At 41.6% G+C, this 71,898-nt stretch overlaps 4 protein-coding genes across 6 annotated transcripts; 1 reads left to right on the top strand and 3 right to left on the bottom strand.

Moving 5' to 3' along the window:
- The first annotated feature begins 1,879 nt into the window (after positions 1-1,879).
- On the top strand, positions 1,880-3,049 carry gja2 (gap junction protein, alpha 2). Its single transcript, XM_076273589.1, has one exon. It carries the CDS (start codon positions 1,880-1,882, stop codon positions 3,047-3,049), a length of 1,170 nt encoding a protein of 389 aa, XP_076129704.1.
- An 8,682-nt stretch (positions 3,050-11,731) lies between these two features.
- tbc1d8b (TBC1 domain family member 8B) lies at positions 11,732-28,213 on the bottom strand. Of its 2 annotated transcripts, XM_076273752.1 has the most exons (21): positions 27,998-28,213; positions 25,023-25,133; positions 24,254-24,372; positions 23,803-24,028; positions 22,765-23,005; positions 22,248-22,455; positions 21,769-21,936; positions 21,193-21,324; positions 20,774-20,924; positions 20,414-20,628; positions 20,033-20,150; positions 19,300-19,585; positions 18,989-19,115; positions 18,767-18,865; positions 18,340-18,408; positions 16,851-17,091; positions 16,637-16,702; positions 16,238-16,327; positions 15,626-15,679; positions 14,690-14,787; positions 11,732-14,343 (listed from the first exon to the last, which is right to left on the bottom strand). In XM_076273752.1, the coding sequence occupies exons 1-21, from the start codon at positions 28,122-28,124 to the stop codon at positions 13,771-13,773; spliced, it is 3,519 nt and encodes a 1,172-aa protein (XP_076129867.1). In that variant the 5' UTR covers positions 28,125-28,213; the 3' UTR covers positions 11,732-13,770. The 2 variants fall into 2 exon arrangements, with proteins under 2 accessions (XP_076129867.1, XP_076129866.1); XM_076273751.1 differs by lacking the exon at positions 16,238-16,327.
- A 5,837-nt stretch (positions 28,214-34,050) lies between these two features.
- rnf128a (ring finger protein 128a) lies at positions 34,051-49,748 on the bottom strand. Its single transcript, XM_076273474.1, has 7 exons — positions 49,161-49,748; positions 40,431-40,678; positions 38,117-38,188; positions 37,808-37,890; positions 37,514-37,610; positions 37,049-37,211; positions 34,051-35,735 (listed from the first exon to the last, which is right to left on the bottom strand). The coding sequence occupies exons 1-7, from the start codon at positions 49,582-49,584 to the stop codon at positions 35,638-35,640; spliced, it is 1,185 nt and encodes a 394-aa protein (XP_076129589.1). The 5' UTR covers positions 49,585-49,748; the 3' UTR covers positions 34,051-35,637.
- A 669-nt stretch (positions 49,749-50,417) lies between these two features.
- Positions 50,418-70,674, bottom strand: LOC143111696 (cGMP-dependent 3',5'-cyclic phosphodiesterase-like). Of its 2 annotated transcripts, XM_076273952.1 has the most exons (29): positions 70,341-70,674; positions 66,823-66,912; positions 66,536-66,621; positions 66,275-66,384; positions 66,049-66,098; positions 65,867-65,926; positions 65,625-65,772; positions 65,463-65,515; positions 65,289-65,360; positions 64,009-64,050; positions 63,579-63,647; positions 63,305-63,435; positions 63,027-63,138; positions 62,719-62,758; positions 62,255-62,318; positions 61,972-62,053; positions 60,765-60,939; positions 60,555-60,667; positions 60,212-60,289; positions 59,867-59,989; positions 59,596-59,666; positions 54,304-54,426; positions 53,974-54,061; positions 53,811-53,858; positions 53,625-53,699; positions 53,080-53,179; positions 52,833-52,984; positions 52,105-52,211; positions 50,418-51,870 (listed from the first exon to the last, which is right to left on the bottom strand). In XM_076273952.1, exons 1-29 carry the CDS (start codon positions 70,440-70,442, stop codon positions 51,723-51,725), a joined length of 2,712 nt encoding a protein of 903 aa, XP_076130067.1. In that variant the 5' UTR covers positions 70,443-70,674; the 3' UTR covers positions 50,418-51,722. The 2 variants fall into 2 exon arrangements, 1 of the variants encoding a protein (XP_076130067.1); XR_012984586.1 differs by lacking the exons at positions 50,418-51,870; positions 52,105-52,211 and having other exon boundaries at positions 52,898-52,984; positions 54,335-54,426.
- Between the last annotated feature and the right edge of the window lie 1,224 nt (positions 70,675-71,898).

The raw sequence follows: 71,898 nt of genomic DNA, 5'->3' as shown, positions 1-71,898 counted from the left end.
AGTCTGGGCCAAATGTTTGGCTTTAAACTTCTTCACAGGGAGTGTGTGTGCGCACCCTGCCAAAATTAACTCCCTCAAATACACACCGTCAGAAGGGGGCTCTAGAAAAAGAAGTAAGAGGTGCCAACACCAAAAGAATCTCTCTCTCTCTCTTTCTGTTTCTTTATCTGTTTTGCTCTCTCTCCTTTTCTGTCTCTCTCTCTCCTCCTTTTCTCTGTCCTTTTCCACACAGGTTGTGAGCTGTGAGTTGCATTGTGAGCTGTAAGTTGCATTGTTCTTTTGAGGATTCTTCTTACATGACATACTCACTTCTATGGACATACTCGCTTTTACTTTTATTCAATCCTGTGCCTTAAGGACATACAGGGGGAGTGTATGAAGACTGCCCATGCTTACCAAAGAAGACAGCACATAGGAGATGAGGACTTAGAAAAGGTGAGTCTCAATCATCTGACAGTTTACACAAACCCTGAGTCACCAAGGCTATTTAAAGGAAACTAATGAGATAGTTATCTGCAAATATATGGCATTAAGTATTACATCTAAAATTGTTATTATACATTTTAAAAGGCAGTTTTTATTGTCTTATCACTCTTATCATTGTTCTATCATCTTTCTCAAAGTTAATACTAAACGATCATACCAGGGGACATTGAAATTTAAATTAATTAAATTCAAACAGTAGCCTAATTTCCCATGTATTGTTTGCACAGCCATTTTCTTACTTTCATTAATAATGGTCTTAATCATTATATCGGTTCTCAGTCCACAGACTGATTGTAAGTTATTCTAATCATTAGATCACTTGACTATTTTGACATTTGTAGACCTTGGTCAACATAACAAGTTTAATTTCTGTTGATATATTAATTGTGGTTTCCTGGTTGCAATACCGTCAGACACATTGTTTGTTTTGGCTACTGTATATAGTCCTACATCAGAGGGAAAACTTACCCCTGGACCTGGTGTCCAGACAGAGGAGTTGTTTTAATACTTGAGACAGACTATTTCCTGAGGAATGTTGTAATGTAACTGTGAGTATACACCTGTGCACTGTGGACAGTCACAGAATGCAGGAATGCAAAAACAACACAGTTCCGATAGCACTAAAAAGACAGGACATCACAAAGCTTGTCACACCAACCTAGTTGAGATAATAAAACAATACAAATATGACCTGACTAGTAACTAGTATGCTGAAGTGCAATAAGCATGCTTACACACATGCCTAAAGTACACCCAGATGTTTCTCATATATTATGTCAAAGAAATCAGTAAGTTTTTTGCTGCTGCTCTATGTCAATACTGAATTGTGTGTGTGTGTGTGTGTGTGTGTGTGTGTGTGTGTGTGTGTGTGTGTGCACGTGTTTGTGTGTGTGTAATGCATAGGTTTGTGTGTCTGTGTGTAATGCATAGGTTTGTGTGTGTGTAATGCATAGTTGCTTTACAACACATTTTTAGCACATTAAATCTAATGATGATAATAGCACACATACATCGATATTCCATTCCAAACATGGAGTTCACAGAATTCCAGAGCAGATTTACTGTATCTGCAGTTTATAGTGATGAGAAGCAGAAAAACCCTTATAGAAGCCCAAAATAAAAACAAGCTTTGGCTGCAAAACGAGCTTTGTTTCTTCCCATAAAAGCACTGGCTCAGAAGGTAAGGGTATCCTCCAGGTTATATATTGTAAAAATCATCACAGTCCATGTTTCCCATTTACATGAATAGCCCGACGCCATAATACTTCTTTTGCTGCAGGCTTTGTCTGAACTTCCCTAGCATCCCTTTACACAATGGAAACGCTCCTGTGGTGTGTCCTTGTGTGTTGCAGGTTTTGGGGAGTGTGTTTAGTGCTCGTGTGGTGGCAGAGCCATGGGGGACTGGAATTCGCTGGGGAAGCTGCTGGAGAGTGCCCAGGAGCACAGCACGGTGGTGGGCAAGGTCTGGCTCACCGTCCTCTTCATCTTCCGCATCCTGGTGCTGGGCACCGCCGCCGAGAAGGTGTGGGGCGACGAGCAGTCGGGCTTCACCTGCGACACCAAGCAGCCCGGTTGCCAGAACGTCTGCTACGACAAGACCTTCCCCATCTCGCACATCCGCTTCTGGGTGCTGCAGATCATCTTCGTGTCCACGCCCACGCTCATCTACCTGGGCCACATCCTGCACCTGGTGCGCATGGAGGACAAGCAGAAGCAGCGGGAGAAGGATCTGGCCGACCAGCTGGAGGAGGCGCAGCTGACCGCCGCTGCCGCCGCCCACGCCAGCGGCGACAAGCAGCAGCTGCTGCTCCTGGCGCCTGACGCTGCCGTCGCCATCGCCAAGGGCCGCAAGGCGCCGGTGCGCGACGACCAGGGCCGCATCCGCCTGCAGGGGGTGCTGCTGCGCACCTACGTCTTCAACATCATCTTCAAGACGCTGTTCGAGGTGGGCTTCATCGTGGCGCAGTACCTCCTTTACGGCTTCGATCTCAAGCCGCTGTACACGTGCAACCGGCCGCCGTGTCCCAACGTGGTCAACTGCTACATCTCGCGCCCCACCGAGAAGACCATCTTCATCCTATTCATGCTGGTGGTGGCGTGCATCTCGCTGCTGCTCAACCTGGTGGAGATGTATCACCTGGGCTTCACCAAGTGCCACCAGGGCCTGAAATACCGACGCTCGCAGTCAGTTCTGACCGGTGGCAGCGGAGGGAACAAGCCGCCCAGCGACGCGACGGAGGCAGTGGTGCCCTTCGCCGTGCCCAGCTACAGCTACTACCCGCAGCCGGCCACGGCGCCCGAGCCCTACACCTCCGAGTCCCACTACAGCATGACGGAGCCGGACTCGGCCTTCCAACCCTACAGCAGCAAGGTGGCCTACAAGCAGAACAGGGACAACCTGGCGGTGGAGCGCAGCGGCAGCACCAAGCCCGACACCGCAGAGATGAAGCCCAAGAGGAGCTCCAGCTCGGCCCCGGGCTCGCCCATGCAGAACCAGCGGCGGCCCAGCCGCTCCAGTCGCCACAGCAACAACAAAACACGGCTGGATGACCTCAAGATCTGATACGGGGGGCAAAAGGAAACTGGAATAGTAGGTAGCTGCCTGATGGTGGGCTTGGCACATACAAAGAGCCTTTACCTTAATGAGAAAATAACAGCAAAGAGTGTTACAGCGTGTGGATAGTTTATCCTGAACATTAAAGATTTACTTGAAAACTGAACAATGAAATCTTTGTCAGAAGTTGTCTGGCAGTGAGAGGACAGGCTCTTGTTCTGTTTCACTTCTGATGTTCTGATGTACAGATTTTACATTTGTTTTCCTATTTGGGCATTTGTTATGGGAATGTGAGTAAAGCTGTGCTGTCTAGGGGTTTGCTATTACATTACATTACATTTTGATACTTTTAAGTGGATCTTAACAAAGAAGTAGAATGAGAGATCCTAACATTAGTGAAAGTATATTGAAGGTTTGGACAGATACTTTCGATATTGAATGCTTTGCGTTATTTTTCTTGCCTAAGTGGTTATGGGTACACCACTACACGCACATGCACGCACACACACACACACACACACACACACACACACACACACACACACACACACACAGATGTGCACGTATGGACATGTTGAGTTGCATAAATGTATGTATAGGGTGCACACCAAGGCCCAATCAATTTTGGCACATGGCATACCAGGACAGACATCAAGTTTCCTGCAACAGATCATATTACTGTGCCATGCAATAGCACATCGTGGGAGGTTTGTCAGTAGATAGATTTAGTATATGAATTTGAGAGGTTGACTGAATGCCTTGAGCATGTTTTTAAACACGCTGTGCACACACTGTCTTTATTATTAGGATGGGGGCGTTTATGTTCTTTCTTTTTACACCGGTCCAATTGAAATGAGACATTGTGGATGTGACTTAAAATGGCAGCTGATTGATGGCTGTCAGAGAAATAAAATGAGTTTACTGTGAATGAAGGAGCATAGTGTCAATGGCCTGAAGTTCTCATATTTACCTGATTTAAAATCATGTTAGCATTCTCCAGACTGAGAATTTGTCCTATTAATCACTTCATCAGGACATCTCATCTAATACATGCACCTTTCACACTTCATGAATAAACGCACGCACACGCACACCAAGGCCGTAGTCATGATGTCAACATTGGGGGGGACCAAATCTGTAATGGGGTTACAGAAAACAGAAGCCCCCCCCCCCCCCAAATGAAATTACAAACTAGAGTCACTAAGACTCATAGGTTTGGAGCCTAATAAGATTTTGTCTTTTAATTTAGATTTTATTATGCTGGCGGCTAATCACACAATTTTAACGTAGTTTGAAAGGGACAGGATTCAGGAATAGGCTACTAAGACAGGCCCCTCTTCTGTCGGACTCACCTCATGTTCCTGTATGCATTATAGACTGGCTTCTGACAGAAATTACTTTTTGTGCCAACATGTAGAAACACTAGGCCTACTACAGCCTTTAATTGGTAAATGGAGGTGCAAAATCCTTTCTTTGGTTATTGTCCGCGATTCACATTAACTATCACGTATTGTAAACGTCGCCACATTTCGTCGTCACGTTTTGCCTGCATGGATGCGCGATTGAGTGCGCATCTAAATAATATGCAAGATGCAACAATCATTTCTAAGAGGCCTACACGGTAATTTCTGGCATTACTACTAGCATATGAATGCATTAAAGACGTGAAAGAAATGACACAGGCTTGCACAAATTCATCATTTAAAATGAAACGTTTCACTTTCGCTGCGAGAATAGGCTACAATATGGAAAATGTTCCCTTTCAGTCTGATCGGCTCCACACATGTATGGGATTTCCTTAGCCTGTGCTACACCTTTCCAAGAAGTTTTGTGAAAATTGTTCCGGTAGCTTTTGCGATATTGTTGACAGCCCTACCTCACCGCAGTAGGGTGCCGTAAATGGAAGCTTTTGATAGCGCACGCCACTAACGAAAAACGGAAAATCCCCAGGATTAACCACTCAGGGGTGTAGGCTACTCTGGAACCATAGGTCACTAATTTGTGCGTTATTTACGTTTGATTACATTTCAGATACGTGTTGGTTTCCTGTAGGCCTAGTATAGCGCTTTATTCTTTCTTTATTTTTCTATGTCCGAATATTGGGGGGGACATTTTGGTCATGTTTGAATATTGGGGGGGACACGTCCCCCTCAATGTCTATGGTGACTACGGCCCTGACGCGCACACAGACACACACACACACACACACACACACACCTGTGTTATGACTCTTATGAAGAGTCATAACACAGGGCTGTGGTTCATCCTGCTGCTGTTTGGTTCTTTTTTGCTGTTTTGGTTTCCTCTCAATTCCTGAGATGCACAAAGTCAAAAGTTCAGACATTTGATAACAAGACGTGTGTGAGACAAAATCAACGGACAAGGGGAAAGGAGAGACATCAACATTTCAGTATGTGTGTGTGAAAAGACAATTGGAAAGAGAAATATCAACAGTTCACATTTGTCTATATGAACAACTTTAAAGCATCTACAGAACAAATTCAAAGGCACTCACCCAGACTAGTAGAGACAAAAACAATGAAAATCGCTGCAGTATGGAGTTAGCTTGCTAATATTACTATGGCTAAGCAGCTACACAATACTATCCTTTGGGGTATGTTGTTACATCAAAGTGAAACTCTTATTTCACCACTGACTAGGCTCAACATGTCATTTTCAAGTGTCGGCCAACATGGACAGGATCTCCCCTTTGTCTGTTTATTTCAGTAAATGTAAAGAAACTGTTTAAAACGAGTGTTTGTAGTCAGTGACCTACCTTTGTCTTCCTCCAGTGTTGCTCCTCAGTGAGTCCCTGTTAGTGTTAAGTTGTTACATGGGAGCTGTATTCTCGTTACTGGGCAACAGACACTGAATCGACTAGTAGGGACCTGGTAGAGACCTGGGAGAAGATAGAGGTGAGGCATTGACTTTAACAATCATTTTCTAAAGTTTCTGTACACTTAAGTAGTAGATGGAGATGTTGTTACCAATGTATTTTCTTTTTTTAAGGGGCTTTTTGCCTTTATTCGTATAAGACAGTGAAGAGTGAGACAGGAAGTGAGTGGGAGAGAGAGATGGGGTGGGATCAGGATATGGTCGCAGGTCGGATTCGAACCTGAGTCCCCGTGGCCAGTTGGACCCATATATGGCATGAGTGCTGTAGCCTGTTGCGCCACAGCACCCCCACTAATGCACTTTTAATGACATTTTGAGCCTATTTCAGTGGTGAAAAGAAATGATTTACTTCTATGGTTCCCCCATGCCCATAATCTTCCACTGTATAACCGGATGGACTATGCATTTTAACTCAACACTTCACCAATCTCAATATTACTATTATTATTAAATGACTTTTTTAGATAAAATATAGAATGTTTGATATAACAACCTATAAATATAGTTTAGGTTGAAATATACTGGACTTTCAGGCTTGGACAAAATATGTTTCCAATTTCCTTTTCTCAAGTGCCATATGTTGTCCATGAATGAAGCGGCCTGGAACAGTATGATTTCCGTCTGCTTGCATGACCCTACTGTCACACTACAGGGACAATGTCATGGTGCCCTCTTTGGTCTCATATCAGAAACAAATTTCAAGCATGTAGGTAACGCACAGAGACACACAGACACAGAGACATTGATACACACACAAATACACACACACACACACACACACATACATACACACACACACACACACACACACACACACACACACACACACACACACACACACACACACACACACACAAATACACCCTTGCGTATCAAGCTGACGACAGTGGCAGACATGAACACATTCCCCGGGTACATCCGTGTACGAGGCTTAAATAAACAGGAGACCTGACTGACTCCTGGTGCCGGGAATCTCACGTGTTGCAGGAGTGCGGCTGGGTCTGCCCAACTGTCACATTCCTGCAGACAATTTAAAGCCCAAATAAACACCACGGAGGCCTTCACCTTCTCTGCTGCTATACTGCGCTATGTGGAAAGGTGCCATGCGCCCAGCATCCTGCCTGCCAGTCACCGTAGTTCTAGTCTTCCTGTTGCATATATCTATGTTTAACTAACATGACCCCATTCAACTGTGTTCAAATCAATCAAGTGCGCCTTTATTTGCGTAACTGTACGATATCTCAATGTAGCCAGCCAATTGAAGATTTACACCACAGTTTTTCATTCTCCTGCGTCTCCGTGCACCGTATAATAAAGAGCTGAGTGGAGACAGTTTTGAGCTGAGACAGTTTTTCCTCTCTGTCATCGCAGGTTGAGTTGTGTAGAGTTAATTTGGGTGGAAAGGCCTCCCTCTCCCTCCCTCTCTGTTGAAAGGCTGTATGCCTCCAAACAGGTGAACCTTATCCCACCCCATTGAGGTTATGACCCCGGCAATGTTTTTTTTGGGGTCAACCTATTTCAAGAAGGACCAATGGAGGCAATTATCATGTGACGACTGTCTTCACTACTTCCTGTACGCAGTCAGTAGGGTAAAGTACGGATCATACAGGAGGCTATTTTAGAATGAGTACTAAAAGAGGACTTTTGTTACAGTAATTAAACGGAAAAAAACGTATCCAGTATCACCTTGTAATCACTAACTTCCTGTCTTGAGTAGTCAGTCATTTGGAGTGAGCTATACTGTATTTTAGTCTCACCCCAGAGACGCATGTATCAGGTCACCTAAATCTGATTGTGGCAGCAGACTGGTGTGGTGGTGTTTGACCTTTGACCTCATCCCCCAACTGTGCAGCCAAAAGGGTCAAGCAAGCTGTCTCTGCCAGCACCTGTCTCTCCGGACACGGCGAGAACCATTTCTTATAGTGCACTACACAATGTGTGCTTAATCATAAGTATAAACAGATATGCATACACTGCATATTAATGCACACACAGTATGCATGCACACTATGTGCACATTTCCTTACATCCACATACAAATACATCCATTCTACACACCAAATGCACATTTCAGCACATCACATCACGTTAATCATTGTGTACTTGCCCATTGTACATCTTGATGACATACAGACAGTATATGCATATCCAGAGCCGGACAGTAACGGAGTACATTTACTTGAGTACAGTACTTGAGTAAAGTTTTGAGGGATCTGTACTTTACTCGAGTATCATTTTTGGGGAGTACTCATGACTTTACTCAAGTACATTTGAGAGGCAAATATTGTACTCTTTACTCCACTACATTTCTATCCATAACCGTGAGTACCCGTTACTTCTTCTAAAAAAAAAAAGGAAAAAAGAAAAATCTCGGAAACCCTCAATTTGTTGTTTCCCTCTCAAACGTGATTGGATTGTGCAGGCGCCACTGATTGGGACAGCCTATCAGCAATCACCTTCAGCTTTCCGCCAAAGTCAACTCCATGGTTAGATTTAGATAAGACGAAACCATGGACGAAGACGCAGCAGGTCCATCCCGGGAATGTGCCAGCCTGTGGCCCCACCTCGCCAGACTATTTCCATTTTAGTATTGTATGATAGTTTTTTCTTCAAGTGTTTCAATTACAAAATAGTATTTTGTATTTGAAATACGTACTTTAAATACATGTATTAGAAATACTGCCTATCCTTGGCAACATGGTAAAAAGATGAAAATGATTTGATTTTACTTTCAATTCCTTTTACATTCTCCAAGGTATTAACATTAACATTTTTCATAACTCCATGTAGGATGTTTCTATACATAAATGTAAGCACTGTGGCAGTAGTAATGCAATATTTAGAAAATGTACTCTTGTACTCTTGATACTTAAGTACTTTTAAAAACAAGTACTTTAGTACTTTTACTTAAGTAGACATCTGACTGTTGTACTTTTACTTGTACTTGAGTAAAATGTAGCAAAGGGTATTTGTACTTTGTACTACTCAAGTAATGAAGCTGTGTACTCTGTCCGCCTCTGTGCATATCTTATCTTCACCTTTCTTATCTTCAACATCTTTACTTACTACATACTCTTTACAGCTACATACTCATCACATGCGGGAAGGTGACACACACAATAAACACATGCAGTAAAGCCGGCGCAAATCAGTCCTTGGAATTGCTTCCTGGTTGACTTCCAGTTTCCCCTGCTTCTGAAAGTATTTTTTTTAGCTTTTGTCTTACAGTAAATGGAGCACAATCAAAGGCCTTGTATGTCAGTATGTTTTTATCCGTGGTGTAAGGCAAGAGAGAAAAGCTTACCTGGTCGCTATTTTCACTGGAATCAGCAGGGGAGAACTGACCTGACAAAGCTGTAAACGTATACAATTTTAACAGCCTATATACAGCCTGAACCAAGCATATGTTCATGCTTATGTGTGTGTGTGTGTGTGTTTGTGTGTGTGCGCGTTTGTTCTGAGGCTTAGTTCATATAGATATTGGCTCTATATGGCCAAATTCTAGGTTGAAGTAGCCTTCCAAATAAAAAGAAAGGCAGAAAAGTTTGACATATCAGAGAGCCTTAAGACACCATGCAACTCAAAGCTCAGAAAAGAGAGCCAAGGACATGAGCTGTAGAATTCATCTGAAGAATGTGGCATGTCTGAGGAAGGGTTGATTTATAGCAATGATCATAATGATTGCAAGCAATGGTAAAACAGTAAACAGCAATATCAAGGAATCACATGTATTGTACATGCAATGGTGTATGTATGTACACTACAGTATGAAATATGATAATGAAGTTGACAAATATGAGAGAGGAATATTTCATAAACGGATAAAATAATGTGACCTTGACCCACCATGATAAGTAGCTTACCAGATTCAAAACTGTATTTAAGGTCATGCACTCTGATCGTGATGCAGACTACTGTTTGCAGTATGCACGTCAGCCTTGATTTCCTAGCACTTAAAGCATCTGAGTCTGAAGAAGGCTGGGTGGTTGTGGCAACATGTGGAGCTCGTAACAGCCTCGAGGAAACAATGGATAAAGAAGGAGAATACCCATGAGGACGTACTTAACATGGAGTCATTTACATCTCATTGCAACACTTACAGTTGCTAGTAACTGACAAGGGGTTATCCTGACTACTTCTAAGAGAAATGCCAGTTTTAAAGATGCATAGTCCATGCTGTTTTGGTCTTTTTTCTTCCTGATACCGTGAAATTCAGTTCTCTGAATTGTTGGACCGTCAGAGGGATTTATTGCTTGTGTTATCATGTGCTCAACAGACATAACTGTAAGATCAAACACTTGCAGAGGGTGGAAGAGAGTGTTTTTCGGGAGATGGAGAGGAGGGGAGGGGAAAATGGACTGGAGGCCCTACTAAGGTTCTGCAGTTATTCTGCCCACAGGAGCCCAAACAGCATGTTACAAATATTAATGGCTCGTTTTATCACTTAAAACAATCCTCACACACACACACACACGGACATAAAAAAACTTTTGGAAAAACAACAAACATGGGTAAACATTTAAGCACAGATATTTGGGTTACTTATTTCAAGATGTTGATGAATATCAAAAGGACTAAAGCACATACAGTTAGTTAACTTGATTTTCTACATTAGAGCATCAGTACACAACTATCAGAATTCCCAATACATGATGCAGCATATAGTCAATTCTGACATGTACTACATATACATGTCTACCAAAACCACTCTGACTTTTACTAAGTAGAAAACAAAGTAAATTGAGCTGTAGTCTCAGAGTAAGGCAACATACTGAAACTTCCAAAAGCAGTAAACATTTTTTTGTTTGCAGAACATTACACATAAACTCACTTGATCTGTGTGTGTGTGTGTGTGTGTGTGTCTATATACTTGGCCCCTGAAGGCAAAGTTGAAGAATGTATAGCATAATTACAGCAGTGTGTTCTGCCGTGCTGACTGCTATTAAAAAGTGCTTACTTATTTCTAATACATTTTATTGGACTGATTTACAAATGACTAACAGATGTATGAAGCTCAGAACTAAAGTAGTGGACGACGCCGGTGCCAGCAGGCTCAGGGTAAACATAAATTTTATTCACCACATTCCGATACCCACATGCCTTCTTTTCACTGGGGATTTCAGTGTCCATCACTGGCTACCGCTAAGACACTGGAGTGGACAATGTTTATAGTTTGTCACTGGCTCCACCCATCATGGCTTGAGAGCAACTGAGTACATCAGATGGTCAGTTTATGTTAGGAGGATGCAGAGCTGGCCTAGAGTGGCATCTACGGGGGATATTGGGGGACACTGCCCTCTAATGGTGACCTCCCATCCTAGCTCTACCCTGTGGCTCCTGCTACTATAGGCTTAGTGTGGTATGTGGAGCAGGGTTGTAGTGGTAAAATAAGAGGTGGGTAAACTATGAATTCTGTGATCTCGGTGAGGTGAACTGCGCCATGCGATATCGGATTTTTTGAAAAGGCATTAAGAATATGTTTAATGATGGTGGTATGAAATGGTTCCTAGTGTTGATGAGTGTACATATTGTGAATGTGGATAATACAGTGTGATTTTTGAATGTTAAAAGTTGCAATTGGTGAATAAACTCTTTTGAGAGGTGGATAAACTCTAATAAGAGGTGGATAAACTCTATTTCTGAAATGTCAGAGGTGGATAAACTGCGTTTTCTGGCGTTTAGCCTCCACTACAGCCCTGATGTGGAGGTAACGCACTTAGAAATGAACAAATTCCCATCTTCTATTCATATGTCCTCTATGCAAGTATGTGATATGAGAAATAATTTAATCCATGATTTTAGGACGGCATTTATTTATTTCCTTATAAGAGACAAGAGACATCTACATAAAGTGACTTCTGTGATAGGCACAAACAGATACATTTCAACACCTTTTAAGACATATTTAACAAAGTCTGCAGATATTTTACAATCATTGCACAGATAAGTTGACTGAAATTGGCACCTGTAAATCAAAACATGTTGACAGCAGATTGATGAGAAAAAAAAACACGAGAATGTTTCAAATTATGTGTCATTATCAACACATATACATATTCCATGTACATCTGGATTAAGTCAAAAGTCTGTGGGGTGTTGTCCGTATAGCCATCATGAAGACCACAGACATCTTACGGTCCTTCGCAAATTAAATGCTTCATTTTCAAGTGACGGCTTCATCAGGTTTTTACCACAATACTTTGTTCTTGTGATTTTAAAGGGACATCTGATCAAATGTCCCCTTCAGTCCACTAGGAAAGGACTTGTTCATAAAACTAAACATGTGTAAGTGGTCTCCCCATACAAACAGTATTAGTAATGCACTAAAGCATATTTCAAGTTCTCCTTTCAATTAGAAAAACATGTAGTCTATTTTCTAATTTTAAAAAAAAAGATTAAAAAAAAAAAAATCGCAATTGTGCATAACAGCATTCTTTGATCCAACTTCAGTGGCTAACTCTGCTTTATATTTTCATATAAATAAATGGAAACTACACATTTCTACATATTAATCCACATTAGATCTATCTTCATATCATAGACATCTCTGTAACATCTTATAACTTTAATAATTGATTGAGAGTCTTTTTATCTGGACTCCATCTATGGCTTAATGCATTGAGTGACTTTTGCAGTTGGTCCTCTTAGAGCCAAGCTCCATTGGAAGCACTGTGGAATATCATTTTTGATAATGACTCAGAGTCAAAACTCCCTTTGAACTAATGCAGACTCTATAGCAGCCCCATATGAGCATGGTCACACTTAGCAACAAAATAAATGATTTTCATCAACAATAAAGCTATAGTCTGACAAATGAAAACATAACAGAAATAAGGTACACTCATCTGACTGCAATGTCAATACGCAATAAAATACAATTAAAATATATTAACAAGAATGTACGTAAATGCATTCAGGTTTTCATAATAGAGTTCCAATAAGGTGTTTACAGCGCCTCTGATGGCAACTCAGAGGATTGGTCCAATGACAGCGGGCCAATCAGACCTTTCCCTTTTGCATGCTCATGCACCATCCCATGCCACAGAGCCAACAAGTAAACAAAACAGCAGAACACAAAACAAATCAAAACAAAACATAACATAACAAACAAACCAGAAACTCAGCACCTTATTGACACATATTTACATCTAACCTTACTGTAGATCACACACACACACAGCACATAATAATCCCTTATTGTACTAAACAATACATACCTGATCGGTGATGCTAAGATTTAATCCTGAAGAAATGTCACTATTGACCAAAGAATGACCGAAACCGAGGGATCCTGTGACGAGGAACTTACCATAGACCCTAAGAGTCAGTACGACCACCACCTACATATGACACATCTACAACAAGCCCTCTTTACACGGGCTTACAGTAGGTTTAGGTCAGTTCAAGGTTGATGTTGAGGCAAAGTATGTATGTATCTACAGAGTATGTAAAGCATGATAATGTTTTAATGTTTGTACATAAGTGTGTGAATGTGTGTATTTTAGTGTATTCATGTGCTTTGCAGTGAGTATTAAGGCTAACTGACATAGAGGCAGAGTTATGAGTCTGGCTGGTGTCATTCTACGAGTACTCAACAAGACACGACGTAATGAAAAACCAATGACTTGTTAAATTCTTATTCTCTTTTTTAGTCATTGGGGGAAAATAAAAACCCTAATCATGTCAATGCCTCTCTAGCAGAGGATAAAGCTGGGCACAGCGACCACTCCCAGGCTAAAGGGAACAAAAGGACCAAAATGCTGAGGCTGGAGGGGCATGACTAGCTGCTATGGCTTTCAGGTGGGGCAGTTAGAAGCTTCGTCTGTGCCGGATCCTTACTTGTTGATCTGTGCTTTCAGCTGGTCTCTCTTGGCCCGATCCAGGTGGCCCTGGACGTCCACGGGCTTCTCGAAGAAGCGCACCAGGACAGGCTCGTTGAGGAGCGACGCCAGGACCTGCTCGAAGGAGAAGGACCAGTCCATGGCCTGAGGGCTGGGCGGCGCCGTGTGCTCCGAGGGCGTGTTGGCCGGCTCTGTTTCCATGGTGCTGGATGAGGGGGGGTCCGAGGTTCCGTCGGGAGAGGAGGGGGCTCCCCCGTCCGAGGTGACTTGCCCAGGGCTGGACGGGTCCTGGTCTACCTGGAGGGTCTGTAGCTGCTCGACAGCGCCCTCTACAGGGCTGGCGGTTTGCGGCGGCGGTGCACTGATAGGGGTCTTGCTGGGGCTGGGGGACTGTGGGCTGGTGGAGGAGGTCTGGGAGGGAGCCAAGTCCTCCTGCAGCCGGCGGCCCACCTCCTCCATGCGGAGCAGCAGGCTGGTGACTCGGGCCACGGCGCGGAACAGCGCCTCCTCCTCTGGGTCGCCATGGAACAGGCTGTACAGCGTCTTAGACAGCTGGATAAACTGGGCCTGAGGGCGCACCGCAAACAGACACACCAGAGGGGCATTCACATTCACATTCTCTGAACAGAGGCGAAAGCTCGAGTCGGACACAGTTAAATTTGAACGGATGTAAATATTACAAATTATTCTATTTCCACGGCAATCCTCTATCCAGTATTCATGTATGCTCAGAGAACTACCTCGTCAAACTGTTTGCAAGTGTTTTCAAACATTTGTCTTGGTTTGCAAATTTGAACATACCTCGAGATAATGCCTTTGGCCACTGAAATAAAGACACTTCTAAGATACAGAAGACTTGCAATCTGTTCTCTTTTTTTGCTGTTAGGATTTCAGTAAGTAAAACAATCTGTACCTGATCAATTCTGGGCAAGTCTTTAATGCTCTCCTCCTTCCTCTGGATCTCATCTTGCCACTGCTTCAGATAAGCCTGCAGGTCCACCTTCCCGCGGCCTGAACAGGACAAGACACCGTTAAGACACTTAAGGGTAATTCACACCAAAAGCGATAGCGATAACGATAACGATAACGGTAACGATAACTATAAACAAATATTGTTCTTGTTAATATGAATGACGACGTTCACACATAAACTATAACTATAACGACCTGAAGAACGATATCGTTGGGAATCACTAACTCAACGATAAAAAGCTAATAGCCAATCAGAACCCATCTAATTTTAGCCGTCACATTCATTTACACAAGGAGAGACTTTGTTTATCGTTGTTCAGTGTGAACGCTTTTATCGTTATGGTTATCGTTATCGTTCTTGGTGTGAATGACCCTTTAAGGAGCTTGCACACTGCTCCAACAAATACCAACAAACTCCAACATCCTAAAGCTACCAGCTGTTGGTGGCAGTCTTTAGAATGTTCATAAAACCAACTGTCATGTCAAACTCTTAACGACTCCATCCAACAAACGCCAACAAACACAGACGACCGGCCCACACTGACCCAACTGTTGGTGCTTGTTGGAGTTTGTTGGCGTTTGTTGGCGTTTGTTGGAGCAGTGTGCAAGCTCCTTAAGGCCTAATCGTACAAAAGGTCTGCTGGTGCAAACATGACGCAACCTGCAAAGTAACATACAAGCAAACGTTTTAACAAAGCACATAAACAGGTGCATAACTGGGCTCAATTCAAATCCTGACTCGATTCCATACCATAGGAGATTTTTCAGCGGGTCATACCAAGTTTACAATTATCGATACACACAAGGCATAAATTACAGTTTAAGAGGAAAACATTATGCAGCAGTGTGTTAAGTAAGGCAGGGTGAAATGGTTTACCCTTCTCTGGGCTTTTCCTTATCACTCCATCGTCAGGACTGTCCGGAGAGCACACTGTAAGGAGATAAGGAGAGGACAGCAATAAGGACTTGACTGGCCTCGTTCTGATGTAAGCAAGGGACACAGCACGGTGTTGTGCAATGCTGTAGTTATAAACAAGCTGCGTACAAATACCTCAAAACACCTACACCTACACACACACACACACCCCACCCACACACACACACCCACCCCCCCCCACACACACACCCCACCCACCCACCACACACACACACCCGCCACACATGAAAAATACAAAAGCACACATGCATGTATGCCTTAAATGAAATTAACTCTATATAACACACACACACAAATGCACGCATGTATGAAAAGCACAGAAGCATACATGAATGTGAGAGCACACTTCAATGCATTCTTAGACACACACACACACACACACACACACACACACACGACACACACACATACACACACACACACACAAGCCTCCATCTCACGCTAATAATAGATGCGTCTAGAAAAAGCTGAAGGCTGACTTAATCTAAGTGGGGTGAAGAGAACAGAAGAGAACATGAGCGAACAGAAAAGAAGAGAAGAGGGCGAGCTGACCAGTCAGGCGGGTGAAGTTAGGGAGCTCTTCATCCAGTGGGACAGACTGAGAAGGCTGGCAGGCTTTAGAGACAGCACTGTCTGTGAAGGCTAAGAGAACAGGAGCTACTGAGACACACATAGCCACCCACCGCATGCGAGAGACAAGGAAAGGTGTTAATAAACCCCACAGACATGTTAGGCAGTGAGGGAGAGAGAGAGAAATAGAGAGAGAAAAAGAAAGGGAAAGAAAGAGAGAGAGAGAGACCCAGAAGAGTGGCTGGTAGAGCATGTCAGAAGAACCTTTCTACAAGCTTAATTACTGAGACATGCATCAGAAAGCCAGTTCAGAGAGATAACATGTCTGTGACATTTACACAGCATCCCTAGGCACCCCCCCCCCCCCATGTTTACACATACCTGGTGGCAGATGCATCTTGAAGAGGAATTTCAGCTTCTCTGTGAAGGAACCACTGTAGAGTATATCTGTACAGGGAAAGAAACACACACATTTGTGGGTTGAATCCTCACTGAATCTGACCGTTGATTAAGGCCTGATTTGTCCTTTCTTTCCTATCAGTGTATTGGCAAAAAAAAAAGAACGAAAGATAGAAGACGCGTTGGCCGACCTTACCCAGGGCTCGGCAGAACTCGCGGAAGTTGACGAGGCCGTCGTTGTTGTCGTCGAGCAGGCGGAAGGTCCAGCGGGCGAGCGTGTGCGTGTAGGCGCCGGAGCTCCAGGGCTGCAGCAGCAGGAACAGGCTGGTGAACTGGGCTCGGCCCAGCTGGTACTGCTCCAGGTAGGGCAGGCTCGGGTCATGGTGCTGCAGCGCTGGGCTGCTCACCGTCCAGTAGCAGCTCAGGAAGTGCTGCCTCTGTAGAAAGAAAGAAATAATAAATAAATAAACCCAAACGCAAAACAAAAAGAACTGTGAGGGGTCAACACATCAGAGAAAGCACAAGCCATTTCTGCTCCAAATGAGGTGAAGCACAGTACATCACCCTAGAACAAAATGCCAGACACAAAGTTAAGGAGAAACTGCTTGTGATTGGTTTAACGCTATTGTATTTCAACCCTTATTCTAGGAGTTAGGGCTGAGGCAGTTTCACTGTAAAACCAAGTAGTCATGTGTCTTCGTTCCACTGATCAAGTGCTGAATCACCATTGCCTTATGTAAAGCCCTCCCTACGGTGACTCTGAAGTCCAAAACACAACAACAAATGGGAGATACAACTACACAAATCAAAAACTGGTGAATAGAGAATCACAATGGCAAATCTAAAAACACAACAACATTCCAGAAAAGGTAGGTGCACGCTGGAGACAAGGTCCACCGCTGATTGGACAGACACACTAACCATCTCTTTAAACCACTAGTAATCACTCCATTCAACAACTTCAGTGAACCTTCTCAAGTGAAAGCAGCCTTTCTTTGCGTTAAAAAAGCCGCACAGTGCATTCCTTCAGTACTGTATGATTCAGTTGCTGTGCTATTTGTGCTGTGTAGCTCTTCTTCTGTCTGGTCCATCTCCACTCGCACTGCTTAAAGCACCACTCTTTAAAGAACAACTTCCATTTTGAGTGGAGAGCTAACTCACTCACTGAGCCATTGTACAGCTCCACGGCCTTTAGACTTTCACATTTCATTATACATCATTGTTTCAGAGGTCTTTGTTTATTGAGTGTACTGGGCCGAGAGTCACTCTGAAGCCACTGCAGCCTTTTTGAAAATTAATTTCACTGAATAAACCTAATGGTCTGTGAGAGGAGTTGCATTCTCTTTCGTTGTGCCCTCATGCCCTAGATAGGGCAGAGCGGTTTCAGCTAATGGGGATGTCATAGCTGTCAACCCTCCCGTTTTTTTTTCCGGGTTTCTCATGTATTTTAACTCGTTTCCCGCTGTCTTCCCGTTTTAATATTTTCCTGTAAAATATCCCGTATTTTCACAATCTCATAACATTAGTTCTACCATCGGATGTTGACATTTTCCCGTAATTTTGGGTGAGAAACCCGGGAAATCTCCCTTATTTTCAATGCTCAATGTTGACAGCTAATTGCGACGTGTGTTCTCTGCAGGGAGAGACGGAGGGAGCTGAGAGTGGACACTCCGCCACTGACCCACCTTGAACAGCACATACAGCTCATCCATGTGTGAAGCGCTGAACTTGACCTCCTGGGCCACCACCCTGACCTGCACACAAACAAAGAGCAGACAACTTTTTCACACCAATACACACCCAATACAATACAATCAAGAAAACAACACAAACAATTATGCTTGAAGTAAAAGGCAAAACGCAGTGTTAAACTTGGAAATGCGGCAACCAGATAAAATTGATAAGTAAAACAACACATAGCATACATAGCACTACAAAGGAGAGTAAAGTTTTATGAGATCTTACACACATGAATGGCCATTACAACCTACAACGGTACTTTGAATATATCCAGAAAGGCTTTGCATTTCACCACAAGTCTAACTAACACATTTTCTTACCCCTGGCTGTTTACTGTGTCTTAAAAAACAAGAGTATGTAAGCTGAACATACCGCATTCTGTCTGGTTGTGTCCTCTAGCGTTTGGATTACGTACAGCTTGTTCCTCCTCCTCATACTCTCGACTTCCTCGGATTTGATATCTCCATATTTCTAAAAAAAATATTAGTCAGCAAAAATCTATGTGTTATGTGTGTACAGTAAGTGTAGGTTTGACTTTAAACAGTGCCTTTTCTATTTCTGTAGTAGAATGAGAGAGTAGTTGGGGGCGTTTACCTCATATGCTTCCCTGATGAGGTCACTGATGTCCACTCTCTGAGCCGCTCTGTTGTTGCTGCCCACTGGGGCCTGCTGGACAGTGGCAGGCAGGGGACTGTCTTTATTAGCCACACTGTCAAAAAACCTGCCACCGCCAAAAGGACACACAGAACAGTAACTTGAAGTTGATAAACTTTAAAGAAATAAAATAGTCATCAGCATAAATCAGCCGAGGATAAGATAACAAGATGATATCAACCAAGGATAAAAAAACTTAGAACACTGGTGTGTGTGTGTGTGTGTGGGGGGGTCAGTCTACTGAAGCTCACCTGCTGAGGATGGTGACGGCCTCTGTGTCGTCGTTGCAGCAGAGCAGAGCTTCCATGTTATAGTCGAGGGTGGCCAGTCCCAGCTGCAGAATGGCCTTGATGCCGTCAAAGAAGAAGCAGTCGACCACGTTGACCGCACTCTCGATGGGCAGCACGCTGATGAAGAGCGTCAGGAACCAGGACAGCGAAACCGACGACAGGAACGTCAGATCCGTCATATGCTCCGTCAGCTGGGACAGGTGCTCTCGGATCAGGTCCTCAAAGACGGCCTGGTCAACCAGTGCGCCTACAAGAAAGAAAAATAATGACAACTCTTCAAAAAAAGGCTGATCAATTTGGGGAAAATATCTATATTCGTTGTGATTTAATTTGCAATATCATTTTTGAAAGTCAAGCTTCTGTTCAGTATTCACCATATGATATGTTAAAAAATCACTCTGAAATATGACTTTTTGGGCAAAGTCAGCACTATTTCTGCTTGCCTTTCTTGCTGTACATTCATTGTGCTGCCGCCTATGGGGTTTTTGAACGTGGTGGTAAATGTTCATCATGTTGCCCCAGGAAGTGGCAAAATACTCCCAGTCGCGAGCAGCACAATCATTGCTAACTGCATTAGTTCAAATTACGATTTTGTTCAAATATCCATTAATCTGTCAGCCTCAAAATATTCAAATGCACTTCGAATAACTGCATGTAGAGAATGTGTGTATGTTATAGATTTTGTATGTCTTACCAATGATCCTGCGGTTGAAATAGTCTGGAAGCATCCGTTCACATACAGCAACCAGTAACCAGAAGGCTTCTTCCTCCTTGGCATACAACAGTAACACAGATGCTAGGATATTCATAGCCTGCATATAGGAGCAGAGAAAGAGAGAGAGAGAGAGAGAGAGAGAGAGAGAGACAGAGATAGACAGTCAGACAGAGAGAGAGAGAGACAGAGAGAGTTAGACAGAGACAGAGAGAGAGAGAGAGAGAGAGAGAGACAGAGAGAGAGAGAGACAGAGAGAGAGAGAGTTGTTGGGGGTTGTTGTGCCATAGGAGTCTCTTTCCAGACACAGAAGTTAAAGATAAAGTTTAGTCAATGACTGTCCATCTGCACATATGTGTGTACCTGGCAGTAGCCTATCTTGGGGTTTCGGTAGGCGTACGCCGTGAGGACCCTCCGTAGGGCTGATATGCCGGTGTCGCTCTGGAACGCTGGGTGGTCAGGCAGAGAGCGGTGAAGGTCACGCTCAATCTCATCAGTGGCCAGAGAACTGGTGCCCAGGGACGCCTCCACCAGCTCAGAGTAATGGCCAGGGTGGGTCGCCATGTCATTTACTGCTCCTATGGCACATACACACAAACACGCACACGCACACACACACCCACACGCACACAGAGAGAGAAACAAACACACATGTAATTCCACATTGAAAACCTAATGATGTAGAAAGTAGAGACACAATCTTTCTCCACACACATGCTGTACCTGAGAACAGCATCCACAGCTCTCCTCGTAGTGACTCTGGTACTCCCCGCACAATAAGGTCTCTGGTTTTCTTTGTGCAAAACATGCTGGTTCCACGTCCGTACTCCGCAAAGTGGATCTGCCAAGACTGCTCCTTCATCTTCTCTTTCAGCTGTCAATCACAGCAATTACAGCCCAAATTATCATCTCATGCCCTTCGAACAGAGAGATCTCACAGCTGACAGACGCAATGAATACGTACAGACAGATGGGAAACTAACTGCAGCAAGACACATTCCAGTACATTCCAAATAAGTGTCAGAGACGGTGTGCCCTTCTAACACACTCCAAAAGCAGAAGGAAACATGTACACACACACACACACACACACACACACACACACACACACAAAAACTACTGTATATAGATATCCAAAATACCATTTTCGGGTCGAGGTTTTCAGCATCCTGGGGATGGAAGACATTCATTAGGGCCTCTGTGCTGACCGTCTTACTGCTGTCCTTCTGGCCAACCATCAGCCCTTCTTCATCCTCACCACACTCCAGCAGCATCTACACACACACACACACACACACACACACACACACACACACACACACACACACACACACACACACACACACACACACACACACACACACAGACACACACACACAGAATATCCTCACTGAATAAGACTCACTGAAGTTTCAAACATGTGATTAGAACTCATACATATTGGGTTTCCAAACCATACATTTGCTATTTCCTTCTCCTTTTTTAAACATGCAACTGGTACATGCTGTTTGCTTCTTTACAAAAATAAATGTTTCTGTCACAATCAGATAATTTATGTTTTCTCTTCCAAGTGTAAATAAAATAAATTTAGCATAGCCTTCATGTTATGTATGTTTCATTCCATAACCACCCATTTCCTAGAGACAGCTGCAATACGCTAGGAGTGTATGACACCGAGCTGAGACACAGAAGCATGCGTGCACCGGGAGAGCAGTGACCTGGCTGGAGGCGGAGTGCTGGGGACTAGCAGTGTTCCCACACTGTCTGCGGATGGTGCCGGCCAGACGCTCAAAGTCACGGACCTCGGAAAAACGCAGCGCTCGCTTCCCCCGCATACACACGGTCAGGGCCCGGCTACTGCGGTCAGGCTTCTCCACACTCAGAATCTGAAACAACGCACAGGCACATGCACGCGCACACACACACACACACACACAGTCCATGAGACACTAATTGCAGACAAATGTAGCATAAGCCCACATTTGTCACAAACACACAGAAATACACACAAACACAGACATTTTTTGCACTCAACTGACAGTATGCTATGGCTGTGACATTTACTCCCTGACAAATTCATGACTGAACCTGAAAACATTCACCCAAACAGAAAACGTTTCATACTCCTTCAGATAGGGCACTGGCACAAACCACCTAGGCTGAAAAATCCTCAACGCTGTGGTAATGTGTGGCTCACCTCTCGCATTGCAATGATAAGGTGGCACTTGCTGCCGTCCTGGCTGGCGAAGCAGAGGTAGTTCTCTGATACGCAGATCTTGCCTAGCGTGTTGAAGTGACTGAAGGGGACCCACAGGAAGCTCTCGTAGACCTCCAGGAGGTTCTCCTCGCGCGGGAGGCGGAAGAACGCCCGGAAGGCCTCGTTCCTGGCGTGAGTCTCCAGTCCCCTGGAAGCGAATGAAGAAAGGTGGAACCACGGTTCTTAAGAGGAACTGTGACTGCTGTCTATGGTTGTCTTGTTAAACTACAGGAGTCAAGGTTTAACTAAGGTTATCAATATGGTTAGGTTCTTTTTTTTCAGATGCTCAATGACTAGAGTAGCTCCACAAATACAAAAGGGACAGGTAGTTCTGGATTTTTTGTTGTTGAAAAAACTCACGAAATATGAAGCCACTATGAGCTGTGTTAATAAAGCACCCTCACAATCTACATGCACACATACATGTATGTCCTGTATGTGCATGTTGGCTTTGCACCTTTTGGTAATTTGCAGCGGATCGGTAAGAATGTGGTCGCTCGGAAACGTCTCCTTGTCGATGAGCCGTCTGACAGCGTAGTCGGCCAGCTGCTCCATCAGGAGGAAGGTCTGCTGCAGGTGGAGGAACATGGAGAAGCAGTGCTCCTCTCCACCCGAGCACACGCGGATGCTCTCAGTCAGCAGCACGCTCGACGTCTTCTCCAGCCGGCTGATCTCCACCCACGAGATCACCAGCTTCACTGAAGGGCAAAGAAGCCAATCATACAGAAAGACAGACAGACAGACACCATCAGGACCTCCATTGTCTTGGCACCAGCACAGACCCATATTAGTAAAACAACGGTTGAATGTTGTATGCCTACAAAAATGCTTTTTGAGGAAAATCCAATGTAAGCTGAAATGTTTGAACTGCACTTTTTGCACATTTGCAAATGCATGAACTGCACTTTTTGCACAAATTTTAAAAAAGTAAACAAAAAAAAATTAAATTCTGAATATCTTCTTGTTTCCTTCCTGCTATGCTGAACCCAGATTCATGTCCCAGCTTAGCCTGACGAGCCAGACCCACATCAAGATGTAGGGTCTGGGGACTCACCATTCGCAGTGCTCAGTCTGAGGGGCGGGATGATCGGTTGTCTTGAAATTCCCTCTGCACGCAATAGGATAGTGCTACAACTCATGAGTCCCATGTGTTTCCTCACCAGCGGAGCTAGTTGGCTAGTTCAAACTTTTGCCAACTTAAAAAAAGCTTAACTCGTGTCACGCTGTTCGCCAACAGCAACATCCATCTTCTTTGTTTTCAAGTAGCAGGGTATTCACGCCGAACTGTTGCAACTCTGCCATCAATCATTATGTTAAGCCCGCCTACCGACTCTATACATGATGTGATTGGCCTTATCGAAGTTTAATTTTTCCAGCTCGCAAGCCAACGGAGAGTTGCTAGACTACCCTGGCAGCAAATTACATTTGCGGCCGCTAGGGTGCGTCTAGATTTCTAGGCTAATCCCAGCTATGTCCTCTCTCTCCTCCTTCTCACCTTCATTGCCCAGCAGGTAGGAGTAGAAGCAGAGGAAGTTGGTGCTGAGGTAGAGCCAGCCCTGGCATGGGACGCGGCCTCTCCAGTAGCTGCACGAGTAGTAGGTCACCAGCTTCTCCTTGGCGGGCAGCGAAAACCAGGACTCGAAGCGGAGCAGCGCCTCACGAAACTTCTCTGGGTCCTCCTCCTGCACCAGGCTTACTTTCCCCTCCTCAGCGATCAGACCCTACGCACACAAAACATGACAGCACTGACCGATGGCACCCACAGCACTGCCCAGACATGTCACCAAAGCGTGTGACAAAGATAGCTTATCCACTCTTTACACGCAGTAGACTTTACATCGACTTTCCAAACATTCACCTTAACCCACTTTGAAATCATGTACATCTATTATGTTCTATCAGTACAAATACAAATGCCATTTTTTCAATGGAATGCGAAGGCTTACTCTGATCTTGCCCTGGACGAAGCTGGTGATGTCATCGCTGGAGTCGAACACGGAGAGAGTTCGCATGATGTTCTGCTGCAGCCACTCCCAGTGCTGAGTGATCTCCTCCTCAGAAGCGCCTGTGGACAGCCACACCAGAACACACATCAACCCAACAGCACAACGATAACTCTAATCTATTTATAACGACTATTTACAACGATAACTCTAATCTATTTATAACGACTACAGTATATAACGACTTCTACAGTATACAACCTCCCCATTTGACCTCGCCCCCACCATAACATAGTTGTTTGACAGATATGTAATAAGAACTATTATTATTATTATTACTGTCATTAGAAATGTTGCATTTTGCGAGTGAGATGTTAGTGACCTCGAATCCCACTTGCAATGTGATCACTCCTCCAGTTTGAGAAACATTGCTCTAGCATTAGCATTAAGGTGACTGCGGCAAGGAATAACTACATTTTTAATGGATGAAACTTTGAGCAGTACACTGAATATGGAAAGGTTGTAAATAAAGCTTCTCTCTAGCGTATACCTGGATGTGCAGGTTTTCCAAGTCCCCTTTTCATGCTGTATAAATATTGACTAATCAAGGTGTGTTTAAGTGCGGTACACACTGACATTGAAGAGAGAATGATGGTATCATTGTAATCCTCCACATGCTTTATTGCTTGCTTGTTTGCTAAACTGTGAGGCCATCTGTGAGATACCACAACAGCAGCAGAGCAGAGTTAACACAGGCCCGGCTCCTGCTCACCACATGCTATGATCCAGTAGACCTGCGAGTCGGGGGTCTGGTGTAGGATGCGGAAGGGCGCGACCTTGGACGTAGAGTCGAGCACAGCATCCAGAGTTCCCACAAGGAGCCCTGCATGGCAACACAACCACAACCATATTTCATCAAGCTGACATTTAACAAGAGAGAGGGAGTTTCAAATACCCAAACCCGGTTCTATCCATCCATTACAGTCGTTATGTCAGCTTCATTTATCTGTAATTAAAGGTACTGTAAGAAATGCCGCTGTCCATTTTGAGCAGTATACTGTAAAACAAAAACATGGTTTAAATACATAGCCCTCGCTCTGTGATCCATGATTTTGAAGTGGAGCAAGCCTGTCCTCAAAACCATAACCAAATTGTTCCAGCTAGTCCCCGAAAGGGGGTAGGGGGTTGGGGAAAGTAAGGGAAGAGGTGTTTAGTGGTTTTTGTTTGGTGCTTTGTTCAAATATCAAGAAACGTCACGTCATCCAGAATGGCTAACAGCATCTTTAAAGAAATATCGAGGTTCTCTACAGACCTAGACGTCCAAACACTCAAGCAAATTAGTGAGGGAGCATAAGGAGGATCTACTCTGAGCGTGTGTTACTTACTTTCTCCAGTTATTTCCTGTTTGAATCTTGTCATCACTCACTACCAACATCTGTGTTAGCCTCCTCTCTTATTAGAGCTGACAAGGAACCACTCCCTTCTTACAAAAAGGAAAAAACTCTGACTAATCCAGCTGAAACCACAGAGCCCAACTGTCTGGGGCTGGTCCTGGACAGAGAAAGGCTGAGGGGAAGTGTCGGAAATGAGAATGGGAGGAAGTCCAGGACAGAGTGTGAGAAAGTGAGAAGGGTAGGCTATACACATGACAGCGGAAACACATTCTGGCACAAAGCGAGCACTATTTTTAATCAGTAATACATCATTGTGAAGGTTGCAATTTAGTGCTAGCTTATGTCCCATCAATCAAATGAACATCAATAGAAGGTAACCACCTCCCATCCAGCAAGTTTTACATGTTGAATAAAATACACAAACGTGTCTTTCAAATGGTTACTTTTATCAGAAGTGAAGCTTTAATCAGCAATGGCACACTGGTCATATATATTGTGCTGAATGTGTTGCCTTTGTGAGGGTTATGAGAGGGTAGGCTGGATACACAAGGGATGGGAAGCATACCAGGTCCATTCTGCTTATGCGAACAATTTGAGCCTCCAGCCTCAGCGATGCCATAGCTAAGTGTGTCACATTACCGAGGACCAGAGGTGCCCTTCATGAATTATTCCACGCTTCAAAAACATTGTAATGTCATATCGCCAACCAGCACAGACAGGAATGTACAAGGCAGGGGTCAGCGGGGCACAAAGGGTTGTAGGCTGTTTATGTCATGCATTGGTTCCCCACATTGGCTCTGTCTGACGGCACAGGGAGTACACATTTACTGCCATGACTGATCTGAAAACATTCCATTGGATTCTAATGGGGATAAGGTTGTGGCTAATTGTTAATCCAAATTATATTGAAAGTGATTGAATCAGCTCGTCACGAACTAAACAGAGGCCCAACAGAGATGATCAGCCTAGTAAATTACAGCTAAATTACTATACCCAAGGAGATGAGCAATAATATTCTTTTACTTAAGGCTCCGGTGACTCTCTACTTAGATTCTATGTAATGCACACATTCTGATGAAACTGATCAAATACAGAGCCACATTCCTAACTTCATTGACAGGAGTCAAACTGTCAGGATTAAATGTCAAACGGAAGCCCATTTTCTCTGTTTTGACCTAGACCATTCCGTGCAGCTCACTGATTGATATCAAAATGATAGATCATATGATGCACAATAATCCACATGGAAACAAGTACATTTATGTATCCGTTTTCAGATTTCCAAGAATGAAAAATTACAGTACTCCGAGAAGTCTAAGGCTTTAGATAGAGAGCCAAATGTAGGCTGCTACACGCTAATTGGGTAGCCCACACCAAGCTGAAAGGGTAAAGCGGGTGATGCCATTGACTTTGTCAGCTTGAAGAGCAATTAAGGGCAACATTCCCTTCAAAGACCCTCATTAACAACAATTATAGCTCTGCCTCACAGTTGGAGCAAGAGGAACTCAGTCATGCTTTGTATCAGACAGAGTACAGCCAATGTCCAAAATAATCACCACGCCATGGCAAAAACATACGTTTACAGATAATACACACAGAAATGTTCACCGAAATGAAAAATAAATGTCTCTGAAGGCATGTTCCCAATCCCATAATGCATCTGATCATGAGAGCACTAAATGACACTTAATAGCGATTAGAAATAATCAATGTAACCCATGATGGAGTAGCCTACATCTTTTTGTGGCATCTATTTTTTTGTGGCTTCATCAACCCCTTCACTATGTTTTTCCCCCGTATCATTAACATTATTTGTTCTTTCTGTTTGTACTTCATTTTCAAGAAGAGAGAGGACATAAGCAAAGATTGTCTAGTTACCTTTATCAACCGCCTCTGACATAAGTTCTCTAATAGTCAGAAATCGAATGAAGTCAAAGGTCGCATGACATGTCATTTACTTGTTGACAAATCGTGTCACTTGTTAGCACTACTACCAAGCATGACTCTGATGACAACTAACATGAAACGAATGTTTGGACATAACGTTACTGAGGTTAGCCAACACATTATTATATTTGACCCGCAGCAGATCTAGATAATCTGAACCTGTCAGAGCAAACGCCCGTGTTTACTGGTCAAGTGCAGCCTGTGCCGATGTGGTACTTAACGTGAACGTCCCTGTTTTTTCCACCAAGCTATGATAGATGTTCCAGAAACATACAACAGGAGGTTACACTCCATGAACAAAACCCGGAGTCATTATATTCAATTTGCTCAACTTCCAGGGGTGGCTAAGTGACTATCCAGCTGTTGACTAGCTTGCCGCTGATGTTAGCATATACTGTAGCACTACCTGCCAAACCGCCACTTCCTTCACCGTATCCCCGTCGTCTCTGCAGTATGAAATAATCATTGGATTTCACTGTCGCCCATAACTTCAGTGCATTTTTCAAAAGCACTTCTTCAGGTTTAAGCCACATGCTGAAATCTAAATGTATACCCTGTCAGCAACATGAATATCACTATGTGCACTGCATTCCTGCAGCTGTATCCGTAGACATTTGTTTGCGCGTGGAACCATTCCCCACGTCGACAGATATTTTGCCAATGTCAACGTTCCAAGAGTTTCTGGGATTGTAGTTCTGAGAGGTAACCAATGGTTATGAAACACGGCCTCTGTGTTATTTCGAACAGCATTACCCATAATCCACCACACTTTCATAATGTTTTCTGTGCTCACGACAGAGGACACTCCTAAAACCGTTCCAGGATCAGGTCATTCGGCAGCTCATGGCTTGGGTGCGCGCAAGAACTCTGACTTCTCTGACTTGCAAAAAGGCATAGAAAACTAAAATGAATGTTAAAAATTAAGACGTAGTATTTTGTGAAAAACAATTGTGAGCACATTATCCTATTAGCCTACCATCTTTCATCTACAAAAACAAAGTAGTAGTAGTTGCGAACTTGCGACACAGTTACAGTTGTAAGTGTACAGTAGGCCTATGTCATTTAAGGGCCCCTCTATGGAAGCATATGAGTAGCTTTATTCAAATGAGAATGCAATCTGCAATATGCAATTCAAAATGACATTACATTATGCAATTGACAATTCATTATGTAATTTAATATTGCAATTTGCAATAATTTCCAACAAATTGTATTTTAATTTGCAAAGTGACAATGCGGTCCGTGTATCATTCGTTCATTTGATATTCAATTGAGACTCAAAAACGAAAAAAATAAAAAATGACTTGTTATGTCATTATTTGTTTATGAATGTGATACAAACAAACAAATAACACGTTGTTTTCCAGGCTTTTGATTTCATGGTCAGATCAAAAGTATAACGTTTAAAAAATGGCTTCAGGGCCGAAACTGATTTTGATATTTATTTGTTCCGATTTCTGTGACCTGGAAGTCTATCCAAGTCACTTTCTTGGTCTAGACCTGTCAGTGCTCAGTGTTGCCATTTTAGTGACTTTGTTGCTAGATTTAGCGACTAATTTTGGCCATCCCATAGCGACAGAAAATATTGTCTAACAACTATAGCGAGAAATTGGGCGACTTGCGCAACGATGGCAAACTCGGTTTCGTTGAATCGACAGAAAATCATCTCCCTTCTCATGCCTGTTTCGTTTATGAACATCGCGTTCGCCCAAAGCGTTGCCCCATGATTATAGAAGTAATGACTGGCCTAGGCTATGTAGTATCAGCCCATGTTAGGGAAGTAGGCCTAGATGTTAGATCTATCAGCTCAGATCGTCATTTGTCGCCAACGTCATTGGAAGGCAGCCAGCTGCCGCCTTCTGGTGAGATTACACCAAAGACAGTAGACAGGGAAACTAGGGACACACATCGTTCAACAAGCACATTGATCAAAGGAAAGAGGGGCTAGAACGTCATTCACAAACAGAGCAAATAATTCAAATCGAGCCATAGGCATAGTCACAGGCGGGCCTAGGCCCGTCTACTTGTCAGTCTTGCCCGTCCAATTACGTTCACCATCTAAAAAAGACGCGCAAGTCAGCTCTGAGAGCTCAAGAATCAGTCAAATCGCGAACAGGCGGCAGCTCCGTTTAATTGTCAGGTGTGAAATGCGTTCATATTCCACTTTTTATGTCATAGACGGGAAGGAAAGGCTTTGCAGTAGGATTGTCCAAGCTGTTGCTTCAGTTTGTGTTTTAAGTTACACACCGTTGCTGGGTTCATGCCGTTTTGCGCAAGTTTAAAATGTTTAGCCGACTGCGTAATTTGCCATTTTTGTTCAATAAGTTCTACTTTTCATGTCATGAATGTAACATGCCTATGATAAGGCTTTGCAGTTGTACAATATGGTCAATCTGTCTCAGTTGTGTTTCATGTGACGCGCCGAAGCTAGGCCTAGATCCATGCATTGTTTTGCTCCAGTTTAAAATGTTTCAGCTGTGATCAAATGCGTTCCATAAATTCCACTCCACGTATGGTGTATCTCATCTAGGCTTCTCTTATAGGCTATGTTCAATCAAATTGGCTTTGCCCACCCTTTTCTTTCTGTGCCCACCTATTTGAACATGTCTGCCTACGCTACTGAATCGAGCATAGGAGTAGAAAAACCTATTCGTTTAGACTGCCGACTGAGGGGAAAAAAAAGAGATTCTGTTGCTCTGTCCGAGTGGTCATTTAAATATAGATCTTTAGGTTAAATTGTGTGTGGTAAAGTTATAATCGGACTGGTAGGCCTAGAAGCAGCAGCTGGCAATGGAAGTCAATAAATAATTTCCGGGTCAGAGCAATCGAAAAAAAAATATATCAAAATCAGTTTTGGGCCTGAGGCCGTTTTTTAAACGTTCTACTTTTGATCTGATCATGAAATCAAAAGTCTGAAAAACAAAGCATTATTTGTTGGTTTGTATCACATTCATAAACAGATAATGAAAAAACAAGTCCTTTTTTCGTTTTTTCATTTTGGATTCTCAATTGAATATCAAATGAACGAATGATACACGGACCCAATGCAATCCTAAAATCAATTTGAATAATTTTGGTTAAAAAATAGAATAAACATGGATTGAATTGCATTCCATTTTGCCATGGTACTTCAGTCTCAAAATTCAAATGGCAATTCCTTTTGCATTTCAATTTTCAATATTCAGTTTAATAATTTAACTGTCAATTCGTTTTGCAATTTAATATTTAAAGTGCAATGTAGGATTGCATTTTTAAAACATATTTGGCAAAACTGTCAATGCCAGCTTGAAAAGATTTTGGATTATTTTGGGCAAAACGTTTTGCCATCGTTTTGAGGCATTTTATTCAAATGGAAAAGAAATAGCGCCCCCCGTGATTGCATTGCACTTTGGTCACGCTCTTTGTGTTGCAAAATTCAAATGGCCATTCAATCTGCCAAACGCATTGCAATCTGTCAAGTCTCTCGTCAAGGCGGGAACTAGGCTACGTCACTTCCGTGTTTACGTCTTACCCAGTTAGTGCTTGCAGAAGTTTGCAGCTGCACTAAGGTCTCTGGCTGATTATGTACAACACCACCGTGTCAACGAGTCTGACTCAACGGACAGATTACTGAAAATGGACGACAGAGTGGGCTATCTAGCCCTACTTGTCCGATTTGATGTCAACCTGGTCCGTTCAAAGATTTCTGAGGCCTTACAGCTAATGGGCGCTAGACGGTGGGGAGACCTTCTGTGGATACCACTGGAGGGAATAGAACAGGGATGGGCAAACTACGGCCCGCGGGCCGGATCCGGCCCGCCAAGCACTTTCATCCGGCCCGCCGAGCATTTCATTTAGGCTAGTTATCAAGCTGCTCGCTATTTTTTTCCTGCGATAGACGTTGGTTAGCTTTACTGCAAACTGCTTTTCACTCTCCTTAGATAACGTTTACAATGTCAATGTCAAAACATCATGTTAAATAGAGATAACATCATGTTAAACTAAGTTAACTCTTAGTTATCTCCTTTGCAGCAGATCTAACGTGAACATATGCAATCCATTTAATTGGGAACGCGTCTGCACTCACGAGAGGGAGAGAGAGCCGCAAGTTCCAGCTGGCTTGTGATTGTTGATAATTGATATCTCCTCCTTATAAGAAAGTTTTAAAAGGAAATCATGAAGGCAACAGTAGTTCCCACTACTGACCATTTAAAAACTGTGAGAGGGCCCAGCCGTAGGTACAGCACTAGCCATAGTGGAGCAGGCAGAAGATCATTGAGAAATAAACGTGAATTAAAGCGACTGTCTTAAAGCGATAGTGTTGTTAAACAGCATAAAATTAGCAGTATTTTTAAAACAAATTAGCAGTATTTTAAAACAAATACTTTTCATACTAAATTATAGGCTATAAAAAATGTATTTTTTTAGGCGTGTGTCGTGGGGGGGGGGGTTGTGTGGCCCGCCGGCCAATTTTCAAAACCCAATGTGGCCCTTGAGCCAAAAAGTTTGCCCACCCCTGGAATAGAAGGTTACCTCTCCTATTAGGGAGATCGCGGAGCTCTTTGGAGTTCACAGGACAAGTAGGGCTAGATCGCCCACTCTGTCGTCCATTGTCGTTAGTTAGGCTAAAACTCACAGCCTTTCCTTGCCCTGCTCTCTCTCTGTCTCTCTCTCACACACACACACACACACACAACGGAGACTCCCCTCCGTGGTCTGGCTAGCCTCATAAGCAAACCGGGGGGTGCGGTCGCTCCGGGCCCACGTTTGGCCAAATCTATCTCGCTGAATTGTTGTATACGATGCTTATTTGTAGGCTACTAATTGCTGGGGGGAGGGGATGCTACTAAAGATGCCGCTGGTTGGCAAAGTTATCAGCAGCAACATAAGAGCCTTAATAATGTAAGAACACAGCTGGGTCTCGCGGACACTAGGCCTACTCGCGGTCAAGGTTAACATTATTCATCAACTGTGACAGGAGCTGTTTGCGCCGCCAAAACCCCCCCCCCCCCCCCAAAAAAAAATGTGCCCCCTTGAAAATCGCAAATGCCCCCTCTGTTACTGTACTCTACAGCCGGGTCTGTCGGCCAAAGACTGCAAACTCCTCCATTGCAAACGCTAACTGGTTAAGAACAGCCCGTAGACGGGCTCTGGTAAGAAGACGTTAACACGGAAGTGACGTAGCCTAGTTCCCGCCTTGACGAGTGACTTGACAGATTGCAATGCGTTTGGCAGATTGAATGGCCATTTGAATTTTGCAACACAAAGAGCGTGACCAAAGTGCAATGCAATCACGGGGGGCGCTATTTCTTTTCCATTTGAATAAAATGCTTCAAAACGATGGCAAAACGTTTTGCCCAAAATAATCCAAAATCTTTTCAAGCTGGCATTGACAGTTTTGCCAAATATGTTTTTAAAATGCAATCCTACATTGCACTTTAAATATTAAATTGCAAAACGAATTGACAGTTAAATTGAATATTGAAAATTGAAATGCAAAATGAATTGCCATTTGAATTTTGAGACTGAAGTACCATGGCAAAATGGAATGCAATTCAATCCATGTTTATTCTATTTTTTAACCAAAATTATTGGAATTGATTTTAGGATTTCATTGTCACTTTGCAGATTAAAATACAATTTGTTGGATATTATTGCAAATTGCAATATTAAATTGCATAATGAATTGTCAATTGCATAATGTAATGTCTTTTTGAATTGCATATTGCAGATTGCATTCTCATTTGAAAAAAGCTACTCATATGCTTCCATACCCCTCAACCATGTAACATGGGCTATGTTATTCATGTCATTCACCCCTGATATCTGAAATGGGGCCCCTCAGTCAAATAACACAGGGCCCATGTAAATCCTGCCGAGGATAATTAAATAATAAAGTAGTTATTGTGCTTTTGCCCAACCTGTGTACCGCTGCCGATTCCTGCGTAACATGAATGCAGGGTGCAGGTTAGGTGTGTGTGTGACGGGTTGGGGGGGGGGGTGCATCTGTGAGCCCAGTGGCTCATAATCCATGGCTAAAACGATGCAGTAGTGAAGTGCTTTTTGTCCTAATTGTGCACACTACTTCAAGGCCTACACTTATAGTATGCGTTCCTCACGCCATCATAAAACCAGCGTAGCTACTTAAGCCAATAAATAACAAGTGGGCTATACAGTTAAAAGACCAAGAGAGTAATTCATTTAACAATTACATGGGTACGTTCTAAAGGTTTTAGGGAACACTGAACTTTTCTTGAGAACAATGTGGGAAAAGACACAGAACACAGAAACCTAGCCTAAAAAGATATTGTCTTGAGTGAGGATGAAGGCACTCATTATTCTGTACCTCTCCAATCCACTCATGTGGCCATTATTTAGATTGTGTCCTTCTATCTGTCACATTAGTAGGCCTACACACAAGTTGTCTATGAAACCAGTAGGACTATTCGCTTACTGTCTACAACAGACAACAGCACACCGTTTTCATAAAACAAGAATTTATTAATTTCTTTTCGCAATTTATAGCTGTTATCAAAGACCCAACACAACCCAAGTTAACAATGAAAAGGTAAGAATTCCTTTTGTCCCTTAACATTAATCAAAAACACTTAAAATTTCTTCATTACGAAGAACTGGAACCTTCAAGCAAAGAAAAAAAAAACTGCAACATAATTCAATTCATTCTTGTAAAGTGCATGCAGAAACTATTAATTTCATCAAGTGAGAACACATATTTTGTATGAGATATGTGAGGAAATAATTCATTACTAGATGATAACTTTTTAAGGCACACTATCTGCACAGCCAGTTTACACCAGAGCACATGACTTAACGGTGTAAGACCAGGTGAGGACTAAACAAAAACAAAAAAACTCTTTTTTCAGGGAAATACTTTTAGGGATGGCTCTGAAAAAAAATGTAAGACAGCATTACATACAAAATGTCATTTGGAGGACTAGCATCTATCCCTGTATAAAAGTAGGGTTTTCAAAACATTTACAATGGTAAGCACTCAATGACATGATTATTTTTTCCACACAGGTTCACCTACATGAAATAGAGAAATCAACAAACTATGAAATGAAAAGTACAACACATTTCTTTGATATTACAGAACACCCATTTTCATTACAAAAAGTTACTGTGGTCTCACACATGCGCTTGTGTATGTAGCTGGCGATGGTATAGCTGACAGTATTACACACGGACAGCAGATGGAGCACTACAGGTTTAAAATGGGGACATGTGAACTAATGTCCACATTTTCAGGCAGAAAGTGATAAGGCCTTGTTTATACACGTTTCTCTGGAATGCACACTGTACAAACATAGAAAAAAAGTACTAAACTGTGTCCAAAAGCCTAAAGCCTTAAATAATAAAACTTCATTTAAACTACTGCATCAAATCTCTCACTCTCTTTCCCTCTCTCTCTCTCTCTGTCTCTCTCTCCCACACACACACACATGGACAAACCCATACACTCAATATATACACACACACTCTCACACATACAATAACATTTAAAAGAGAAGACAGCAAAGCAACAAAGAAAAATGTCTGGTTTGTGGTCCGATACCTCATGATCCACCACTGGTACTGCTAAAACACAAAGAAAACTGTCCTATCGACATAAAGGAATTTTAGCTATTAAAACACATAGCTTAAGACACAATGATTGATGACAGACATTCAAGTAACTAACCTACTGATTCAAATTACTTACATCACATACAATTAAAGTATTCTGATGTCCAGCTTGTCCTGGCCTGAAGCAGAGATACTCTGCAGAGATTTGATATCAAAATAATGAAAACTAATATGCATAGATACCACTCCCGCTAACTTAGCCTTTGTTTGTGTGTTTGTGTGTGTGTGTGTGTGTGTGTGTGTGTGTGTGTGTGTGTGTGTGTGTGTGTGTGTGTGTGTGCGTTGAGGGGTGGGGATTGCAGTGATATGCATAGATAGAGTTAGGCCAACCTGAGTTTAACTAAGTCCATCTGTTATCAAAGGAGACTTGGATGTGACTGTGTGTGTGTGTTTGTGTGTGTGTGTGTGTACATTTGACACTCATGTTCTGGGGTCTCTCGGGCTATCGCTCTCAAAGGCAAGGTTGTCGTAATGTGGCTGGATGTCCACTTGAACTGATCCAAGGTCAGGGATGGACTCTGAAACACAAGAATAACACAAACCTTCACAATACAACAAGATACAAGGACCTGTTGGATATTACAACAATGTGGTTTAGTGATATAAGCTAAGTGACATCACCCTACACAAGTTAACTCCTTGACGGTTTAATAGAAGATTCCTATTGCTTCATTGTGCAAGCATAACAAAGTCCCCAGGTGCTTCTTTGAGGTGGCTTACCACTTACTTATTCTGGGTTGTCACTAAACCATGTTCTTATTTATCAACTAGTCCATTCAAACCATCCAAAATTGTCAGTGAATTTGGACCTGAACTAAAGAATTGCAGTAGCAACCTCTCATTGTCTTTTCTAACCTGTCATGACTCTGTTTACAAAAGGATTAGATGTTAATGACACATGTTTCTTACGCTGAATAGGTGAATATGTTTCTTACCCAGAACATTAAGCTATGTAAAAGATTGGGTAGAAAATGAAATAATTTAACAACTACACCTCGCACAAATGTATACTTAAAAAAAAGCTAGTAGGATTGTACTTTCCCAGTCTCACTGAATTTTAGGACAAGGAGCCATGGGCATTTGGCTGAGAATTGAGAAACCATGGCATAGTCATGTTTCCCAATTTTCATAATACATTTTATAATATATTTACAGAATGTCAGTAACCTGACAATTTTTTTATTGTGTAATATGAAATGTCATATTTCATTAACTAAAATTAAATTAAGATTAAAGATGACATAGAATGGATGAACAGAGTATTTTACCTTGTTCTCTGATGTCAACATAGAAGGAGGTATGCAACTTGCTCAGATGCTATTTTACAAGCCCATTTCCAACCCTATAATTAGGCTGGGGAAGAAAATGGGCCTTTTGGCTGATATCTAGGTGCACCTCATGCTTATCTGGCACCCACATGAATAATTAAATGAGCTTTATGCTGATCAGCTGCCTTGTATGGGAAAACAACACTGCAGTGCTGCTTTTTAAAACTCGAAACCAGAAAAAAAACAAATTCACGGAACACCCTAGCCTATTACTTTTCCGAACTTTTCTGTCACATCAAGCGGAGCTCATGACGTGACCAAGTGTTCAAGAATGACGTCCGTTCTCCAAACACATGTCTTACTTCAAGGTAAAAGAGGATGATGAGGGAAATGTGAGAACAGCCTCTCAAGTCTCAACACCTCTGCTCTGCCCAGCCCATGCCATATGATCAGCATGGAGGCGTGAAAGGCCCGAGCACCCTTTAACAGGAGGGTGAGAGGTATGCAGGGCAGAATTTAAGAGACATAACAGCACGAGAGAAGGGGGGGGGCTGGTGCATTACCAGGGCTGGAGTGCGGAGTGTCCTCCACTGGGCTGTGGTGCTCCATGCCCTGGATGGAGGCGTAGCCGGACGAGGCCGTCTCACTGCGGCTGTCTTCGGTCACGTTGGGGAATGAGAGCTCCGGAGGCACAGTGATCTCCTGGGGCGGCTCCTCTATGTCAGGCTGAGAGAGAGAGAGAGAGAGAGAGAGAGAGAGAGAGAGAGAGAGAGAGAGAGAGAGAGAGAGAGAGAGAGAGAGAGAGAGAGAGAGAGAGAGATGGATAGATGGATGGATGGAGAGGGAAAGAGAGGGCGATTATTTTTCCAAAATTAGCTAATATGTCTCGGCACATTCAGGGCACATCCAAATTAAGGTGGACTGAATTTTAGACTTTGTGGAACATTGTGCTTTCAAGGAAAATGAATGGGGATTTTTTGGGCTGTGGAGATGGGAGTCAAGCAAGTGCACAATGTAAATGTTCTTACCTCCACTCCCAGGGCCTTCAGGATGTCACACTTGCACATCGGACACGTTCTGTGTTCCAGTAACCATGGCTCAATGCACTGCTTATGGAACAAATGACTACAAACACACACAGACACACAAACACACGTTTTATTATCACTAATACATTTTCCATTCTTTTCAAATGACTGAAATATTACTTTACTTTTTATTTAGATCACTGTATCATTACAAATAGTACATTTCGATTACTTTAACTATCTCGGCACTGTAAGCAAATTTGCCTCATAGGTGTGAATCACTGCTTTACATACTTGCACGTGAGAATGGAGAGCACATCTCCGGCCTTGTACGCATCAATGCAAACTGCGCAGGTGTCTGCATCTGGCCCCGTCTCCTGCAAAGTAAACACCACATGTTTCCCATTTACATTTATTCATATAGCAGACGTTTTCATCCAAAGCCACGTACAAAAGGCATGTTTCATTTCCATGCAGAAGGAAGGAGGGAGGGAAGGGAGGAAAGTGGAGCAGGAAGGCAGGAAAGCAAACAGGAAGGGCTAAGACCGAGATGGGAGGAGGTGAAGAAAGTTACAAAAATGAAGGAGGGCAGGTGGTCAGTACCTCATCTCCCTGTTTAAGTGTGCGGACTTGCAGTTGACCAATCGCCTTCTTTGCTTCGGCCTTCAGCTTTTTCTGCAAAGGGGAGAAGAGGAAAGTGTGTCAAGAGGACGTGGATGAGGGAGTTCATCGGTGTGTGTGTGTGTGTGTGTGTGTGACGAGGAGTGTGGATTACAGGGGGGCGCGTGTAAACAAGAGGCCATGAGAATGCTCTACGAATGCATACGTTTGCTCTGGCTTTCCCACGTTTCACATTGCATGGTTTTGCATTATTCAGCCACTTCCTATCTCTCTTTCTCCCACTTCTTTATCTCTCATTCACTCATTCTTTTTTCTTGTCCCCTCTCCCTCTCTGTCTTACACACATTTATATACCTACGGTGCTGTTCAGTTCTACGTTCTGACATTCTTTGTTTGACCTTGAACTTGAACTACGTGCCTTAGCTTTGTTTCGTTTAGAATAATAACTAGTGTAAAATTTATGTGGCTTTGGTTTATATGGTGAAGCTTAGTTACTGTCTGTATTTACATGTTACATGTACATTATATACACTATATATATATATATATATATATTTATTTATTTATTGTCTATACATAATGTATATCTGACAACATATGCAAATGAAATGATTGATCGTCAAATTGACAAACTCATCACACTGAACCTAAGAGCAATACTGCCTGGGGCCAGCCATTATGATGTATATAATCATGACATGGTAATCACTTTCTAGATTTACCTCAGTGGTTAATCCATGACACATTTTTATATCCTATTGTATATAAAAATATATAAATGTAACTGTGTACTGTTGTTATTCAAGTCTCTTATTAGCAACTTGCTAATTTACATGTGCCAGGTTTCAAAATATGAATGTAACCACACACGGGTTGTTATGCAAGTCACATGTTGATATTTACAGTGCTTCTGGAACGCTCTGTTTGTCTAGAATACTGTTGTGCAAGCATCAAAGTCAAGGTAATCTCCATCCTCATCTGGGTTCCAGAGGAAGGAGATGATGTCATCCTGGAAGAACCAAGACACCCTCACCCTTGGCTTAGATGTTTTTCAGTCGAGTCATTAAAACACTCCCAAGGGGAAAAGTCACTGGAGATTTTACAGACGTAAATGGCAGGCACACCAAAACCCTATCACACACACTTTATATGTTTACATATATTGTCTATACATAATGTATATTTGACAACATATGTAACATGAATGATTGATACTGTCAAATTGACACTCATCAAATTGTTATGAACCTAAGAGTAATGCACAACCAATCACAGCGGGCATTACTCAAATCACTTGAGAATATCTCTGGAGAGAATTAGCAGGATGTTTTTTTACAAAGCCTCTATGCTTGTTAGTGTGCGTCTGAGAAAGAGAGAGAAAGAGAGAGAGAGTGTTTGTGTATGAGCAAGCATGTGTGGGTTTGTTGAGCATGCAGGTTTGTATGTGTATTCATGACATTTTGAGTGTGTCTGTGGTGTTTTGCATACACTCACACGGGCAGGACAATGCTCTCCTTTTTGCCCAGAACTTCACACTCTGTGGGTGACTGTTTGGCAGTAGTGTTTGTCTGTGACACACTCACGCAGCTGAACGTGTGTGTGTGTGTGTGTGTGTGTGTGTGTGTGTGTGTGTGTGTGTGTGAGTGTGTGTTTTCCTTCCCCCTTCACTAAGGAGTTATAAGACAAAAACATTTATCAGGCATGTGGAACAGCCCCCTCAGCCTCACTGTTTCAACCCTTGCAAGGTGAACAGGTATATCTGCTGGCAGTTCAAAGGTCTCTGTCAGAGTTGCAGCAGCTTGGTGAACCTGAGCCCACGGCAAACATTACTAGCTCAAAGAGCAGCCCAGGCATGCCAGCATTCTTCCTTGGCTCATGGCAGTGTGGGGCAGGCTCATCTACGCTTTCTCTATGCATAGCCGCGTGTGTGTGTGTGTGTGTGTGTGTTTGTGTGTGTGTGTGTGTGTGTGTGCGTGTGTGTGCGTGTGTGTGTGTGTACTTCTCCATGTCAAGAAGTGGGTGTGCTCAACAGCATGGAAAAAAGTTGCAGGCAGATTAAGGGCCCCTATCGTTTCTGTCATATATACAGGGCCCCACAGGAATATCAACAAACACAGAAACTATGTGGCCAGTCAGACCAGACAGGTCCAACCTGTTCTTTGAGGACACCTGAGAGAGAGAGAGAGGGCTGTCGGAAGTTTTTTGTGATATCCAACGTAACACTTGTCATTCCGTTGTGGTTAAGGACAAGGGTGTTAGGTTTGCCTGATGTAACTCGGGGCGAGTTGGCGGATACCTGTTTGCGGTTCTGCAGCCGGACGGTGTTGAGTCGTCGAGCCGAGTAGAAGATGAAGTACCCCACGGTCGCCGCGGTCACCACAAAGAAGGAGATGGACACAAAGAAGACTGAGTAGTGGCTCATCCAGGGCCCGTGCTGCTTGCCCACCTCAATGGACAAGGTGAGCTGGATGCCCTGCTGCAGCAGCCGGGCCATCTCCATCCCACGGATGTGTCCGATCATAATGGCCACTGTGTCACCTGTGCCTGGAATCACGCGCATGTGGCTACATTAGAGGCGCTCACTCTCACATTAAAATTATATTTCATGACGAATCACTGAAATATCACATTAAACTCAGTAGATGCTCTTAGGCCGGGAACCCTCCCACCCCACCCCCCAACACACACACACACACACACACTCTCCTCACAAATGTGCATGCCTGCTCTCAGACAGAACACTACACAAAGCCATCTGTGTTTTCACCCTTACACAGCACAGTCTGTGCACCAAGTCACACACAGACACACAGACACAGAGACACAGACACACACTCACACACACACAGCTCGGTCATTGTCATCACATCACAGTACTATTCTGCTTTCTGTCAGTTATGAATAAACACACGTATTTCATCCAGCATCCATTAAGACTTTCCAGACCTTTGGCATAGCTAAGAATACAATCCGTATGAGCCATCCAGTCATAGGTCTTCCTACCTCAGATGACAGTAACCATCAGTTTGGGGGTGAAAAAGTAGTTGAACAGAAACTGTCTATTTAAGAAATAAAAAACAGGTATCTAACATAATGTTTCTTGAGGGCTTATACACAAACATACAATGAACACGCACATTTACTATGAATAGTACTAACTGAGATATTATGGCTTTATTGTGGGGGAAATTTCCCCGTGACAGTTTCTGCATATTAGATTACTCCCTTCATATCATACAAACAGTAATGGAATATGAAACTTTTTAGTATGAATGGACTAATTGTCATGGAATTCCCAGCAGGCACATTGCTATGACCTAATTTTTTGTGTGAGTGTTTATGTATAGGAAATGTTTTAGCTTGGGCAGATAATTTGCGGTCTGAACACTTCTTGTCAAATGCATGTGTGAAAATCAGGAACCACTGGCCAAACATTTGACTCATGTGACAACTACTGTAAACCACAAAAGTCCATTTCCAAAATATATAAGCACACAGGAAGCAAGAAGCAAGCCAGTCACAATGCGAGGACAGAAATATCGGAAGCAAAACAACTGCTGTCTGACAAAGAATGACAAGACAAGCCTCCATGTCTGCCAAAAGCTCTTCATGAGCTGTGTTGAGTATGTCATGTGAGACAGCATGCCGTCCACCTGACTTGACAAAACAGTGTCAGCAAATCGCTCTATGGCCTCAGGTAGTGCGACGCTCACATTCCTCTAAACTAAACTAAGCTAAACTCCAGCCACTAATTGTGTTTTCCCACATTTGGGTTGAGTCAGTTTCCAACATATATAAGTAAAGTATAAGTATATATACTCTGATCCCGTGAGAGAAATTTGGTCTCTGCATTTATCCCAATCCGTGAATTAGTGAAACACACTCAGCACACAGTGAACACACAGTGAGGTGAAGCAAACTATAATCCCGGCGCAGTGATCTGCCTGCTACAACAGCGGCGCTCGGGGAGCAGTGAGGGGTTAGGCACCTTGCTCAAGGGCACTTCAGCCATTCCGACTCGTCGGGATATCACACTATTTCTGTGGTATTCTAGAGTTTACTTTCCCTGAGGTATATCTATAATAACTAGCTGTAAAGATTATGGAGAAAACAGATTGCAGTCTTGTGAAATCTTGGGAACACTTTGTGAAATATAGTACTTTGCCTATTCACATTTGAACAAGAAGAGAGTGTGTACCACTCGCTTTTGTCATACAGAGATAAATCTCAGAGAAAAAGAACACAGTTACGTGATATGATACCAATGGTCTGGGTGATACGTGACCAGCAAGGAAACCAACCAAACGTAACCTCTTTTAAGGCCCAACTTCCTGCTTGTTACTGAGGCAGAAAGGCTTTCCTCATAGGAGGCCAATTAAGAAAGCAGCAAGTCTTCCTCAAGCACAAATACACTCACTATGTCAAAGAGAGAGAGAGAGAGAGAGAGTGAGAGAGAGAGAGAGAGAAATACAACCTTGTTTAAAACGTCACAAGTAATTTGAAGCCAATATTGTTTTATATGCATATTCTATAAATAGGCCTACATATCGGAACATAGACTACACAACATGCAGGAAGGCGAAAATGAGAGTTCCAATACCTCATATTTAGGAGAAGTGGTGCCCTTTAGGGAAGACCAGTTTTTCAAGTTCATTCACAAGAGCCGGGACAAAGAAAAATAAACTAGCTATTACTGGACTGAGAGTCGAAGATCCTTTTCCTTTAACCTCTGTCCTCTGTCTGACCTCTGTCAGTTTCCATAGCACATAAATATAATATGAATACATTTAGGTCATTCCGTATCAGGTAAGGTTGCCCCTCAAAAGTCCCAAAACCAAGGCCTGTAAAATATCTCTGTTAAAATCCTATTTTTCCTATTTAATACATTTATTTTATTATATAGTCAGAGAAACAAAAGATTTTGGAAACATTTTTTTTGGCCATTAATATTTTGAAAAGTATTATTTATAGCCAGTCCAATCTTTGTAGGATGGAAGACAAACATGTTCTCAGTATGACTGAACCATTAAAAGTTTGTAGGGCAAGTTCAATGATTTTCTGTAAGGCCCTAGATTTGGAAAAATATGCAATAAGAGTGACATTGGGGGTATTCTAAATATTTTGTGATATATTTTTTCTTTAAATACACTATCTAATCAATTTTGTGCCACGATTTCATTTATCCACATACAATGAACATGAAAATATTATGGACATATTCTCTGTCATTTATAGTAAAATGGTATGTGGGGAACTAGCCTAGTATAGTAGTCACATGAAAATCTATGTGGAAATACCTCAATATATGGGCATTTAGTGTACAAAGTGGCAATACATAAATAGAGGTAAAGGCATTGTTTCACCTCAGGGACAAGAATGAAAAAGCAGGGGCATACAATGTAAAAAACAAAGTGTATCCTTGAATAAAATATGGTACAACACTGGAACTTGTACACTAAATGAGTTTGAGAGCTAATTCCACTGAGATTTTTGTTGTGTGTTCCTACTAACTACCCCACGTACCATTTTAGTCCTAAAATTATCAAATACATCTAATTTTATCCTTAATCTCTTCATGTGCTTTTGTTGTGGAGATCTCAAATGTTGGCACAACATTAATAAAGTATTGTATCTGCAGAAAAAATACAGATTTTTTTCCAAGACTCAATATCACTCATTATAAAATATCATATACGGCCTTAAATAAAAATCAATGGGGATGCAGTACACACTTTTAGTGCTTCAGTCAAACTGAGAACATGTTTGGGTAGGCTATGAATAAAACTTTTTAAAGGGTAACGTCACTTCTGTTGACTTTCAAACAAAACAGAGAGCTAGCTCGCTACTTCCTCCCCATCCCTCCCGTGCTGCTCCCGTGCAATTGAAACTCTCCTAAACGCGCATCTCGTCTGTGATTTGCTGGAACAGTTTGTTATTATGGGCTAGGTTTGCCCAGGTTGTTTTTGTTGCCGTTTTTGGAGCCTGCTGTCCACAGAGATCGTGTTTTTTTACAGTGTATTCAGGACACAGACAGCTAGCGGTTGGTTAGGTGATGTTTGCAATAAGGGACATAAATTGTTTTAGCCTAAAAAACGCGTAGCATAGTCCAAACATGGCCAAAACTTCTTGAGAGTGTGCAAATTGTTTTAAAAAATCAAGCGTGAAAAAACATGGTTCTTTAGTTTTGGAACCCAAACATGACAAACAATGAGAAAAACATTGAGACAGTATGGCAACCATTTTGCTGGATTCTGTCTAATTTGATGCAAAATTACCCATTTGTGTTATAACAAGAAGTGTTATACTATTTTCTGCATTCATGCTGTTCATACATTGAAAAAAGAAATTTGATCATGACTGAATACAAAGCTTTGGTAGGGATGTTCATTAACTTGGTCAAATCATACATTTTGAATTCTGTCTAACTAAAAAACTTTCACTCATACTTCTGTTCATAATCAACTGTTATCAACACAGACATATTAGTCTATAATACACACTCAAAAAAGACTGTCTCGGTGTCAAAGTTTTTCTAACAGAGATAATACTTGAGGAGAACTGGACTGAAATGGTTCAGTGAAAAAACGTCAAGAGTGTAGAAACTTGACACCAACTTTGACCTCCCTCAAGATGACAATGGTTATAATTATGATTTCCCAAAAAAATTATCTTTCTAATCTTTCCAGTAGCCACCCAAGGTGACAAACGTGCCTTCTCCTGGCTTTCATAATTTGCGTAAAAGTGTTGGTCACCTTTAATCTGCTGTTTATTTGTCAGATCACATGACTACCAAGATAAACACAGTTTATTGGTTCAGTCAATAGCATTGTAGAAATCAAAGTCCAGAAAGATCGGAGGAGTCCAAATGCCATGTATGCAGGCATGTACAGTACACTACATAGCCTACTATGAGCTGGACAATGTGTACTGCATGTGTTTTGTGTATAGAAATTGATGTCACCACTATTTATCTATGTTCTGTCAAATAATCAGGACCAAACCAACCTGAAAGTCCTATTGGTTTACCGGCAAGCAACTCATATTTGCTACACTCTCACAAAGGTGATGGTTAGCCAATACTATAATAGACCCAGCCAATCTATCCACCTGGGTGCAAATGACACTTACAGTATGTCTGCCTACATACCAAACCAAACTTGAGGCCCTATGACATTTGCCAAATACAGAAGCAAAAAATAAAAAAATAAATGAATCCAACTTCCTCAAGGCCGTACCAGCAACTAGTAATATCACCTGATAAAGCCTGACTATCAGACATGGCAATTAGCTTTTACTGTTTTTTCTTGCTTTTACAAACTCCTTTGATAACAGACCGTTACTGCTCATTTAATTTCTGCTGCAGAGAAATTAGCACAAACAGCACATTCATAAACAGTGGGCTCAACCACAAGTTTAGATATTGGGATAACATGAGCCTGCTTTACTCCTACGTGAGTCTACATTATCAATTTACGGATGCCAGTCATCATTTTGTTACCTTTCAAGCTGAAGGAAATTTCATGAAAGCCTTGTTGATGGTCAGGATGCCAATATCTTAAATTAAACTGTGTGGTTAAATTATTGTAGTGACCTTTTGTGACTCAATTTGCCAGCTGCATAAAACTTTGTGTCTCTTTTTGGAGGAACCACCATAGACAACTTATTTTAAGAAGTTCCTTATCTGTGTGTGTGTGTGTGTGTGTGTGTGTGTGTGTGTGTGTGACTGACAAACAGACAGAGAGAATGGAATTACTAAAAGCAGATGGACTCTTACAATTGATTCTGACCGACAGCCAGGTACACCACATTCTAGCTTACAAAATCTGCCCAGCCTAACCAAAACACTTCTATTAGGCTTACTTGTTATACAGTAAGTTAACAAATGTAGAAAGAACATTTGTGCAGCAGCATGCACACTAGGGGGATGTCACTACAAAGTAGATAGTCATTTAAAGAGTTTATTTGATATTTTGCTGATTTGCTCCCCAATGCCTTGACACAGTATGACAGAGTGTACAATGCAGTCAGTTGCCCTACATTTTACTCTCTAGAGCCCTGTTGACCCCCACTGACCCTACAGCTCAAGCTGACTGTTAATGGACCTCATGGTGTATTCCATTTCATCCTGAACAAAGACCATAGACTGTGCTGCAGTCAGACCAGAGGACAGTAGCCTCTGGAACACTTCTGACCCCGTGGAAAGGTCCCTAGAGAGTATCTCTGGAAAATAATTGAGATCGTAAAACTTGGGCTTCCCATTGTTTCGATTTAGGATGCACCTGGTCAGCACTGTGCACTGGTGTTCACTGTTAATTTTTAATTATTGTATTGGTTTTATTTTTAAGTCGCTTTGGACAAAATTGTCTGCTAAATCATATATTATATTTCTGGATGGGTGTGTGCTTCACCTCACTGTGTGTTCACTGTGTGCTGAGTGTGTTTCACTAATTCACGAATTGGGATAAATGCATAGACCAAATTTCCCTCACGGGATCAAAAGAGTATATATACTTATACACTTACTACTTATAACCTTAACCAGAACTATAACCATGTGCAGTCAGTCCTGCCCATGCTGCCTCAAAACTAGATTTCTGTTTTAGTCAGTGTTCGCCTCCTTCTCCTTGTGAAAATCAGCTGTATTTATTTACAGAAGGTAGCCTATTGTGTTGGCGATATTTGTTCTTGTGATTAATCTGTGACAAAAGCTTACACTGAACATAGCACTAATAGATAGATAGATAGATAGATAGATAGATACTTTATTGATCCCCAGGGGAAATTTAAGGAATTGACGCAGTCAATTGTAATTGACACCTTCATGGCCATTGGAGCTGGGAATCGCAGAGTAAGTCACAAATTGATACAGTCACTATACTTTGCCCACGATTATATCCCGATTCAGCTATACTGGAGACACTGTAAAAGACTAATCTATGATACATCAAAATATCTGTATTGAAGAAGAAAATGGGAAAAAGCTGGAAGCTGGAAGCGGGAAAACGCTTTTACAACTTTTCTTAAAACATAAGTTATTCTGTTTTATAACAGAGTTATTTTCAACTAATGTAATGTTCATATTCTGTAAGGCGCTTTGGACAAAACTGTCATATACCATATCATACCATACCAATATCATACCATACCAATACCATAACCATTTCGCAACTGTTTTGAAACAGTGTAAAAAAAGTGTTTATACTTTTAACTTAGTGCCTTATGCCTCTCTAAAGAAGAAAAACAGATTTGTTTTCTTATTTTTCTCTTCTTATTTTGAAGGGAAGGTAGAGCTTGCAAAATAGGAGAGCCTGTCATAACGTCAGACGGAGAAGCAGAACTGTTGCCAATCTCCCACCACATTGGAGAGTGTGTCAGAGAAACAGCAGCAGCCTAGACCTCCCCTAGTAAGGTCTCTTTAATGGAGTGTTCTGTAAAATAGACACAGCATTTGAAGATGAGAGAACTAGTTATTTTGTTGCCATGTCACATCATGTAATGGACTATTGCTCTACAATCAGGGCTGTAGTAGAGGCTAAACGCAAGTAAACACAGTTTATTCACCTCTGACATTTCAGAAATAGTTTTTCCACCTCTTAGTAGAGTTTATCTACCTCTCAAAAAAGTTTATTCACCAATCAACTTTTAACATTCAAAAATCACACTGTATTATCCGCATTCACAATATACACTTATCACTCCAGAAACCATTTAATACCACTGGTATTATTATAAACATTGGACAATAACCTACACCATAATCAATCCTTTTTTAAAAATCAGATACCGCATAGCACATTACCCACCTCTTATTTTACGACTACAGTGTTTCCCAGAGAACTGAATTCCATTTGTGGTGGTTGGTTTGCAGAATTAACTTGAATGCAACAGTTTTTTAACAAATTAGCAGTGTGGTTATGATGCTAATCAGATTTAAGCACAATTTAGTACAACCTGGAAAATCATTGTGTGGTGGTCAATGTTGATATTGTGGTGGGCCGCCACAAATAAGTCAATGTATGGGAAACACTGGACCGCACCCCTGTCTACAATGGTAAGATCTGTTATCTTCTGAATAGTCTGACCTGAGGGAGGAACACTGATAAAGTAGGACACAAGCCCAAAATAAATATTAGGCCTACCTACTATCATTCATGTTTAAGCAGCAAAGTGCCAACTAGCTTTCACAACAGTGAGAGGAATTTGAACCTTTACAATGTTACCACTGACCAACATGTTTCCATACAGACAACTGTCATTTACTCTACATGTGAATAATGGGCTATTCTGATTCATGAATTGCTTTCCATACAGATATTCTCTAACCATTTCTGACACTCATGTGATGGTGACGACAGATCACAAGGAATACCTGCTGACATTATGAATTGTGTGTGCCAGGGCAAGTTAAAGGTTTTTGTTGCAGGATATTAAAACATAGATTATAAACTTAGATTACAGTATTGTAAGGAAGTGTGAAAACAGAATCTTCCCCAGTATTCCGATACAGGAAACAGATCAAGCTTCCTCCACCCTGACTAATTGTGGTGGATCATCCAGAATGTGATTGGTCTGTTTGGCTTAATCACCTCAAACACAACGATCGTAGGGGCACGTCAGTCCGTCAGTGAATAGGTCTATGTTTGCATTGTTTTAGAGTCTAACTTTTACTCTTATGACCCTGTGACCCTCCCCTCCACGACCACCACCTCCCCCACCCCAGTGTGTGTGAGTGTGGGGCAGATAGGCTACCATAAATCCAGGGCTAAAAAGCATGATGATCATACTGACTGTTTAGTTGATCACAACATTTCACAAAAGTATATCACCCCTCGGATTAGTAGGCCTAATGCCACACACTAGAGCGTGTATGTCCATATTCCAAATCTGATCTGTTGGCCCTGCCACCAATTCGCTTGGTCATCCTCATAGGCGTCTGAGCTGAAACTCAGGTAAGTTTTAACATCCACAAAAGACCAGTTGCATAACATTCAAGAATTCCCAAGTTCGTGTACAAGGGGAAACATACCTGGATGGGACATTTGTATGACCCTGTTATCACTGCCGATATTGTTAAATATAACAGCTCCAATTGCTCCTTTGCTGGCCGCGACGTTGATCTTCTCTGAAAATGTGCATCCATTTCCACGTTGCATGAGGGCTATCCAGCCTTTGGATCCGTTGGGATTGTTATAAACAGTGTCACTGTCACAACCGTATATTGGGTCGGGAAAGTATAAGTCTCCAACTACAGACGCCTTTGGCGAGTCCTGTCCGTATAGTCCGATTTCTTCGTATCGCCAGATAGTTTCGTTGCTTTGTGGGGCGACAAAAGATAGGTTGAGATATGCTGTGCATATGTATGTTGCCTGTGCGAAATGTAAACTCGATACCTGTAGACTCGACGCGACGAACAACCACGAAAACAGGTGCCGTTTCGCAAGCAGAGACATAGCTTATCTGGTCGCAATGCCGATTTGGCACGTATGCTTCTCAGCAGAATTTATGCTATTAATTTAGACCGACACAACGTTAGACAAGAACAAGAAATCCGTGATAAATGCTCCCTTCATCCAACCTCCCAAGCTCTCTCTCGGCACTGACTGCTGCTAACAGGTGAACTAGTTGGAACAGGGTGCGATCTATCCTCGTCGAGGTCAGGTTGAACCCACCCCATTTCTCTCTTAAAGGTACAGCTACAGCTACAGTACAACTACGAAGTTCAGGCGCGTATGCCAAAGTCAGTGATTTCCATAGCCGAAACAAACGACATTCAAGGACCATTGAAGAAGCGATTATATTGATATCACAGCTGCCTAAACCGGGATGAGTCGGATGATGAATAGGATCAATAGTATCGATGCGATCCTGAAGTGGTCTTGGTATTTTAGGCAAAGTTTGTGCGCACCCTAGAAAATATCGGCTCTTATTTTCCCAGCTGTTAGGCCTATGTTGTTTTGCCCATCTCCAAAGGAGAAAAAATACTATATTAAACACAGAAAGTTTGAACTTTTGTCTTTGCAAAGGGTTTGGCAACTTACCAAATGTCCTGTGGTTACAATTTCAGGATGAATCTACATCATAATTATCCTAAACTAACCAAATGCCACAACCAATTACATGGGAACTCTATTGGCTGTTGCATCCTTCCAAATGCAAATTATCTACTGTAGGTCTGATTACTTGTCCTATTTTCAAATCTCTCGTACCTTGTCACAGGGGCGCCTGCAGGAATTGCTATGGTACGCACATGACATTTGGGAAATAACCACAAATGGACAAGTAAGACAGTTTGGATAGATCTTTATTGCCAGATCTTTTTCAGTGTTGTAAATAAAAATAGGCTACTGTATTTACTGTAATACATTTTTTCATAAGACTTGATGGTCTTTGACATCTTGCAATATCTTTTATAACCACTGAGGGATGGACCAAGTTGGTACTGTAGACTGGGTAGTGTGTTTCCAGCATGACATGGACACAAACAAGACATTGCACTGAGAATGTAGTAAACATCAGCATCAATGCACACTCACTGTACCCACTCAATTTCAAGCTATTTTGTTTGAGGTGACTGTAAAGGTATAGGCTAAAAGTAAGTGTTCATATGGTCACATTATATACGAATAAAGTGATATGCTAGCATGATAGCTCAAGAGGGATAATTTGTCAGCAATACCTTGAAGTATACAGTACAGTGTCAATGTGACACTGACCTCAGCTGTGAAAGTGGTTATTATTGTCCTAGATGTTACTGTTGACCTACATACAATAGGTCTGCATCAGCATTCTCAGGTTTGTTTTATCACCTGCCTTATAATGCATGACTTTAAGAAACATTTAGACACTAGTATCTTTGCATGAACATTTTAAATGACTCTGTATGTAACCCTACATTACTCTGTATGTAACCATAGTATTGTTTGATCCTCTTCTGTTGGGTTTCATGCCAACATGCAGCAACCAAGTAGGTTTTTCCTCTAAAAAAAAGTGCAAACATTTATCCCACAAACCATTTGGCCGTTCAGTTTTATATGAATAGAGTACATTGTTTATCACAGATAGGGAAAACATGTGAATGCCCTTTCTGTGACAACATCTTTCCCAACTCGGACTGAAAAAACACTTTTGGAAATGTATTATCAATCATAGAATTCATCCTCTCTCAAATCCCAAAATATTATCAAAATAACTACAGAAAAAAGTACTGGTCCTTACATCAATTATAAGCATTTCAGCAGAGAAGAATTTACTATTTGCTGGTGTTGTTCAATACAAAGAAAAATAAATTACACAAACAGAAACTGAATTAAATACAGTAAAAACAGTAGAGATAAAATGCTTCCACTATATAGTTAAAATCAGGGTGTACATCACTGCATGCTTTACAATTGTGTTTCTGATCATAGTAATGCTTCATCAAGAAAATACTTCACACAGTTATATACTGACAATGCAGACAGGTAACTCCTCTCATTCCTATTGTCATGGCATCCACAATTCAGTTTGAAGGGCACAGAAGTCCATTGGTCACACAATAGTGAAATATGTTGCCTATCCTCCTTTGGGTCCATAGTCCAGCTGCTGGTGGCTAATACTCATCATCTAAAAACTCTAAGGAGTCATTGCTAGGCAACCCTTGCACTCTGTACTTCTGGGAGATGTGTATCCATCTGCTGTGGTTGAAAGATATAGAGTGGTGGAGCTCTGCCGACCCAGGAAAAAGATCCTTTAAGAGCCTTTTCAAAGGGATACAGAGACGATTACACAGACCATACAGTATGTTTTCTTTACAGAGAGAGAATTCAACATATCTGGAAACATGGAATCATAAGATAATCAGAATTTAATACTTCAAAACCTCAAAAAGAGGCCATAACACAAGGTTTCTACATAGCAAAAAACATTCAAGATATCTTATTAAAATGGTTAATATTCACATTAAGAAGTTGGAGGAATATCCAGCTGCTTACTTGAATATAGGCATAACAATGTGTTCCATGAAGCCAATCTGCAAGTCTGGTATGTAGGCCTTCTGCCTGTCCATCATATCAATAGGTGTGTTTCCCATGGCTTTCTCCTACACCCACGCACAAACACACACAAACACACGCACACACACACACAGGTTGTTACTGTATATGTTTTTCCTGCCTCAGTTTAGGCTGAGGCCATGAAATCTCAGTGCTCAAATTTGCATACTGCTAGTGTTCTCCATAGTTTCCCAATTTGTTGCATGAAGTTGTCTCAAGGTGTATCAAAAGTCCATAAGATCAGATAATAAACTAAATCGGCCCATCCTGGTCAAGAACATGAGAAGTATGACAAAACATGCGACCACCTGTCATCACCTAGCCACCTGGAGTAAAGAGATCAACTGCGGTCTAGGTATGGGAATAGAGCTATCACAGACATGTAATTATCACCAAGACCAACATGACGCCAGATCAGGTATTTGCTTTAAACGCTGAGCTTATTTACATTGAATGCCTAGGTGGTCATTTAAACAGTACATGGCTAGAGTTTGAAATGCTTGTTGTCGTTTAGACCTACCGCACTAAATCTGAAGCATGTTCATGGGCTTTGTTAGGTTCCTGAATATTTGTATATTTGTTGACATTTCCATATTTGGAAACGTTGTTTCCTTAGAAACAACATTAACATGCAGACCCATTGATGCCACAAAACAAGCGACACATACTCGATCTCCCTGGGAGAAGAACTCTTTGTAGATGAGCTCAGCCACTCTCCGGGTGGTCTTCCAATCTTTGGTCTGGTCAGACAGATCACTTGCGCTCATTAGTAGACACAACAGTAGTTCATGGTGCTGGGGCTTGTTAGAGTCGTATCCGTCTGGGGGCACGACACAGATACAGTAGGTGATTAGGACACAACGGGACACAGAGAAGACGTGCAGGAAGTATTGCTTGTAATGAGGGTGTCTTCACCTGTTGTCATTTTTTGTAGATCGCCTAAAATGCGCAGATGATGGGCGATGTCTGTGGCTAAGATGATGTCATGCATCAGATCAAGTATTCGATGATAATCCTAGCCATGAAGACAGGGTATAAAAGGGTTTAATGGAGGCCAGGCATTTTTGGTTTAATAGAGGTAAGACATTAACAGAGGCAAGAAATTTTTTCTACATCAGATATGAAACTATGCAAGATTCAGAAACGGTACATTAAGCATTGTTCAAAATCCATACATCTGCCACCAAAGCACACACAGTTGTGAAAGATCTAGTAATTGTATTGCCAGAACTATAGTGCAAATGTTCTGACAGGTAGTCCTCTGGTGATAAAAGGTCTTTGATCTATGAATCCAGACGATGCAGTCTTCTCAACATCATTAAAAGAGTCCCCCTGGCTTAATAAATACCCAGTCTTAGCTAAAGAAAAATTCAAATGGTGTCTTGCAGAGGTGATTAGAAGCCTAAGGGCAAAGTTGCAGCATATGTGTAAAACAAGGACTTGCAGCTTTTTGCTTTTACCTTTCTGGAACAGTTGTCAAAAATGTTACAGCCCTCCGAGTTAAGGATGGATATAGCTTGGGCAAAATGGTGTCTCTGCGGAAGGTGGGAATTGGAAAAGTGATGAGGAATGAATTAAATAATTTCCATGAAAGCTATTTTTGACTATTCAAAAGCTGTGTAGTGTTGGATGGAATAGTTTGGCACCTCCAACACAGATCCATCTGAACTGTAGAGGTGAGCCAAGACTGACTTCTGTAGGAGACAAAAGGTGAATCACAGGATGAGAGGGACAGACATTAGCTGCTGTCTGCTCTTGTACGATGGGTATTCAACCCCACCCAGCCACACCAAAGTATACGTGACTCACCGATACGATCTGGAAGGAGTTATTAGTTCCACGGTGATCCAGGTCATGACACAGACACGAAACAAAAAGAGCAAACATCTCAATGTCCCTATGGAAAAGCAGTGAAATGGACAGCCACATAAAGGTGTCAATCAGTTTTTGTACTCAACATTCTTGTACATTCTATGTATTCAGTTTGCTTTTTTATCTTTTTTCAAGACACACAAATGAAATCAAGTATCTCAACAGGAAACAGCACAGAGATGCTGATTACAATACAGACTACAATGTTTCAAACAGAAGGTAGAAAAGAATGGGGAGAGTGAGAACGTGGCGGTAATTTGGTCTTACTCAAGATATTGTCCCATGTTCAAATTCTTACATAGGAGGTAACAGAAGTGGCTCACTGAGAAGGCATGCATCCAGTTGTGATAGGGAGGATCCCTGTACCCTCTCTTAACCATCAGGCAAAACCTACAACAGAGGTGCACATTAGCTTTCTCTACTGAGACCACATCGCTATGTATTTGGATCTGTTTGTGTGTATGCTTTGACTACCGGTCAAAGGTTTGGGGTCACTTAGAAATGTCCATTCCACTCCATTATATACAGAATACCAGCTGAGAACCGTTGCATTGTTTGGTAACACTTTATTTGAAGGTATCTACATAAGAGTGACATGGCACTGTCATGACACATGACACTGTCATGACACATGAACCATAACCCTAACTTTTCATGACAAAAACCGTATGACACTTAATGACAGAAGCGTTATGTCATAAACGCTTATGACTTGTTTATAATGTTTATGACACATTCATGACAGTGTCATGTCACTCTTACAGGGAAGCTACACCAGGCACGTAACTGACAGGGTACCCGCGGAGTCTTAAAAGTATTAAAAAGTATTACATTTAATTTTCCTAAATTAAGGCCTTAAAAAGTATTGAATTTCACCTCAAAGTCTGGAATTTTTTCACGGAGGTCTTAATTTTTCAAATGATCAGTAGATTTAGTGTAATATCCTCACGTAGCGTAAATCACAAGGATTAAAGTTCTCCGTCGTACGACGGATTTCCGTCAATTTGATTTTAGAAATGTCATATTTGAGATCGATGCAGATTCGGTGAGAAAAAAAAAGGAGTGGGGGGGGGTTCTATAACCTTTTCTTTTCCTTTTTTTAAGGCAACTACAAATATTAGGTCCGATGAATGAATGTGTGTGATGCTAAATGTTTAAAGACCTAGTGTTCTTGAGAACTTTCTGTGTCTCAATCAGAGATTGCTCAAGAAGATACGTCAGCCATGAGGTTACGACAGCTGATGAGGTTGCCCAATCCGTTTAACTTTATTGTGAGCTTTATGTGCGAATTCGGAGGCTGTGTTCTTTCCATGCATCAATGTAGACAATTTCTTACTATCGCGAACTCTTGTCAGGGGAGGTCATTCATTTTGGGTGTCACCTATGACTTGAACAGATAGCCTGCTATGCCACCCGATGTAGCCTACTATTATTGTTACAGTTTTTAATCAATGCAACTAACATTATGTGTAAAGTGACGCAATATAAACCGTAGCCTATGCCTCCCGTCTGTTATGACATGTACAACAATGTTTTTCCCAATTTCCGACGGAAGGTTTTGACTGAGCGTGTTCAGTTCAGAGCGTGAACAGTTCGCGACATTATTATTTTATGTTAAGCAAGGGGGTCAGTCGTGTTTATGACGTACAGACAGCCTTGTAGCCCATTTTGCTTAGGCAAACGACAGTAGGTTGTGAGCGTATGTTGACAAAAAATAACCATGCAATTAAAATAGTCAACTTAAAACTTTGCTATTATTAATGTATAGCACAAAACCATAACCAGTAGGCCTACCAGAACCTCGCATATTAGCGTCATGATTTGTGTATGTTTATCTATGGCTAACCGTTTTTGCGCTACGCATGTTCTTTCATAGCGCAACACGACCTGTCCCTCACCATATCGCAACCTCTTGTCAACCTTATACAATCTGTTGCTGAAGACAAAAGCGCCCTCTCCAGATTGTCGTTAACAGATGCGCAGACCTCCTGCATGAGCACACACAGTATTGCTGCTCATTGGAAAACTGAGTTGTCTGTAAAACTCAAAATTACCATGTTTTCATTAAATGCGGATGAGGCAACAAATGGAAATATGAACAGTATCTAGACTGTTCTGATTCATTACTTTGATGAGGAAATGTGAAGTCTTGCAAACTTGATTTTATAGATTTTACTTGGTGTTGAATTGCATATTAAGAAAAAAAATCTCCCCTTTAAATACTTTTGGCCTGAAGTAATTAAATAAGAGTTTAAGTTAAAGCCTTGCTACAATATTGCTGCAGTAGAAAATAACAGCAATGGCTAATCAGCAATGGTCAGGGATGGTATTGAAATATTGTTTTGTTCATCAGGAAAACTCAATCTCAATCAAGAACACTCTCAATTCGCCTTATTCACATGGCGGCCAATGGCGGCTAAAACGAGGCTACAGGGTACACAAACCATAGGATTGTTATGTTCTATGCCTTCAACTGTAGGTGGCATTAATTATATAGTAACTTAAGAGTACCCTGTAGCCTCGTTTTGGTGTTTATTTGGTGCTTTACTTTGCTGTTTGCATCTTTTTGTACATTAAAAACCAATAGGTCACGACTGCAAAAGGGGTGCTATCTCTATAGGTTGATATGAACAACGTATGACTTACAGTATGGCCTGAAAAAAGTTTTTTTTTTCACTTTAATCCCTGAAATCAACTAGGTTCTATTCTGTGTAAATTTGTCCATGAAGCAGGACATTCCACGTTACTACCACGACAAATCTTTGCGTTGCCACTGCACTGCTGTCATGTTCATCTTGGCATGTTCAAACACTTGTAAATAGTAATTATTTGAGGTTAAATCTTACCTTTAATATTATTTATTCTATCCGAATGGGTGCGATGTAGGTATTAAATTTCATCTGAAGTGGTATTAAAAAGGTCTTAAAAAGTCTTAAATTTAGGTCTGACAATTCTGGAGGTACCCTGACTGAAGTGTTCCGTTCGCGACACGTAAAATCCATTTTTAGAAAAATTGTCTATTTAACGTACGCGCCGCTATCACGTCTGGTGTAGCTATTTCCATTGATTACAGTGGAAGCTAATTGTTGCAGCAGACAACGCGAACGGAATGCTTCAGTAAGCGCCTGGTGTAGCTTAGTCCTTATGTAAATACCTTCAAGTAAAGTGTAACCCATTGTTTTTTTAATCAGGGCAGCAATTTTCAGATTTCATGTGCTTACATAATAGCCTTTTAAAATGATATCAGCTTAGTAAACAGAATGTGCCTTTAGATGAATTAGATAAATGGTTGCTGATAATGGGCAACGTAGATATTACTTTAAAGATCAGCCATTTCTTTCTACAACAGTCGAGAAGAGAACCCTTTTGCAATTATGTAAGCACATAATGTAATCTGAAAACTGCTGCCCTGATTAAAAAAAAATATATATATACAGTGATGGCCAAAAGTGTTGGCACCCATGCTAAAGTTGACTGAAAAGAGGAATATAAAATCATTTTTACATGTTATTTCAGTTTCAGTTATTTCAGTTAGCCTATTAGCTGGTTTGATTTGCATTGAGCTCAATGAGCATCAAACCAGCTAATAGGCTAACTGAAATAACACCCATGCCAATCTCTAGGTATGGTGAAGGGTATGTGATGATGTGGGGCTATTTTAATTCCAAAGGCCAAGGTAACTTTATCAGGATGCACAGTATTCTGTATCCATGAAATAACTGGCCTTTAAAAATAAAAATCTGCCTGTCTCTATGGGAATTTAACATAGGGGTGTCAATACTTATGACCCCTGTATTTTAAGGAAGAACATTTATTTATTTATGATACATTATTCATTCACTAAGAAAATTGGTGTCCTTAAAGGTTAAATATTTCCTAATTTTTCACTTAAGGCATTAAGATCAATTTCCAAAAGATGATTTTATATTCCTCTTTTCAGTCAACTTTAGCATGGGTGCCAACACTTTTGGCCATCACTGTATAGTGCTGCTTGAACGTTTGTGAACACTCAGTCATGGTCAGTTGTTTGTTTTTACAAAAAAAATCAAAATAACCTTATTTAATGTACATCCAAACCCCAATTTGCAAAGCTGGCCTTCCAAATAATTAGTTATGTTTTTTTTTGTGAATATTAGTTCACAAAAAATTCAAAATATGACATTTGCAATAGTATGTGAACCCATGTAGTTCATTTCTTGTAGCACTTCCTTTTCTAACCACTACTTCAGCCAAACATCTTCTGTACCCATTAACCAGTGTCTCACATCTGGTTCTGCAGATTTTTGCCTACTCCTCCTTGCAGAACTCAACCAGTTGAGAGGTTGGAGGGTCAACTGGCATGTACTGCCCGCTTCAGATCTAGCCAAAACATTTCTATTGAATTGAGGTCTGGAGTTTGACTAGGCCAATCCAGAATTTGAATTCTCTTTATCTTAAACCATTCTGTGGTAATTTTGCCTGAATGCTTATAGAGTCATTGTCCTGTTGTAACATCTATTTCCTCCCTAGCTTCATCTCCCTGACTGACATGAGATTCTGATCAAGAATGTGTTGATAGACCTGAGAATTCCACATCATCCAGGTTTCCAGTCATCATCCAGTCATAGGAAGCCCCACACCTCCACATTTCCACCACCATGCTTCACTGCTGAGAGGAGGTCTTTTCTTGGTATACAGTGTTGGCTTTCCTCCAAACGTGACGATTTGGATTGTGACCAGATAATTCTATTTTGGACTCCCCTGTCCAGAGAATAGACTTCCAGAAAGCCTCTGAAAGTTGAATCGGGCAGTTTTGTTCTTTCTTAAGAGCAGATGCTTCCATCTAGCAACCCTCCCATGGACGTTGTGTTAGTTTTGTCTGATTGTAGATGCATGTAGATTTATTCCAAATGCTGCCATCGAGGTCTGTAACTCTTTCTGGTGCATCTTGTCATACTTTTGATGGGCATCAACTTCTAGGTGATGTTGAATGCCCTCCATTTGCAAATAATTTGTCTTACAATGGATACATGGAGCTGCAATCTGTCAGAGAGGGTCTTGTAGCTTTCCCCAGACTGACGGGCTGTCACTACTCTCTTCCTTATGTCCTCAGATATCTCCTTTCCTCTTGGCATTGATGATCCCTGTGGGTATGCCTTGGCACTACAGTGCTTTGCTGGATTTCTTCTCTCTTTTAATCATGGCTGCTCAAACCCCTTCCAACGGAAGTCTGTTTGATTAATATGCTTTGATTTGATTATTTCAGCACCCAAATATGTTTTACATTAATCAATTATCTACTTGACTTTACCAATGCAGCAGGGGGTCCACTTACTTTGGTACATACATTAATTCCATGTTTCATGATTTTTTGACTTCTCACGCAATTCCCTCTAAACCTGTCCATGCATTTGATAAATATACACACCTGACAGTTTATATTTAACAAACTTGTGATTAAATAAGAAAATCATGATAAAACAACAGAAAAAACTCCAAACTGTTTAAGGCGTTCACATGCTTTCAAGCAGCACTGTATGTTAATATGAGCATGAATGATTTTACTGTCTCTGAACTTACCGTGCCAGTGAGTTCTTTTCTATTTTGTAAGTGTTGATGAACCCCATGTCTTCAAATATGCTGATAACTGCCTAAATGTGGGTATGGTAGGATGGAAAAGAGATACTTAGCTGTTGCTTAGCAATCCTTTTTAGTTTTACAATTTTGATTCATACATAAAGCATACACACTGAAACACAACACACACATACAGGCACACACATACAGGCACACAGATACAGGCACACACACTCTCTCACACACACACACACACACAGATACACACACACACCGTAGCTGTGTTGTCATCACTGAGTGAGCGAGGGATGTAGCTAAATTCAGCAAAAGAGGGGTGGATCTTTTGGATCGGCAGGATGCCACTGGAAAGTAGTCCTTCCACCTCCTCATCAGTCAGCTGCAGAGATGTAGAGATTTAGAAACACTACTTGTTACATGGTAAACACATAACCTTTAAAAAACATGAACATATGTCAGATGAACAGTTAAATTCACCTACTACTCAATAGAAAGTCATTATTTTGTGCGTGAAATCTACCAGCCACTTTCCTTTTATGTAAGCATTTATCTAGTATTTGGTGCTAATTTCCAATTATGCACCCACAGCATGTTTCCATACCTTCATATGGTATCTCATCATTTCATTGGACAAAGTGCTTCTGAACTGAGCTTCAAGCACTTTCTGGTACAAGAGAGACTGGAGAGGGAAAAATAATCAGGACTCATCAATACTTCACACCACCACCCCCTCCACAGATGGCCCTTACATTAATGATAACAACAGTAACAGTAACAGACCACAGAGGAATAGATGGGTTTGGTAGTGACATAAAAAAGCAAACCTCCCCTCGGAACCATTTAACATTTGCAGTACCTAAAACACACTGTTGGCTCTTTCCTATGAAATGCCACACTCTCTCTCCTAAGGGTATGTGGTAAGACTAAGTGTTGTAGACTCTCACATGAGCAATACTGATGCCACAGTATATTGAGAAGGTCATTGCCAAGTCCTCATCAAAGCGGTTGAACCACGGTCCATTAATTTTGTTCACTAGCTCAGCAACACCAACAATATCTGATAAAAAAGTATGAATGATTGAAGTTGAAATTGAGGGCAAACTCAGCAAAATAAAAAAGTAAGAACAAGAGAGAGAGAGAGGGAGACCATTTACCTCCATTGACGTCTTTAATAGGGAAGCAGAGAATATTCCGTGTGTGAAAACCTGTTCTCTCGTCCATGGCACAGTAGAAGAGCGGGTGGGAGTATGCATCCTTGATGTTGAGGATCTCTCCTGTTGTTGCCACATGACCAGCGATTCCCTGATTAGCTGGAATGTGCAACTCAGTCTAAAAGATAGGACCAAAAATGCAACGCACCACAGAAGAACACTGATTAGATTTGGAGAGACTTTCTCAAAGAAGTGGCGACTTGACCTTTTGGTGTCAGATTGCCAACTGCTGTCAGGGTAACATTTGCTTTCTGACAATGTGCTGATGAAATACTGTATCATATTTGGCATTACAATACTAGTTTGCAGAGATGGTAGGTGGGTTTACATAGACAGTTTTTTTGTCACTCCGATTAAACTATTCCTATTGAAAAATGTGTCTGTTTTTGCATAGGGTACGTTCTATTCCGATCAGGTGCTCTCAAGCGATTTAGAATAGCCGTTGTTGCCTACTTTTCATTGAAAAGATACAGCAGGCAATCCGACAGACCGTATACATGGCTGTTCAATCGGAATAGGAACAGAATACACCACCTCTTTCATTCCGATTAAAATTCTGATCGGATCGTCAGTTTTATTATATGTGTCATTTCTATTCCGATTGAGCCGTTATTCCGATTCTAATTGGAATAAAAGTGTCCATAAACCCACCTAGTGATGACCTATCTTGTTAGGCGTACAACTCAAAATCCCTGCATAGTCAATTGAGATTGTACGTTGTGCCCTTGCATGGGCCACTTTATCTGCACTACTTCAGTCCATCCCGATGTATGTGTACCAGCTTTGGCTGGGGGTTGTCCTGCGATGAACCGCTGTCCCACTCAGGGGGGAGTCTGTGTGACTCTTGTCTGCTTAGCACCTCAGAAACTGGGTAGAAGCACCGGCCCTATTAGCTGCCATGACAAGAGAAGGATTAGCTATTCCAAATGGGAGGGGCAGTGGCAGTGGCAATGCACTGATGCTTAGAGGAGATGGACGCTGATGCCCAGGCTACAGCAGACAGACACACAACTGAAGCAGAACGTTTGAATGAATAGTGCAACTGTTTTCATTATGTGCTGATTTAATTACTAACCGCTTTAACCCTCTCTACTTGCGCTCTGCATACACTCTGCATCAGCTGTGCTTTCACTGTAGGCCTGACACGCACCTCATTTTCCCCCACCATTCCTCCATCGAACACCTTCGCCACCAGCTCCTCGTTGGCTTTGTCCAGCAGGAACACGGAACATCTGAGGGCAGGAGCACAATGGGAATATTTCAGATTTCAGATTTTGTGATCATTCAGCACCACTTTGTCAGCATCAATTTAATTTAATTGAACATTTGAGAAAGATAATGTTTCATTAGATGATAATATATTAAACCGATGCATGAGATGTGTGCACGTGATGTGACTGCATGTGACGCGTGTTTACGTATAACTCTCTCACCTCTCTGCGTTGCTGAGGCTCCGGGCTTCGGCAATGATCTCTTTCAGCAGTGTATTGACATCATCTGCACAAACAGACGAAAGAGGCCCTGTTAGTTTGAACAGTCTACACGTCTACACCTGTTTGTCCTGTGGCATCAGGTATTCATACATGTGTGCTTGTGAGAGACAAAGAGTAATAAGCACAATGTTCACCAGTGCTCTACATAGCCTTTTATTCACTCCAGGTAAATTCACTTCTCGAGTAAATGACACCCAAACTGTTATGTTGTCATATAAAAACATAATGCCATGTGTTAATTATAAGCTTAATTGAAACACCATACACCATCTATATCCTCACAGGTCAACTGAATTGTTTAATCTATGACAGTTGCACCTTATCACTGGGCTAAGCTCAAATATTTGAATGTGTGTGTGTGTGTGTGTGTGAGGTAGGGAGGGAGGGAGACAGAGTGTATTTACCTAAATGAGTGAACAGGTTTTTTGCCACCTGCAACAATGCCTGCAAAACATGACAGTAAAGAGGATCACAATACAATAATCTATGATAAAGAATACAATACAATAATCTAAATAAGAATCAAATAGTTATAACAAATACAGTAAGGTATGGAGTATGGTGGTACATTACATTAATGATTAAAATATTAAATGTAAAAACATTGCAATGTATGAAACCATAGTTTGCTTTTATTTCAACAGTTGATTAGGTAAAGCTTTCCTGAGGTTCCAAATGTGCTGAGACTATGCCTGTGTTGGAGATATATTACCTGACACTGTTTCTGCAGTTTGCGCTCCCTTTGAAGGGCCAGGGAGCTGCTTAGCACTGGGGCGGTATGCCGGACACAGTGCTGAATGATGTGTTCATCTGCCTCTGTGTATCTGATTAAACCCAACCCATACGTACATGTTTTAATAGGCAACCATATACAGTATATGTTGTCATACACATGTAATGTACACACAGAAACATCCACAGACCATATACAGTATATAGATTCAGATACACATAAACACACAGACATAAACAAAAGCCCATTGGTCCTACCTGCTGGCACCTTCCTTGTTGAAGGAACAGAGCAGGGCGGCCACCTTCCCTGTGTCTCTGCACTCGACCGGGACACACAGCATGGTCTCCACCTGAAGAGCCAGCTTACCGCTCAGCTGCTGCAGGTCCTCCTGCCACAGCGTCAAAGGCAACAAGAGGCTCCATTATGATTGGTGGCCCTCGAGACCAATTCAATTGTTCTGATGCTATATACGGTGTCAATACAATGGAATTGAATTGAAATGTGATGTAAAAGGATGTATAAGTTACTCACAGTGGTGAGATCTTGTTGAGTGAGATACTTTTTCTCTTTCACTGCCTTCCCCAGATGTCCTGTGACCAGCTATAAATTACACATTATGAAGTGGTTATCATTAACCACTAACCAGTATGAGTTTTATTCCTTAAGGTAAAACACTAGGCACTCGTGTAGGCCTTGCAGCCTCAATTTGTACGACTGATGATATGACTTTGAATGTAAAAAAGTTATCTCAGTAGGCCAATAGAGGGTGCACATGTTTCAGTGTAGCACAAGCTAGTTCACCTTGCCTCAGTTGTAGGCTACAGAAGTTGTGAGTGTGTTCTACTCTAAAGACACTCCAATACACTGACACAATCCAAATTAAACTGGTGGATTAGGAATATTTGTCCAACGTCAATCATGATATATGAGAGAATAGGGGAGAATAAATTGCATAACTCACAGGAAGGCTGATCTCCTCCTGTAAAACATTATCACCAATCACCTGTGAACAGATTTGCAGATGTCTTGTCAATAGGGTTGCAAAATTCCGGGAATTTTCAAAGTTGGAAACTTTCCATGGGAATTAACGGGAATATACGGAAATTAACGGGAATAAACGGGAATTAATGGGAATAAACTGGGAATTTTTAATATGGCAAGTTAGTCAATAACAGGGAACTTAAATGTAGTGGACAAAACCCCATCTTGCAGAATAATATTAGTTAAAACAACCTGATTTAATGCAATTTCAGTCACATTTCTACCCTGCACATACGTCAATCCCATGCACACAGCAATCAGCATAGGCTACATAAAGGAAACCTATGGTGCATTCATGTGCATGGGGAAAATAAATTCCGGGGGGAAATAAATTCCCAGTGAAAATGTCATCTCATGTGGGAATAACTGGTGTGAAACTGGGGGAAGTTTGCAAACAGAGTTGCCCAGTTATGGGCTTGTCGTCACTTTTGTCCTCATTCAAATGGGTGTACGTCATTTTGCATAAGCTGTAATGGGACAATTAATCTGTCTGATTAAGCTTGACAACTTATATGTAACTTACATAATCTATGTTATGTCTAACTGAACAAAATGATAGTCAGTCAATGTTCCAACCAATTTGATTTTGTTGTTGAGTGGCGTGGTGTCTCTTGGGCAGTTTAGTGGTTTCAGTGTTGCTAGTTTAGCACGCCAGTAAACCATAGGCAGAGAATGGAATTCCTGCTAGCATGGTAGCTAGCTTTGTATGCTAAGCTAAGCGAAAATACGAACAAACAAATCATATTGCTTATTACGAAACAAAATGTTAATGTCTGTATATGAAACAGTAGGATTTACCAAAAATTCCCAGTTAATTCCTGTAAATTCCGATAATTTCCTTTAATTCCATGAAAGTTTCCAATTTGGAATATTTCCAAAATTCCCCAACTTAACTTCCCATGGAAAGTTTCCGGAAATTTACCGGAAATCTTCCGCCCATTTGCAACCCTACTTGTCAATGGTGTTCACAGCAATCATTTATTAACCAACAGGACTGTGTAGAATTTATTGGGGTAAAGTAGTTCTTGAGTCATTTCACAGGTCTTGAGTAATTTTATGTTAAAACAGGGAGAAAGAACAAATCATCATACTGTCAGTGGGTATTGGAGTATGTCTATACTTAAAGTGTATTCATTTTCCACCAAGATCTCCATATATAAAGAATCATGATGTATTTGTGCATGAACTGGTATTTGTTACCTGGCAAAGCAGCTGGTGACTGTCTTCTGAAACCAGTAGAAAGCAGTACACAGACTTGATCTCTTTTTCCAGCTGTTAAAGCAATCAGAGCAAGTAAACCGGTTGTGTGTCTCTCAGTCATTCTGTCAGACTCACCATTACAATAACATTAATGATGACAATATAATCACTCACATATTGAATGATTTTTTGCTGGACAGTCGCAGCATTCAAATCGTACAGACTTCCTATGAAAACAGGTCCATTAACAACAAATGGACAACAAAGTCTTCCGTATATAAACACGAATGATATGTTTTCATCCCTGTAACAACCACATTCAATTTCAACCCATACCACAAAGCTGTAGGACTTTTTGATCCAGGTCTCTGTTTCCTGCATTATCCAGTGGTGCTGGTAAATGATTCTGGGATGTATTGATTAATGGGCTCATAAATGACTTCTTGGCCTTCAGAGTGAGCACTCTTTTACAGGCTACGGTGATCTGAAAGCAGACAGCACGGCACGAAGGGACATTATTACTGCCTGTCGTTTCCTATTAACAGAAGAACTGATAAATATTTGACCTTTTGGCTTACATGCTTCTCCAGCAAGTCTAAATGGTTGTCCTTCTCATCACTGGTCTCTCCACAACTAATCTGCAAATACAGTGAAACACAGCATACAATTACTCCAATAAACATCAGCTTGCTGTATGATAATTTTTATCAGTTTCTGTATTTGCTTACAAAATCAGATAAGTAATTGTAAGGACCCTCACCAAAAGCACAGCAATAGCTTCTCCTTGATCTATAAGAGGTGTAATGACAACTACAGTACAGAGGGAGTACAGATATGAATTATATTACAGATTTGAACAATTTATTGTAGGCTACATACTACACACATACATACTGTACTACATACTGACGACGTGCACACGCTCACACACTTGCACAAACAACACCCCATGAAGACACATCCCCAGCACATACAGACAAACAAACCTTTCTGTTGTCCTGGCAGTGGCTTAGCCAGGCTTGGTCTCTGGTCCTCATGCAGCTCTGCTGGAGGTATGCCATCGCATATTACCCTCCTCTGCTGAGCAACAGCTTCTCTGGGAGCAGGGAGTGCAGATACACTACTCTTATTTGTGCTGTCTCAAAAGTTAACCAGTTTTACTCTGCTCATGTTTTCGTAATCATCGTATTGCATAATTACTAGCATTATTAACAGCAGATGTAGCTCACTGGGGTTACAGCTCTTACTGAATGCTCCCCTTATTCTGCAGGTTATGTTGAGGGTCTTCGCAGTTCAGGAAGTCACCTTCCAGGAGATATGTATAAACACTGACCTTCAAGACAGAAAAAAAAAGCAATGCAGTATCCAAAAGCTGTTGAAAATAAGCTTGTATGAATTTTCTTTCCTGAAATTGCTACTTGCAAGCATCTCAGTTGCTTGCTTTCAAGAATAGTGTGTGTAGAAGTGATGTTGTGTGTGTGAGTAAAGCATCTGAAGTTCTGTGGGGTGCTGAGGTGGAAAGGGAGTAGCTTACTGGTCCAGATAGAACAGCACTGAGGGCAGCCTGAGCAGCTACTCTCAAAGATGGACAGTCCGTCACTGAGGCTAGTGACAGTAGAGAATCCTGTCAAGGCAATGACAGAGACATTTTAATGTGATAGCATTTTTAAGCTTTTCCATTTGATGATCACTAGCTACACGGCAGTTAATGCTGATAGTGAAAAAAAAAAAAAGGCTTAACTGAAGATTCCTGACCCTTAGGATAGCCTACTAAAAATAACTACATTTTTGTTTAGTCTAGTTTTTGAAGAATTCCATATGCAGGGAATGCAGTATTTTGAAAATGAAAACCTTGTATTGCTTTACATTGTACTGCACTTCAGAAAAACATTTATTTTTGGTAAGGTGCTATCCTTAAAGTATTAAGGCATGCATAAACGGAACAGCACATTTGCTTACTTGTAAAAAGGCCATGTGGTGAAATAAGAGTTAGCCCGCTGTTTCTTTGTCAAACATGAACATATAGCCTAGGTTAGATATATTTTGATTCCAGGATGGATAAAGTTTTGGTAACTTCATCACTTTCAGCAGGTAGGCTAATATGTTATGCTACACTAATGTAAGATGTCCCATCAGAATTTCTGCTTTATATCTGTCTGCATATTTTAACAGGGAGTTTGTTTAACATTAGTTAGGTAGAAGCTATAGCGCTTACAAAAACAACGGCGGCTTTTCAAGTGTTAAAACTGATTGTTTTTCTTAGAAATGCAACATTTTGGACATGGAACGGCAGTACTTAAAGGGAAAACTGCTGTAAAACTGTTCCATAACGGCAGTTATTTTGGGTAGAAGCTAACGTTAAAGTTAAGCCTAACATTTCAGGTAACATTAGCCAGAATAGCTAACATTAGTGGTTAACATTAGGCTTCGTAGCCTATTTCGGCCACACAGTCATCAAAATGCAGTTGTTTGTGTAACGTTATCACCTGGTACACATGGTAGACATGTAAGCATGTCATTACTCGCTGTAGCCTATGCGGTTTTCGGACGTGGTTGGCAGACGTAATGTAGTGAATTTCCATTCATTTGTAGGCCTAAGTGATAGCCCGCTGTCTTTTCAGGCCACATGTTGCATGGGAACACCTTGACTAGACATCCTGTGATTTGCTTTCCAGTTTCCATTCTAGTCAGATGATGATAGGCCTATTCACTTCCAGTCTTCCCCTTGCTATTCTGTAGGTCACTCCAGAACTGCAATGCAAATTTGCAAACTATGTGCAGAAATGGATGCAATTTAATGCTCCATAAAAAATGGGTAAATTAACCCCATTTCATTCATTTTAGTTTCTGTTCACATGAATATCAAAACATGTCGACTCCCCTTACTCCCTTGGTGTTGAACAAAGAGATCACATGACCTCTATTGTGAAAACTTGCTCGACTTTACTGAAGTCAGATAAATTGGGCCTTAAGTTATAGACGAGAAAAGGTTTAAGGGGTAGGCTATGAGATTCACTCTAAAAGATTAACTCTGCAGGTTCAAATTGTTTATTTAAACGTAAATCATTAATGTAAATCAGATTTCTGATATTCTTGCGTATACAAGGAATTTGGTCTCTGCATTTATCCCACCCGTGAATTAGTGAACACACAGAGCACACAGTGAACACACAATAAGGTGAAACACACACTATCCCGGAGCAGTGAGCTGCCTTGCTACAGCGGCACTCGGGGAGCAATGAGGGGTTAGGTGCCTTGCTCAAGGGCACTTCAGCCGTTCCTACTGGTCGGGGATTGAACTGGCAACCCTCCGGTTACTACCCCGAAACCCTAACCCGTTAACCTGACTCTCGCCTGATTGGCTCTAGCATAAAATCTGGTGCCGAAATCACTCCCACAGGAAGCGATCCTAGATGGATGTGAGTGGAACTAGGTGGAACGAAATTCATCTGGTGAGAGTCAGGTTACTAACCAGTAGGCAATGTTATGTTTATGTTTATGATAAAACGCTGCTCAATGGAAAGAAACTAGGCCTGATGCAGTGTTCTGATGAGGTTGACAAGATTAGAGGCCATTAATAGCTACGTGATTTTATTACTAGCGTGAATGGGCACATATAAATCTTTTTGCGATAACAGCTTTTGACTTGGCTTTATATATGACTAATATTGGTGATTGCAAAGCAAACTTAAACCACTGGTATGAGCACAGACATTACACCCGTAAAACACACACACACACAAACAGTCACACCACATCTTGCAGTGCAGTAAATTGATATGCTGAAGGGCATTGCTGGCGTTAGGTGAATTTGACACCAAATGATGCCTTTAGACAAGCAGCATTCTACCAATCTTTGGTTGGAATATGGGACTTTCCTATCTTTTTCTGAAAGTGTAATCTTTTGAGAACCTTTATGGTATTTACCGTAATACACAATAACAATCAAATATTAACTGCTTTTGGGCTGGACTGCTGTAGCGTTCTGTTTTCATGCATCCATGCTTTGTTGTATTTGAATGAAGTTCTACAATAATACTTTGAAACACATAAAATAAAAATTAAACTTATGCTAATGGTTCTCTCTCTCTCTCTCTCTCACACACACATGCATGCATATTTATCTACAGACAGACTTTGTCCAACACTAAACAAAAGTCCATTAATTCATCAAGGGCTTTAGGGTGAAAAATATTATATTGGCCTGGAGTGTGGCATGTCTGCACTGACGTACTCCAGAGACAGTTGTCGAACTGTGAGACAGATTTGAAAAGAACATGTGATGAATTCCAGAGGGACTGTGACGACAAACTACGACGAAGGTCTGAGGAATGCCGTTTTTCCCTCTGCAAGTCCATTAAGGTTCACAGAGTCAGTAGCAATACGCTTATAGCACTCAGTTACCAGGGAACCGACAAAGTGTTTGTAAATATAGCGTGACTGTTTTAAAAGCTGAAAAAGCAGCAGACAGATTGATTAGGTGAGAGCTGACATTTAAAGGCTCAGACAAAGTAAAAATATAACCAAATGGGCACACACAGGGTCCAGAGCTACTTCAAGGCCAAATGCCCTATCTCATGATGTTAGCAAAAGTGAAAAATAATTTGAGAATCCCCTCCAACACTTAACAGGTTCTTCCTTGGGCCATACTACACATGTCCACCAAATTCCATGAAAATCAGAGCAGTAGTTTATCCTGCTGACAACAGATAAACAAACCTAACTAACAACGTAGCCACGTTGGCGGAGGTAACTATTGATAATTTAATACTGTTGCCAAGTAAAAGAACCCTAACTAAACCCTAACTAAACCCTAACGGCTTGTGAGGCTCCAGTGAATAAACAGTCCGACAGCAAGAACGGTCCTCACATAAACAAACTGGACCAAAATGAAGGATAGAAACGCACACAAATGCCCAGAACTGGATCAGTGTTTCTTTTAGGGAAACCCCACACAGAGGAACTAAAGTTGCAGAATAAATGTGTTTTTAAATTCCCTAAAAGACTAGTTAACCAAGCTCATGTAGTAACAATTATGTAGGTGGTCTTTACCTGCAAGTCGACAGGTGAGGCTGTTCTGTTCTCCACTCGAGGAATGAACTGTCGTCCGCCAAGAAAGCGAAAGAGCTCAACAAGCACTTGCACCAGCACCATTTCAACTCCTCTCTTCACACTGGATCACAGAGATTTTCACTCTGTCTCACTCAATATTCCAGGTCCTACCTTTTTGTCTCTGCTCTCTGATCCTCTTTGTATGTGTGTGTTTGTGTGTGTGTCACTGCCTTGTGACAGGCAGAGAATGTGGAGTCCCTTTGTAAACAAGGCAGCTGGTCTCGTCACCACTCCTGTCCCGCTCTCTGTCTCAGCTACCTCTCTTCCTACTACACTCTCCCCACCCCTCCCTTTCTACTGGTTGGGCAAGCTGTCTCTGCGGAAGGGTGTGTGTGGCAGCAGGTGAGGTGTATGACGAGAGGAGAGAGAGAGAGAGAGAGAGAGAGAGCAAGTGAGAGAGTGGAGGATGCAGTCCACGTCAAAATCAGCAGACATGGGCACGTGGTTGCGGTTAAGGAGTGAAGTAAACAATAACAGTAAACAAATAAAAAAAAAGCTTGGTTTCTTGATTGGAAGACCTATATTTCATGTACGCTTTTCATGAGCTTTTGATTGTGTTTTTTTTTTACATTGCTACATTACTTTTTACAATTTTGGTATACAGTATACACTACTGAAACTATATGAGCAATGATCCTTAAAAAGGAAGGAATAATTTTGATTTAATTTTTAATTGGTTCTCTACTGTGATTGAAACCATTTTGACCATTCCCTCTCCTTTCATTCTGCCTGCTGTGAAGGCACGCCCAGTCAATGCATTTGTCAGTATAGCCACCACTTGACCTTTGGGTTGTGCATATGCAAAAAAACGGGCGTTGCTACTGTAGGTGCTCCCACAGTGACAGCGTCATTATGGATAAACCATCTAAATCTCTGCCTGAGGATGAATCGGTGACCATACTTAAGCAAATGCATGAACGGACCGGAACGGACGAATGACCCTGACAAGCTCCACTTGATAAAAACAGTTTTTACAGTGTAAGTTATGCAAGCCAAGAGTAATACACTTTTCCGCAAAGACATCAAACACAAATCTAAGAACGTATATAAAGGTCAGTGTATTAACACTGACTTTACTAGCCAATTAAACGGGATTAGCTGGATTCTAGTTTCTGGAAGGCAGATTAATGGACAATGATGACATTCAACACCAAAGATGACATTCCTAGCACTTTACAATGAATTGTGAGGTATTTTTAGATTGTGTCACAAGTAGTCACTTGCTACCAATCAGCTCAATTGAGTGGCATTTGTTGTTGACATGTGACTTTTTTTGTATTTTTTATGTCATATCACCATACATCAATGTATTTGATCATTATTTTTAAAAAATAGTTGAATTACTAAAAGTAGTAGAATTACTAAGTAGCTTCAAGCTAGATATTCAGCTAAAAACAAATCGCAAGGAGTGCTGCTACTGGGTGTTCCTCTGGTGCTGGTCAGTTAGGAATCCAAGAAGTTTTTAAACAGTCTGAGGCACTCATGAAGATTAAATTAA

The sequence above is a fragment of the Alosa pseudoharengus genome, unplaced genomic scaffold (genome assembly GCF_046254945.1).
Source record: "Alosa pseudoharengus isolate Yale_2024_CS ecotype anadromous, Long Island Sound unplaced genomic scaffold, YU_APseudo_1.1 YU_APseudo_1.1_scf_8, whole genome shotgun sequence".
In the NCBI taxonomy this organism is placed as follows: Eukaryota; Metazoa; Chordata; class Actinopteri; order Clupeiformes; family Clupeidae; genus Alosa; species Alosa pseudoharengus.
This window is presented reverse-complemented; position numbering and strand designations above follow the sequence as displayed.

What these genes read in the sequence shown, in the direction of transcription:
- LOC143111696 (XM_076273952.1), bottom strand. Translation starts at nt 70,442, where the DNA reads ATGGTGCTGGTGCAAGTGCTTGTTGAGCTCTTTCGCTTTCTTGGCGGA. An exon ending in GTGATGACAACACAGCTACG is followed by an intron (nt 59,667 to 59,866) that starts GTGTGTGTGTGT and finishes ACCCACATTTAG; the next exon opens with GCAGTTATCAGCATATTTGA. An exon ending in TCTTCTCCCAGGGAGATCGA is followed by an intron (nt 52,212 to 52,832) that starts GTATGTGTCGCT and finishes GCGTGGGTGTAG; the next exon opens with GAGAAAGCCATGGGAAACAC.
- tbc1d8b (XM_076273752.1), bottom strand. Translation starts at nt 28,124, where the DNA reads ATGTGGCTTAAACCTGAAGAAGTGCTTTTGAAAAATGCACTGAAGTTA. An exon ending in CTACCTGCTGGGCAATGAAG is followed by an intron (nt 23,006 to 23,802) that starts GTGAGAAGGAGG and finishes TTTGCCCTTCAG; the next exon opens with TGAAGCTGGTGATCTCGTGG. An exon ending in TAACTTCACCCGCCTGACTG is followed by an intron (nt 15,680 to 16,237) that starts GTCAGCTCGCCC and finishes ATCTCCTTACAG; the next exon opens with TGTGCTCTCCGGACAGTCCT.
- gja2 (XM_076273589.1), top strand. Translation starts at nt 1,880, where the DNA reads ATGGGGGACTGGAATTCGCTGGGGAAGCTGCTGGAGAGTGCCCAGGAG.
- rnf128a (XM_076273474.1), bottom strand. Translation starts at nt 49,584, where the DNA reads ATGTCTCTGCTTGCGAAACGGCACCTGTTTTCGTGGTTGTTCGTCGCG. An exon ending in CATACAAATGTCCCATCCAG is followed by an intron (nt 40,679 to 49,160) that starts GTATGTTTCCCC and finishes GCGTGATTCCAG; the next exon opens with GCACAGGTGACACAGTGGCC. An exon ending in TGAAGGCCCTGGGAGTGGAG is followed by an intron (nt 37,212 to 37,513) that starts GTAAGAACATTT and finishes TCTCTCTCTCAG; the next exon opens with CCTGACATAGAGGAGCCGCC.